Source organism: Hipposideros armiger, unplaced genomic scaffold (assembly GCF_001890085.2).
Source record: "Hipposideros armiger isolate ML-2016 unplaced genomic scaffold, ASM189008v1 scaffold_350, whole genome shotgun sequence".
NCBI lineage: Eukaryota > Metazoa > Chordata > Mammalia > Chiroptera > Hipposideridae > Hipposideros > Hipposideros armiger.
In genome coordinates, this window is record NW_017731700.1 from 366,895 (window position 1) to 438,983 (window position 72,089).

The 72,089-nt window shown below is 38.3% G+C and overlaps 1 pseudogene; it reads right to left on the reverse strand.

Annotated features, from left to right (window-relative positions):
- Positions 1–38,321: 38,321 nt before the first annotated feature.
- Positions 38,322–43,583, reverse strand: LOC109392828 (N-lysine methyltransferase KMT5A pseudogene; annotated as a pseudogene).
- Positions 43,584–72,089: the final 28,506 nt, after the last annotated feature.

Genomic DNA, 72,089 nt, shown 5'->3' on the forward strand with positions numbered 1-72,089 from the left:
TGTACACTCTGGGATCAAACTGCCTGGAGTCAAGTCACAGTTTTACTGTTTATTGGTTCTGTGACCTTGGGCAAGTCTTGCCACCTGTTTCTGTCTCAGTTTCTCTTACTGTAAAATGGGGATATAGTGGTACATATCTTGCAGGCTTGTGGTAGCAAGTTAACATAAACAAAGTATATGCATGCCTGGCCCATGGTAAGCACTATGCAGATGCTAGCTATAAATACAAAGTGTCCCACAGCAAAAACACACTCCTCACAATCTTCCTTCCCTACTACCTTCATTTCAGAATGTTGTCTAGGTGAAGCAGCTTTCAGATTGCCCAGAAGGGAAGCACATCCTCCATTCCATTCTCACCGTTTTGTCCTCTTTATTCTTTAAGGCAAAGGGCAACTTGGTTAATTATTTTCCTATTCGGAATGCTGTGCACATATTGACAATCAATGCTTATCCTTCTGAGTAGAATGACAACCTCAATTCGTTTTCATAATTTCCCAAAAAGTGACTAAAGGTTTGACTCAAACTTTATGTGCTTTCAGAAATCTAATGTAAAAATTTCCTTTCAAACCAAGTAGGAAGTAGTTAGCAGTATCTTGTAGAAGTGTACTAATCATGGTCTTCTATGTACTGAACACATTTTACATGTTTAATGAGATTTGTCTATTAGTGACATCTGCTACTGCTTAACCAGCTCCTAAGACTAATAATAAATAATCACAGAAAATGGATTTAGCAAGCCTGTGTTTTAATTAAATCTGTTTACCTCAAGTTACGTTACATTCCCCCCACCCCCATTCCCTGGATATAGGTTCCACTCTATCTCTGGGTACAGTTTTTCATCTCTGCCCAGAGCAGACATTTATCTTTATTTTATATTGCCTTTTCTAATCCTGAGGCCACTGACTCAGAAAGTCTTCACGTTTTTGTTCACAACTCAACTTATCTTTTTCTTTTAAAGATTTTATTGGGGAATTGGGAGAGGGGGACAGTGTTGGGGAATCAGGGAAGAGGAACAGACAAGTTGCTGTCCTTTTGTTCTTCAGTCTAGTTGTGGAGGACATCGCTTCACTGGCCCATGTTGGTATTATGATCATTGCACTCTTCCTGGCTGCGGCAGTTGCTTACCGGCCATTGGCCTGCTGCTCATGGCAGCTCATGGCAGCTCATGAAAGCTCATGCTTGCTGCCAGCCAGCCCCACTGCAGCCTACGCCATTGCCGGCGACTCACGGCAGCCCAGCTCCAGGTCGAGCTGTTGTTCACCACCTTAGCTGTAGGGGGTGCAGCTTCACTGGCCCTCATGTGGGATCCAAACCAGGGCCCTGCTGCTCAGAGCTGGCATCCCAAGCCAACACCTAACCAATGCATGACTTGGCCGGCCCATAACCCAGCTTATCTTTATCATGTTATTGAGACTGTTAAGTTTCTAGAGTTCAGAATGAAAATATCTCCCAGGATCATGGCCAGTTAACTCAGATAGTTGAAACATACTAAAGAGGTCAAGGGCCAGTTAGCTTTATGCTTTATTACTAGGATACCACTGACAAAGATATGTACTCTTGTGCAAAAGAGAGTTTCACTGAGAGATTTTCGATTCTTAAGCAGAAAAAAAAGTAAGAAAAGAAAAGAAAAATGAAACTCAGATGCACACCTGACAAGCTTTGAATCAGTAGAGCCGTCTTTGTGGGTCATGCAATGTGAATACCTCAGACCTCTCTAGCCAGTGGTTACAAATGAGGTTATGCAAACTGTAATAATGCCAACATTACTGTCTTATTATTTGCACTTGCATCTTTTAGGATCCCTTGACTTTGCCAAAGTGTCACCAAATTTTGTAGGGGAATCTCTGGAGGTGTCTCAGCTGTGCTCACAAACAGTATTTTCATATTCATTCACTTCAGGCCTTTTGTCAATGTCTGTTCCCCAAGAAGACACTTGCAAATGTCACTTTATTGCTGCCACTGCTGCCATGCCATCTTGTGGGACCATGAATTCTTGCTTAGGGTAATCTCTTATTGTGCTCTTCAAAGTAGCAAACTTTGTGAGGAGCCAAAACAACACTTGGGGTTTTTTCAGGTATCACTGTGTCTATATCACTCTGGGTTCAATAGGGCGAGTGTTATTTTGCCCCCAATCTATAGCACTTTTTCACCAGGGCAGTAAAACCATATTGCTTGTGTCACTATGTTTCTCTATTGCTATTGTAAAAATAGCTCAGTTGGCTTCTATCTTAAGTCTTGCTCAAATTCCAATCCTTGAGACTGGGTGGGACAACAGACACCATCTTGGCCTCTCCATTTATCTTTATTTCCTCTAGAACCTGTGCAAAACATGGATAAAATCCTCTCTATTACTTCAGCCTCCATGCAAATTAACTCCACTAGCTTACCATAGTCATCCCGATTTGCCTGAACTCTGGGAGTGGGCATAACAAGGATCAAGCTGAGATCTCTACCATATTTAAAGAAGGAAACACCTTCAACAATCCATTTGAAGACTCTTGTTCTGACCCAGGTCAGCTTAGAGTAAGATATATTCTATAGTAGGATTTCAAGAGAGCAGGGAAAATACTGATACCCACATGCGGTCCATACATATATTCCAGTCCTTCAGTTGTTGGCTGCATACCTGGATTTTACTCCCAGAGGTGTCTCCTTTCACTTACAATTATTTTGATATTTATAAAGAAGACTTACTGGAAGACAGAACATGCCACACTCTTATCAGTCATCTATAGCTGAGTGGATGTGAATAAGCTAAGCAGGTTTTGATAGGAAAAGAGCAGGAAAGAGTTCAACCAAGAGAGAAAAGTTGGGATATGGGCTTCAGAGGGAGGAAAAAGGGTGAAAGATTGTGAGTCTATGAGTATGAAGATAAACTTACTGACCTCACAATGCTTTCTGAGGACCATGACTTTGATGAAGTACACTGCCTGTTAATCAAATCTCTGACACTGCATTCTCCACTCTACAGTATGGAGAGAAACCATTTTTCATTTTCAAATGTTATTTTGATGCCCTGTAAAAAAAGAGGGTAACATTCTGTCCTTCTTGTTTATAGGGATTTTACCCACTATTTATTCTCCTTCCTCTTATTGCAATCACAAAGCCACCACCAAGAACAACAAAAGAAAATAATGCAAAGACACCCAGCATAGGCCTATCCTTTGTAAAATCAAACAAGAGATGCAGAAACAGAAAGGAGAGATGGAGTCCAGAGGTAAGCAGCCTAGTTTTTATTGGCAGGTAGTCCTTAGGACCCCACAACTTTTGTTACTTTCATATTTGACTTATGAATGTTGCATTTTATATTTATGGCTGATCTCTAATATAGAAGTGAGCTTATCATAATTCATTTGAGTCAGGGAATCTATCAACCCTAAACCAGGTCAGTTTTAAACTCTACAAAGAAATGTTATTCTCTAGAAAAATGTCAGTAGTAAAATGCCTTACCTGTAAAATGACCCACAGCATGAAACCTTGGAATAGTTCTGGGGTATTACAGTACTCAGAGGGACGAGACAACTGGTACCATATGCATACTGAGATATGGTTGATAACCATTAATAAGGATGTAGCCAAGTAAATATCAGTGCTCACAGGTTACCTTCAGAAGCCATTAAGATTCAGCTTTACCTTGGAAATAAGGTCTAAAGTGAAGAAGTGCTGACGGAAATCTCCTTTGATCCATATTTGCTTTGAAAGCCCTGGCCTAGAATTGATACATGGCTAAGAACAGGAGTTACCCAAGCAGCCACACATTCTGGGGGCATGTAGCCTCCTAATAAGTCACAGATGGTAGTTATCAAATCCAAATGGACTTGAGATTCCCACCAGCAGAAAGGAATCAATATTTATCAACAGGAAAAGTGATATTCATTATTGCCATTTGAAGGTCATACATATAAAGCATTATATGAGTAATGCTAAAGCTCAGAGCTATTTCCTCTCACAATTTGGTAGATAGAGTGCCTCTGCTTCATTTTGCCCCTGCACAAGAGCCTGGTTTCTTCCTGAGCTAATGCCTAATCTCCTCTTTTCTCTTGACCTTTGCTACAATATACTTCTTCAAAATAATAGTGCTATGCAGGAATTAGCTGAAGGGAAACTTTGGGGACAATGCAGTGTTTTGCATCATAAGAGGGAAAGTTTCACAAATACCTGGTGGACAATACCCAGCCAGGTACAAAGTCAACAGATCTCAGGGTTAGAGTAGAAAACAAGGTGACTGTGAGGAGAAGCAATTTTTCTGAGATTCTCAAGTAAACATGGGAAATAGATATTGGCTGGAGGCACTTGGCTTGAGCCCCTTTTGCTCCCTACTCCCATTATACGTGGGAGTTGCTCTGACTCACTGACCTGTCATACCTGCTTTAGTGCTGTGCTACTAAAAGGGAAAAGTTCGGATTTGAGATTCAAGGTTACTCTATTAAAGTGATGAGCCACTTAGAAAATCTTTTGTGAGCTGGGAAGAAATTTAAAGGAAGCAGAATTGTTTTCTGTTTTTGTTTTTGTTTTAAGTCATATAATGGGGCATCTTAGGGAACTCAATTATATGCCTCCTAGCTAGACTGCCAGGTAAGCAGGAGCTTATGCCTGCACTAAAGAGAAGTAGTCAGTGTTCCAGTCACCCAGAGGGCTTAGTTGGGCTTTCAGGTTTCTCTTCTTAGGAAGAGGATCACTAGACAATAGAAAGGCTCCCACACTCAGGTTATGGCTTCCCTCACCCTGAAAGAGCTGAGATTCTCCTCTCATTAGAAGGCTTTAGGAAGAGTTGATTCATCCAGTCAATGAATGTTTATTTAGTGGCTACTATGTTCTAGGCACTATTCTAGGTTTTGGTAATTAAAGAAAATAGATCTTGCTTTGCTGGAGGCAATGTTCTAGTGGTAGAAGAAGCAAGACAAAAATAAGCCAATGCACAAATAAATAAATATATATTGTGTCAGATGGTGATAATTGTTAACAATAAAAATGAAGTAGCATAATGTAAAACAGAGTAAGAGTAATGGCTACAATTTTAAATATGGTAGTCAGGGATGGCCTCTCTGAAGAGGTAACATTTAAATTTTACAATGCACATTTATCAAACACATATTATGTGCCAGCCACATGAATTAACTCATTGCATCTTCACCAAAATCCTACAAGGTAGGGCCATGATTATTCTTGTTTTCCAAACAGGAAAATTGGGTCTCATAGAAGTTATTAACTTTTCCAAGAAGTTATTAACTTCCCCAATAAATAACTTGCCCAAGGAAACACAGCTAGTAGAAGATAGAGCTGGGGTTTGAACTCAAACAATCTGGCACAAAATCTCATGCTGAAATCACTGTAATAATTGGCATTTTGGACTCTGCCTGAAGGCAGAGGGGTGTGCACACTGTCCACTTATCCATGCAAAGCAATAACAGGCCTGTGCAAAAAGAAGCGGAGTATGGGAAGTACCTGATAGGGTGAGTACAGAAAGAGAAGGAGGATTAAAAGGACTAATATTCGAGTTTTTTCTATGTATAAGCTATTTAAAACATAAAGTCTCATTTTTTTCCTTGAAAACATAGTGTTTAATAATAATAAAAAATGAGATACAACACAATACCACTCATGTAAATTAAAAATACCTGAACACCAAAGCAAGATATATTTTCCAAGAATATATAAAAAGTAAATGATATATATTCAACATAGTTAACTTTGAATGGGGAGTGAGGAAAAATGGGAGTACAGCATGGTAATAAAAGGAAATTGTTTTATTAAAAGCAAGAGATAAAAATATAAATAGCCCGGATCAGACACCAACTTAACCCAATAATCAAAGTTAACATCACCAGTAGTGGCAAAATCCAACATAATGTGCCTCCTGATATGATAAGGACACATCACTTGTGTAGTGTTCTTGCCAAACATGTGTAACCCAAATTTAAGCAGGAGGAACCATCAGAGAAATCGAAATTGAGGGATATTCTACAAAATAACTGGCTTGTACTTTGCAAAAGTGTCAAAGTCATGAAAGACAAAGGGAGACTGGGGAACTATTTTGAGTTAAAGGAGACTAGAGACATGATAACTAAACATGGGATCTTAGATTGGAACTTGAACCAGAAATACGACAATAGTGATTCAAGTAGTGAAATCTGAGCAAGGCGTCTAGAATATAGTATCTTACCAATGTTAATTTCCTGATTTTTATGACTGTTTCATAAGCTATTAATAACTGAGGAACTGACAGAGTATATGAGCACTCTATATTATTTTTGAGATATAATTCACATACCATCAAATTCACCATTTTAAAATGTACAATTCATTGGTATTTAGTATATTCACAAAGTTGTGCCATCATCATCGGAATACTAATTCCAGAGCACTTTCATCAAACCAAAAATAAATCCTATACCCATTAGCAGTGACTCCCTACTCCCTCCTCCCAGCCCCTCACAACCATTCATCTACTATGTCTCTCTAGACTTGCCTATTCTGAACATTTTACACAAATGGAATTATACAATTCGTGACCTGTTGTGTCTGGCTTCTTCCACTTGGTGTAATGTTTTCAAGGTTAATTCATGTTGTAGCCTATTTAGGGCTGAATAATATTCTCGTATATGGATATATCACCTTTTTTATTACCCTTCACCTTTGCCCCATTTTATTAATCTTTCAGTTACAGTTGACATTCAACCCCCAATCCCTCTCCCACCTGGCAACCATCAAAATGTTATCTGTATCTATGAGTTTATTTCTGTTTCAATGATTGGTTAATTATGTTCTTTAGATTCCACTTATAAGTGAAATCATATGACATTTATCTTTCACTGTCTGACTTAATACATTCAGCACAATATCCTCCAGGTCCATCCATGTGGTTGCAGATGACAAGAACCCATTTCCTTGCATGGATTTCATTACTTTTTGTTATGGCTTAGTAATAATTGTATATATGTACCACCTCTCCCTTATACAATTATCTATTCAGGGATACCCAGGTTGCCTCCATATCTTGGCTGTTGTAAATAATGCTGCAATGAACATATGGATGCCCACATCCCCTCAAAGTAGCATTTGGGATTTCTTCAGATAAATACCCAGAAGTGGGATTACTGGGTCCTTCTTTGTCTTTTGTTATGGCCTTTGTTTTAAAGTCTATTTTGTCTGGTATAAGTATTGATACTAAGCTTTTTCTTTGTTTGATTGTTTGTTTGCATTTTCATGAAATAAATTTTTCCATCCCTTTACTTTCAGTCTTTGTGTGTCTTTTGATCTGAAGTGAGTCTCTTGTAGGCAACATATATAGGAGTTTTGTTTTCTTATCTATTCAGTCACGCTATATTTTTGATTGGAGCATTTAATCCATGTACACTGAAAGTAATTGTTGATAGGTATGTAGTTATTACAATTGTATTATTCAAAATTTGTATCTTTTTTTCCCTTCTTCTTAAACAAGTCCATTTAACATTTCTTGTGACATTAGTTTGGTGTGATGAAATCCTTTAGCTTTTTCTTGTCTGGGAAGCTCTTTATCTGTCTTTCAATTTTAAATGATAGCCTTCCTGGATAGAGTAGTCTTGGTTGTAGATCCTTGCTTTTCATCACTTTGAGTATTTCCTGACAATCCCTTCTAGCCTGCAAAGTTTGTTTGTTTTTTTGAGACATCAACTGACAATCTTATGGGGGCTCCCTTATAATTTCCCAGTTGCCTTTCTCTTTCTGCTTTTAGGATTCTCTCTTTGTTTGTAACCTTTGCCATTTTAATTGTAATGTGTCTTGCTGTGAGCCTGTTTGGGTTCGTCTTGTTTGTGACTCTTTGCACTTCCTGAGCTTGTATGACTATTTCCTTCACCAAATTAGGGAAGTTTTCAGTCATTATTTCTTCAAGTAGGTTCTCAATCCTTTTCTTTCTTTCTTCTCCTTCTGGTACCCCTGTGATGCAAGTGCTGTTACACTTGATGTTGTCCCAGAGGTCTCTTAAACCATCCTCATGATTTAAAATTATTCTTTTACTTTTGTTTTTCAGATTAGGTATTTTCTGCTACATTTTCTTCCAAATTGCTGGTTCAGTCCTCTGTTTCATCGAGTCTGCTGGTGATTCCTTCTAGTGCATTCTCCATTTCAGTTATTGTATTCTTCACTTCTGACTGGTTCTTTTTTTATGGTTTGTATATAGTTTGTTTTATGCTTGCTATCTCTTTATTGAAGTCCTCACTAAGTACCTTGAGCATCCTTATAAACAGTGTTTTGAACTCTGTTTCTGGTAGGTTGCTTGACTCCATTTGTTTAGTTCTTTTTCTGGTGTTTTCTCCTGTTCTTTCATTTGGGATGTATTTCTTTGATTCCTCATTTTGGCTTCCTCTGTGTGTGTTTCTTTGTATAATGTAGATCTGCTACATCTCCCAGTCTTACCAGGCAGTCATATGTAGTAGGTGCCCTGTGGGGCCCAGTGGCACAGTCTCCTTGGTCACCTGCTCTGGGTGCTCTAGGAGTGTCCCTTGTATGTGTGTTGTGTGTGCCCTCTTGTTATTTGAGCCTTGATTACTGTTGGCATGTCAATGGGTAAGATTAGCTCTCCGGCTGACTGGCTGTGGGGTTTGGACACATCCACAGCTTATGGGCTGCTATTCAGGGGGCTTACCACAAGAAGTAGGATTCCCCCAACATGCTCTGGTGCATGTTGAAACCACCCATTGGGTGTATCACTTGGGCTCATTGGGTGGTGCTCTGTTATGGTCTGATGCCAACCACCAAGTGTGTTGGTTCTGGGGGTTTCTTAGTAGGAGCTCTGGTGCAGGACCAGGTCAGCCACTGCCTGTGACTGGCAAGGGAGTTCCTGGTAGAGGCTACAAAATGATCCATGTTTGGCTGCTGCCTGTACTATACCTGTGGGCAGGTGACAGAGGCTAAGCTTTGAATTGAGGATGGCTACCACCAGTAGTGGGACTGGGGTAGCTCTGCAAAAAGCCAGGAAACTCCGAGACCTGCTGCCACCTGCCATCTCTGTAAGTTTCAGCTGTATCATGCGGTACAGAGTTGGGTGAGGGGGAATATCTGTGAGTCACCTGGGTGGAGCGAGCACACTAGACCAATTCAGATCCAGATTTGGCAATGGTCACTGGGGAGGGACTCAACACAGGAAAAATAGTGCCCATTGCTGGCTGCACAGGAGAAGAGCCTCACACAGGGAAAATGGCACTGTCCCTCAAAGTTACACAGTTCATTCTCTTCCCCTATGTCTCCCATGTCCCCTGAGTCACTGTCCCTCTGCCAGAGCCCAGCGTGAGTGCCTGTGCAGGCCCTTCAAGAGGATGTCTTGGTTTCTCACAGCCTTCCATCCCACCTGGAATCCCAACAGTTTTTCACAGCCAGATACTGTGGGGCTCCCCTTCCCAGCTCCAGTACTGCAGGGTGGGGAGCCTGGTATGGGCCTGGGGTCCCTTGGTGCTCTGTGGGGAACCTCTGTGGCTCAGATATCTCTCGTAATTTTCAACCACCACACATGTGTAGGACCAGGCCATTTTTCATCTCCACCCCTCTTACCAGTCTCAACATGGCTTCTTCTTTATATCCTTAGTTATAAAACTTCTGTGCAGCTAGACTTCAGATGGTTCTCTGTGTTTACTGTTCCATAATTTAGTTGTAATTGTGATGTGTTCACGAGATGAGGAAAGCACATCATTTATCTACTCTGCCAGCTTGGATCTCTCCATAAAGTCTCATTTAACCCTTCCAACTAAACTATAACATTGTTATAAGCATACCTATTTTTCAGATGAGAACATTGAAGTACAGAATGGCTAATCAAGTTGTCCAAAGTCTTATGGCCACAAATGACAAGACTATAAATTCAGGCCAGTTTACCACCAATGTCTGTGTTGTTTCTAATTACCATGCTGATTCCAGAGAGAAGAAAAAGAAACACGAGGAAATCCAAAGTGAAATACATGGAGAGAAAGCAAGAAAGAAGGAGGGATAGCAAACAAATGACTTAATAGGCTTGGAGGGCCAGAGGAAAGAAAATGGTTTAAGGAACTTTTAATAGCACTTTCATCCTCAACTTCTTCTCTCACATCAAGTTAGGTGAATTCTTGAGAGGTTCTATGATTTGGGGATTTCAAGAACTGGCGTGTCTAGTATCTACTTTACATGTGAAATAGCCCTTGAACAGTGTATCATGTTCTATAACTGCTACTGTCATTGAATCAGGTGCTCCAGGAAAAGAAGGCAAGTAAACGTAATAAAGACATGAAGGAATATTTAAGACCCATTGGGTATTTGAGGCCTAGTGTGTAGTTGTTTGATAACTAGCTTTTTTTTTCTTCAGAAGCACATTTTAAAGATGTCAGCTTTAATGAAATAACTTTAGCTACGACTTGCCTGCCAACCTTTCCCTTTCTAATAGTACACTAGTATCAATGTGGGAATGTCAGAATAATAGGCTGATGGGCAGTGTTAGCAACAAAAGCCAAATGGAACACTGCCTGTGTTGTGTCATAGCCTTTGTGTGTTGTGGAAGCCAGGATGTGGTCATATCACTTGTGGAATGGGGCTAGCTCAACCCGTACATTATTCTGGATAACCAGCAAGTCTGCCTGTCACCCCGTGCCTGCTCTGCCCTGCCTCGCCTTTCCCTTCCTTCCCCTTCTCTTCCCACACACAGTCAATAGTTTTGATTGTTGCTGAATATAAGACAACAAACAAATAAAGCAGCCAAGAGACTTGCCTGTTTTGTCCCTAACAGAGACTTAGGTGGCTCCCCAGAAAGGAAAGCTGAGGAGGCCCAGTGTGGGAGACTAGCCAGTTTCATCATTTGTCTTCTTCTGGTAACTCTAAAAAACTCCCTTTTTTTCAGCTGGAAAATACTAATTCAGTGGCAATTGCTTTCTCAAAACTTTCCAGGATTTGTTTTATATTCTTGAGGAAGAGGTGTTTGTGAATCCATTAAGTATTGAGAAAATTGGTGTTTTAAAAGGAAATGGTAATTATTTTTAGAATATACTCAGTGGACTAGAGAAAACATTGAAATTCACCTCTGGCTCTGTAGAGCCAGGCAATGGGCTTATAACCCATTCTCTGTTTAAAATGGAATTAGACCTGGAAGTTGAATATAAATAATGAATAAAGTTGATTTTAAGGAGATTTGGGCCAGTACATAGGCTTCCAGTGTCCAGAAACCAAGAAATTTTATTCTGGTGTGTATTTTTTAATTTGTCTATATGGGACTAATGTAGACCATTTCTATGACATCTCCTTTCACTAGTGCCCATCTGTAAAAGGCATATGGTGCTATTTTAACCAAAAATATTCTGAGCCAATAACTTCCAGGAATTTTAATCTCAACTTATAAACAAAGTACAGAAGAATAAGGTAGAATTTTAATGGACTGACATGGTGTGTCTACAAATCTGGATATTGTTTCTGTACTACTTTCCCATATTACACCTCCACCCTCAGCCCTTGCCATCTATGCAATCATATGGAAAAGCTTCATCTATCAAATACTAAACTTGGTAAATGATAGTTAATTGAAGCACATTTTCTGTTGCTTTGGGTTGATCTGGTGCCTGGTTATCTTTCCAAGACACCACTGACTACCCGGTATCAGCAAGGAAAGGAAATGGGGCAAATAAATAAAAAGAAAAAAAGACTGTAGGGTAGTCAGGAGAAAACTGTGATTATAGAACATGTTCCATAAATTAAGGGATCTATGGAGAGTAATTTGGCTGGTGAAGGTCTTCAGAATGTCATGTCAGTGAGAATCTGAGAGCTTCCATTCTCATTTGGATTGTTGTGATTCATGCGGAAATGAGGGGAGGGTGAGCCAGTATGGATGGAGCCCAGACAAGAGGAAAACCAAACAAAGTGCTTTGTTTACAGAAGTCTCCTTAGAGAAATAAAACCATTGCCAGCTCCAGAACTGAAACATGTGTGTTCTTAATGCAGCAACCCAGGAAGAGCTTAAGTCTAGTATGAATCTCCAGAGGGAAGATCACTTGGAAGTAGTGGAACAAAAAGAAAGGCCCCAGGAATGGGTACATGCATGTAGCTATCTCTCTCACTGTGCTTCTTGGCCACAGTTGCTAAGCAGCATTAAGTTTCTGTCTTTAACTACCTAGCTACTCAGCCAGCGACCCTGTCTTTCCACATTCTTTCCTAATCAGCCAGAATTGGAAAACTGGACCATAGTGCATATTTCTTGATAAACTGGAAGATTATCTATGCCTTTTGATTGATTATGTTAAGAACTTGAAGAAGTTAAGTGCCCTATTTCCCACACTGACATAAGCCAGCCTTCCAAACAAGATACAGATACCAACTATGGGGCATGCTTTAGATTGATAATCTGTCAATCACAACTCACTTGCTTGACCCTCACAATATTTTCACCCATTTACCAGTTCTAAAAAGACTGCAGAGCACTCACTCTATGGTGGACACAGTACTAGGAATTGAAAAATACAAAGTGAATATGATGTAGTGGTTCTCAATCTAGTAGCAGAGTTATAGGTATCAAGAAATTGGTGAAATATTACATTAAGTGCTAAAAGAGGCATGTAAACACTGTACCTGGGAGAGTGAGGGCTGCTATACAGAGATGATAATGTTTAAGCAAGTTAAAGGCAGAGACGTGGTGGAAAAATGTTGTAGACAGAGGAGACCAAGTGAAAAGTCACAGAGGCATAAAAGTATGTGGCCTGTTTAAAGAGCCACAAGTGACCCAGTGCAATGGAGGAATCCATGGTATAGATGGAGAAGTGTTAGTTATTGAAGCCAAAGTAATAAGGTAGAGCAAACTCATGTAGAGCTTCTTATGATTAGCTTAAAAACAAAACTTGACATCATTTTAAGTAAAAGTGACTGACTCTCTCTGACAGTCTTAAGGAGAAGAAATCATGTCCCAATTTCCATTTTAGGTACCTAACTTTGTGGTATTGTCTGGAAGATGAATTGGATGAGAATACTGAAAATAGGGAGACTGGGGGAAGGCTGAGTGGCTCAGTTAGTTAAGAGTTAGCTTAAGAGAGCAATCTCTGAGCAACAGGGCCACCAGTTCGATTCCCACATGGGACAGTGACGCTGCGCCCAAGCTGAGCTGTCGCTGAGCTGTCCACAGGTGGCAGGATGGCTCAGCTGATGTAACAACAAGATTGCCTGTTTGATGGTGGGATACGCCCACCCACAACTAAGACTGATCTTGACACCTTGAGCTGAGCTGCAACCTGGGTGACTCAGGGGATAGAACAGGCGCTCTTAACAACAAGGTTGCTGGTTTGACTCCCGCATGGGATGGGGGCTATGCCTACCCGCAACTAAGATTGTAACATAGCACCTTGAGCTTAGAGGCCACGAGCTGCCGATGGAAAGCCAGGTGACGACTGGCGCCCTCCACAACAAAGATTGAAGAACAACAGCATGGCTGATCCCCTTCCCCAATTCTCCAACACTGTTCTCCTCCCCCAATTCCCCAATAAAATATCTTTTAAAAAATAGGGAGACTGGTTAAGAAGCTTTTGTTTTTGCTGTGCAGAAGCTTTTCAGATTTATATAGTCCCATTCATTTATTTTAGCTTTCACTTCCATTGCCTTTGAGGTCAAATTCATAAAATCCTCTTTGAACCCAAGGTCTGTAAGTTTAGTACCTATATTTTCTTCTACGCAGGTTATTGTTTCAGGTCTTGGATCCATTTTGAGTTAATTTTCATACACACTGACAGGTAGCTGTCTGGTTTCATTCTTTGCATGTAGCTTTTCAATTTTCCCAGCACCATTTATTGAAGAGGCTTTCTTTTCTCCACTTTATGTTTTTTGCTCCTTTGTCAAAAATTATCTGTCTGTATTTATGTGAGTTTATTCCTGGTTTTTCAATTCTGTTCTATTGATCTGTGTTTCTGTTTTTCTGCCAATACCAGGCTGTTTTGATTATTGTTGCTCTGTAGTACAAGCTGAAGTCAGGGAGTGTGATGCCTCCAGCATTATCAACAAAACACAAAGGCAACCATCCAAATGGGAGAAGACATTTGCAAACAATTGCCTCTGATAAGGACCTACTATCCCAAATATATAAGGAGCTCATACAACTCATCAACAAGAAGACAAACAATCCAATTAAAAAAGGGGCAGAGGACATGAACAGAAACTTCTCCCAACAAGACTTACAAATGGCCAACAGATACATGAAAAATTACTCAGCTTCACTAGCTATTAGGGAAATGCCAATCAAAACCACAATGAGATATCACCTCACACCTGTTAGAATGGATACCATCAACATGACAAACAGTAATATGTGTTGGAGAGGCTATGGAGGAAAAGGAACCCTCATACACTGTTAGTGGGAATGTAAATTGGTACAGCCACTCTGGAAAACAGTATGGATGTTCCTCAAAACATTAAGAATAGAATTAACTTATGACCCAGCAATCCATCTTCTGGGTCCCTACCCAAAAAAATCTGAAAACATTTATCCGTAAAGATATATGTACTCCGGTGTTCATTGCAGCATTATTTACAGTGGCCAAGGCATGGGAACAACCAAAGTGTCCTTCGACAGATGATTGAATAAAGAAGATGTGGTATATATAGAAAATGGAATACTACTCTCCCATAAGAAAAGATGAAATGGTGCTATTTGCGACAACATGGATGGATCTTGAGATTATTATGCTAAGTGAAATAAGTCAGACAGAAAAAGTTGAGAACCATATGACTTCACTCATATATGAGATATAAAACTTAAAGTAACAAAGGAACAATACAAATGAAAGAAGACACAAAAACTCATAGACACAGACAATAGTTTAGTGGTTACCAGAGGTTGTGGGGGAGAAGGGTGTTAGATGAGAGTAAAAAGGATCAAATATATGGTAAGAAGAAGAACTGACTCTGTGTGGTGCACACACAATGTGATATCTAGATGATATATTACAGAATTGTACACCTGAAACCTATGTAACTTCACTAAAAATTGTCGCCCCAATAAACTTTAATTAAAAAAAAAGAAAAGATGAAATAGTGCCATTTGCCACAGCAAGGGTGAATCTTGAAATTACTATGGTAGATGAAATAAGTCAAACAGAAAAAGTTGAGAACCATATAATTTCATGGATATGTAGGATATAAAACTGAAAGCAACAAAGGAATAAGACAATCAAATAAAGAAACAAAAACTCATAGACACAGACAATAGTTTAGTGGTTACCAGAGGGTAAGGGGAGAGGGGGGATGGTAGAAGAGGGTAAAGGGGGTCAAATATATGGTGATGGAAGGAGAGCTGACTCTGGGTGGTGAACACAAAATGCAATATATGTATTATAGAATTGTACACTTGAAACCTATATAGTTTTGTTGATCATTGTCACCCCAGTAAATGTTAATAATAATTTTAAAAAATGAAGCTCTTGAAATGAATCTCACCCAATTCACTGAAGGGCGATCTTGAGTACTGCATAGGGTTTGTTTGTGTGAGGGAAGGAGGGAGGAGGAGAGTTAGCAACGATGGTAGAAGAGGAGTGAAGGGGTTGGTTTCAGAGATAGGAGTAGAAATGACAGGGCTTGGGAACTGGTTGTATGTGTAGCATGGAGAGGAAAAAGGAGAGGCGGATATCAGATTTATGATTTTGACTAATGGGTGAATGGTAGTGCTGGAAAAGCATATACCTTCCCAAACTATCACTCTCTTTATTTACATTTCCTCTTTTCATTATTGGCTGCTCTTCCTCTCTTACCTCCGAAAATCTCTTAACAAGAAGTTTGCAAAGAGGTTTGAGAAACTTATAATATAACACATTAAGGATATCTGAAAACCCACAGAGCCAGAGAAGCTGTGGCTTGAAGGGTGACCAAAGTAATGTCTGCAAGTATAAGAAAGATTTTTTAAAGGCAATTTTAAAACTTTGATTTCTATCTATGCAGAAAAATAAACAAGGAAGTGGGATAAAATTATAGTATGGTATAGATCTCTGAGTAATGGGTCATCTCTTTTTCCTTTCTTCTTAAGAATTCATTTACATTTGAATAATTAATTCCATTGCAATGGATTATGTCAAACTGAATTATTTGGTATCTCTACCATACCATTATTTGTGGGTGAATCTGGAAGACCGATATATAAAATATCATTTGTAAATTTGTTTTGGATTTTCGTAGCCAGGAGAGTTTTCCAAATATTGTTAAATATAATATTGTTGATGCATTAGAAAGTTCGTAATTTTTTTTCACAGGAAATTTTTGCAAAGCATCTATAGCCTGTGGCATTTATCCAGGGATTTGTGGAAAGTTTTTGTCAAAGGAAAATATAGCCCTAAGAAAGAAAACAAAATCACAATGTTGCCTTGATGGGGTTCCTTCTGTTTGGTACTTTCACTCATTAATTAGATTTTACAAGGGGCACCCTCTGCTACTAGGCCTCAGGGCATACCAATATAATTTAAATATGAGAAGATATGAAAACTGTCAAAATTCTGAGAGAGAGAGAGAGAGAGAAAGAGAGAGAGAGAGAGAGAGAGAGAAATAACAGCCACAGATTCATTAGTCACCACATCATTTGGTATTATTGTTGCCTGTTTAGAAAAGAAGATTCTTGCTCAAGAAGATGAATCATGAGTGGTGATATACCACTTCTTTCTTTAAGCAGTGTCCCCTATCACTATAAGTTTCATTTTGTGACATTCTCTCACTATCCTAGATGTGCCATGTAGCATATATTTTTAAAAAACAAAAACTCATAGACACACACAATAGTTTAGTGGTTACCAGAGGGTGGGGGGAGGGGAGTGGTAGATGAGGGTAAAAGGGATCAAATATATGGTGATGGAAGGAGAACTGACTCTGTGTGATGCACACACAATGTGATATATAGATGATGTACTGCAGAATTGTACACTTGAAATCTATGTAACTTTACTAACAAATGTCACCACAATAAATTTTAATTCAAAAAAAGGAAATTAGGTAAGTGAGGTATATATCAATAAAGCTGTTAGTTATTTTAAAAAAGGGAATCAGAAGACAGTTAAAATCCCGTCACTTTAGCATTATTATTATTAGAATCTTACTGCACCTTTTGAGGTAACTCAAAGCACCCCGCAGATGCAGGTGATGGAAAATGGAAGGTATCATAAAATACATCTTAGGCAGTCCTGTTATAGTATGTGACTGATATGTATTTGTAACAGCATATTCAGCATTGAAAGTTCAACATATTTAAATTACTGATGACTATTTGTCTCCTTTAGAGAAGCAAAGAGGGAATTATCGGTTACCACCTTGTTAAACTCTTTACCTCTTACCCTACACATGTCAGTCCAGAAAATATCAACTGGATGAATTTCAATTAAAGCCAATTTTGATTGCAGTAATTCATTGAATTAATATTTTCCATTACTGCACTGTGTGGAATGCTGACTTTAAAAAATAAGTTATGGAGAAAAGATAGCATCTTCAATAAATGTTGCTCAGAAAATTGGCAAGTCACATGCAAAAGCATGAAACTAGATTGCTATTTGTCACCATACATACAAATTAACTCAAAATGGACCAAAGACCTAAATATAAGACCTGAAACAATAAAAATGCATGGACTAAAAACATAAGTACTAAACTTGTGGATCTTGGTCTTAAAGAGCATTTTATGAATTTGACCTCAAAGGCAAGGGAAGTAAAAACAAAAATAAATGAATAAGACTATCTCAAATTAAAGTGTTTCTGCACAGCAAAAGAAACCATCAACAAAACAAAGAGGCAACTAACTGAATGGGAGAAGATACTTGCATCAACACCATTGATAATGGACTAATATCCAAAATATATAAGGAATTCATACAACAAAAAACAAACAATCCAATTTAAAAATGGGCAGACGACCTGAACAGATGCTTATTCCAAGAAGACATACAAACAACCAATAGATATATGAAAAAACTGCTCAACTTGACTAGCTGTTAGGGAAATGCAAATCAAAACCACAATGAGCATCGCACTTATTAAAATGGTGATTATCAACAAGACAAGTAATAACAAATGTTGGAGAGGTTTTGGGGAGAAAGTAACTCTCATACACTGCTGGTGAGAATGTAAATTGGTACAGCTGCTATGGAAGACAGTGTGGAGGTTCCTCAAAAAATTAAGAATAGAATCACAATATGACTCAGTAATTTCTCTTCTGGGTATGTACCCCCCAAAGTAAAAAATCATGTATCTGTAAAGATATATGTACTCCTATGTTCATTGCAACATTATTCACAGTGGCCAAGACATGGAAACATCGAAAATGTCCTTCGAAAGATAGTTAGGTAAACAATATGTAATATATATATATACAATGGCATATTACCTAACCATAAGAAATGAAATACTGCCATTTGTGATAAGACGGATGGATCTTGAGATTTTCTTCTAAGTGAAATAAGTCAGACAGAAAAAGTTGACAACCATATGATTTCATTCATATGTGGGATATAAAACTGAAAGCAACAAACAAATAAGACAAACAAAGAAACAAAAACTCATAGGCACAGATAACAGTTTAGTGGTTACCAGAGGGTAAGCGGAATGGGAGAGGTACAAAAGGGTAAAGGGGATCAAATATATGGTGATAGAAGGAGATTGGACTTTGCGTGGTGAGCACACAATGCAACATGCAGATGAGGCATTATAGAATTGTACATGTGAATCCTATATAATTTTGTTAACCAACGTGACACTAATAAATTTAACAAAAAGAATAATTTTTAAAAGTTTCAAAGGAAACAATTGGAATGGTGGATGTGTTTATAAAATCTGTAGTTCATATTATATAAATTATATTTCAATAAATTAGTTAAAAAGTAAACAAAAAATAAAGAAGAAAAAAGTTATGTGAGTGTAAGAATGGGTGCAACCTTTATTAAATTCATGACATAATTGGCATTGCATCTAGTCTTCCCTCAACTCAGACCCTGATCTCTGAAGTATGTCACTCACCACAGAACTACACTGGCAACATTTTCATTTTTTATGGAATCACATCTCATACCATTTCAAGGAAGTAATTGTGTATATACTTTTTATTCATAGTAATTTAATGCTGAATGGTTGCTGTTATTTGCTTGCCATACTGAATCCCCACAAGTTGATTTTTTATACTCTGCCTACGTAAGTAACATTCAACCCCTATTTTTAGTTAAATTAATTCATCGTAAAAGGATGGACAATTAAAAGTTACTTCATATTTTATTAATGATTTATGTGTTTTTGTCTTCTATTAGCACTTTGATAATCACTACAAACCAGTGCGGAAGATTATTAAGCCCACTGAGTTTAAATACTGTAGGTCACATATCTAACAGTATAACTAAATCTGGAACTCTGGTCTCATAATTTGCAGTCTTATACTATGTGGTACAAATATTCCGCTTCTCTTTGCAGCCATATTTTACAATTATACTTTCCTAGCCAGTTGAAATTAGGTGAGGCCATATGACTTGATTTTGGCCATTAAAATAAGAGCAGAAGTGGCATGTGTCATTTCTTTTCTTTCTTTTTTTTTTTTTAGATTTTTATTGGGGGAATTGTGGGAGGGGAACAGTGCTGGGGAATCGAGGGAAGGGGAACAGACAAGTTGCTGTCGTTTTGTTCTTCAGTCTAGTTGTGGAGGACGTTGCTTCACTGGCCCAAGTTGGCACCATCATTGTGCTCTTCCCGGGCGAGGCAGATCAGTCGCCGGCTTCTGGACGGCCACTCACTGCGGCTGCTGGCCGCTCACGCTGGCTGCTGGCCACTGCCGCTGGCTGCTGGCTACACACGGTAGCCCATGGCAACCCACTGCCGCAGGGGCTGCAGCCCACGCCGTCTCCAGCGACTCATGGCAGCCCAGCTCCAGGTTGAGCTGTTGTTCAGCATCTTAGCTGTGGAGGGCAGTGTCACTGGTCCTCATATGTGGGATCCGAACCGGGGCCCTCTGGCATCCCAAGCCAGCTCTCAACCAACGCGCCACTTGGCCGGCCCGCATGTGTCATTTCTTAGTGGAAGCATTTAATCGCCAGTTCTGAGCTTCTGCCTTTCAATTGCCATTGTTTTGTGACTATAGAAGATGGATCAGGATGGATCCGCCTCAGCCTGGATTCTTGAGTGATTATCAAGAACAGAGCCTCCACCCCATCAAACTGCATTACACATGAAACCTAAATAAGAAATAAAAACCCTTGTTGTTTCAAAATAATGAGATTTTGATAATTGTTGTTGTTGAATAACATAGCATATCCTGACTTAAATATACACTCTTTCCATAGGAATGACAGTATATTATCATTTAAGTATATCTTCCTCATAACTTCATAACTGTCAAAATTTGCTCCTCTGGGGCCCACACTGTTTTTGCACAGGTACATTAGCAACATGTTGTGACTACTCTTAGATGAAAGCATTTTGGATTTGTGGGTATGCTAAACTGAGAGTCAGTTTTCTATTCTCTATAAGTGTAGTGAGGATAGATTCATCACAGATTGAGAACTTGAAGGAATTTCATGAGCCCAGCAATTCTTATAAGTTGGTTAGTATTTTCTCTTCCTTCATCATATATGCTTTGAATCAGAAAAGAAAACATTTGGCATGAAAAGATAAGGCTATGAATAGAAGTGGAGAAGAACATGGCAGCGATCACAATGCCATGCGTTTGGAGACTGCCTTGCCCTATTAAACTTAAGTGAACTTCAGATATCACCTATGAAAGGAGAAAAGGAAAGGGAATGTACAGGAATTAGGGAAGGAAGATAGTTAACTGGAGCACCACTTTAGAACCAAAATGTATTTTCTGTCCAGATAGAAGTAGATTTCTCTGACTATAATGGATCATATTTGAAATTGTACATTTTTGATGTTGTTACCACAACATTAAAAAAACCTTAATAGTCAGCTTCTTTCAGCTATAATTCAAGCTTAAATGTGGCTTTCCCCCATTATGTTCAAAATCCCATTCTCTTTCCTTCATTGAGCTTACCGAATCATGCACAAGGAAAAATCCAATAGAGCCTATAGAATATTAAAATCATAACCTTAATAAGTGGAAGGGGCATTAGAGATCATATGGTACAACTCCCTCTCTTACTAATAAGAAGACCAAGACCCAGAAAGAAGAAGAGACTTAGCTCAGTTCATATGTAACTATCTACATTTCCTGGATATATACATATGACCATCAAGGTTCTTATCTCTTTAACAAATTCTTAAAAGTATCTCATAGCCAAGTTCCTAACTTCTCTGTAAGTCAATTTGGTAATCTAAAACATAAACTAGATCACCTGTACGTATGTTGATAAATGATGATGACTATGGTGATGATCAAAATGATGATAAATTTGTCAAATTAGTTATGAGAGAGGAGGTCAGGCTCCTGTATCAAAGAAACATAAATACCCATTGCCTTAACGAAGATGTAAATGGTTTGGGTTATTTCCCCCTATTTACATGTTCATCTACATGTAAGTAGTCTGGGGCTGAAATGGTGGGTCCATGTTGTGAAGGACCCAGGCTCCATCTCTACTGTGACTCCACTGTCTACTGTTGCCCTCATCCACAGGGTCAGAGATGATCATATCATATGATGATTATAATGGGTAATACTTTCTTCTTGTGTTACCCTTCTTGATAACAATTTATTTTTACTTGACTTATTCTTGGAGAACATTGCCTTAATTCAAATGGAATGTCTCCTAGAATAACACACCCAATTGATCAGATTTGTCTCTGGAAAGGAAGACACTAAGGGAAGAGAGGACAAGACATGTCTATTAATGCTTGATAAAATGTGTGAAGGAGACTTGGGAAGGCTCGCAAGAAATATCCTACAGATAACTACCCACTCAATTTATGTTAACATGTAGGAAGAATCCCTTGCTTTGCCCCCAGTTTTCTACTAACGAGGGGATTATCAAAGCCTTTTTTAATGATCCATCCCTTGATCAGACTGAACATTTTTACCTTTATCCCTAGAAGTGAAGATATCCCAAGTATTTTTATTTTCATTTTTCCTTCAGAATAAGGACACTAGGTGTGCATGCCTGGTGATATAATAGGAGCACTTGGTGATATAAGCCTTTTCCTGACACTGCCCAAATTTTATCAGGCTCTGGATATTACCCTGCTCTGAAAGCACAAACATCTAGAAACAGACAGGAAATAATTTACAAGAAACTTTAGGATCAGGAAAAAATAAATTACACCACACGGATAAGTGAATATGTCAAATCCAATGAAGCAAAAACTTCTTATAAAATTGCTTATTTTCCAAGTGAAAATTCAGACTTGTGGAATGCTTAAATCTGTATTATGGCCAGGAAGATAATTCATGGATGAAAATTAATTAATTTTTTGTCCTATATCTCTCTGAGGTTAATGACTTTTAGAGTGTCTTAAGTATAGGTGTACCTCATTTTAAGTAAACCTAACATTTGAACATCTTAATTGATGCAAAAATCAAAATTAGTTCTTAGTTCTACAAAAGGATTCAAGAAGGCTTTCTTTCTTTGTATACCAGGGTCCTCTAGTTCAAGAGACAGCTAACTATGACCCAAGTACCAAATCTGACCAGTCCCTATTTTTGTAAATAAAGAGTTATTATAACACAGTTATGCCCATTCATTTAGTTTATGAATTCTTTATGGCTGTTTTCACACTACATTGGTAAAGTTGTTGCAATAAGAACTGTACAACTGGCAAAGTGTAAACTATCTTGCCTTTTATAGAAAAAGTTTGCTAAACCCTACTTTAATGTTTTAAAATGTTATATAAATTGCATTAACATTAATTATTTGGGGGAATTAAACCTACAGAAGGTGTCAAAAAATGTATACACATTTTAAGAAATAAAAAAAATCTATTAAAACTATAATACTCAATATACAGAGGGGGCCAAAAAAATGTATACTTGTGGAATAGAACAGCAGAAGACCAAGGATGAGCACCAGGGGTAACAGCAGTGTTCAAACAATTGCAGAGGGAGCCCATGAAGAAGAATGGGATGACTACAAAGGACATTGAAAAGAAGCTGCCAATGGGTAAGGAGGAAGTAAAAGGAGGTATCATGAAAGCCAAGAGAAAATGAAATTTTAAAAGGGAATGTCAAATACACATGAGAGATCAAATAATAAAGTAATATATAGCAGGAGATTATTCACTGGGCTTGTAAGTATGGAGGTCACTGGTGACCTTCGTGAAAGCAGTGACTAGGAAGGAAGGAAAAGTGAACAGTGAATGTAAGCTAATCTTTCAAGTAATTTTTCTGTAAAACACTGAAGAAGGCAATAAATAGCTATAGGGATTCTTCAACCAAGGGAATGTTTCTTGAGAATGGAAAGACTTGAGTGCATTTATCATCTTCAGGCTAAGCAGTCTACACAGAAGAGGGAGAAGATACAGGAAAGACCCACTGGAGCTGCAGGTAACCAAGCCAAATAAGGTCTGTACATGACAGTCCTATCTTCTAGTCTCTCAGATTACTGTCAGCCAGGCTAATCCAAAACAAGCTGACATTTATACTTTGGATGATAATCACATGTCTATGAGTAGGATTTATAACTCAGTGACACTTGCGTTCTCAAAGCTGTCTTTCTTTAGTAGGATCAATTAAGAGGAACATGTTTTAATTTATTTTTCCATCAGGCAGAAGTCACTGCAAGGTCCAGAGGGAGGCTGGGTAGCAAGTGGGTGTGTGGAGTGTTGAATGGTCCCTTTGCTGTCTGTGATGGTACTTGAATATGCAATCAGCTCAATGTTAATGCTGTGTTTAGAGAAGTAAAATAGTGATGTTAAGTATACAGTAAAACCTTGGATTGTGAGTAACTTGGTTTGCGAGTGTTCCCCAAGATGAACAAACATTTCTAATATATTTTAACTTGGTAAATGAGTGATGTCTTGCAATATGAGTAGTTTGTTTCCAGAACAAATTATTCTCACAAATCAAGGTATTACTGTACTTGGGAAAAACCTGAGTTCTTTCTTCTCTGTGGCAGATAATACAGTTTTGTAAGACTGCAGCAGTGCACATTGCTGGATGTGTGGTGGGGAAAAGAAGCATTGTACAACATGCTAATAGGTGCAATTTATTTAAAACATCCCTTGACTCTTATAGACATTGACCAAATCATCCATTGGTACAAAATTAGAATTGGCAATACAGAAGTAGATGAGGAATCAGCCTAGCATCACTAAGCCTGCTGAATATAAATGCCAAACTTTCCATAGGTCAGTAGGACAGCAATATATAATGTACTCATGCTCCACACACAGATTCCAGTAGAAGTCACCTTGGAGGTATTCAGAAGACTTAGTCTAGTCACTTCCTTTGAGGAACTTATGTTCTGTTAGGGTGCTGAAACATAGTGATGGAATAGAACACTTATGTGCAATGCTACATGTCCTTGCTTCCTTGTCAGTGTTAGATACACTTAATGGGGAAAACTACAGAAGTGCCCCAGAGGGGCAGATAGCATGACAGTATTGCAGTGAGTAATATACACTGGTTATATGATTAATTCTTATAGAGAAGACAACTGCCAAAAATTCATATATTCAACAAAATTTCATTAAGTGCATACTATGAGCAGACCATGTCATTGATATTGAAGCTGAAGACTGAAAAAACCCACCACCTTTTTTAGATGGGCCTGTGTGACCTCAGTGGGAAGTTATTTCTAGAAAGAATTGCAAAGAAAGAAAGGATACCTAAAACTTACTTTGATATTCCTATTGACTATTGCTTGATGGAGGAATTTGTAAAAGATTGAGCCAGAGAATTTTTCCCGATAACTCTCAAGCCACATCTTTGCCCTCAAGCTAAATGCTGATGGCACTAACACAGAGAAATGCGATTTACCACAATCTATGTATGCTCTGTCACCTCAAATATGTTGTAGTTATATCAAAGATAGTTTATCTATTCTGCTTTTCTTTTCCTCCCACATAGTAGCACTAGGTACATACTATTGTGATTGATTTTAAAAATATATATATATATATATATGTATGTATGTATATGTATGTGTGTGTGTGTGTGTATAAATAATATATCCCTCCTCAGCCAAAATTGAGGGCACATTTTCCATAGTACAGTGATCCATGAGAAAGCACGGGCCCACCCTCCCACTATCCCACCTATAACCCTATACTGAAGAAGTTTTAAGTGCCAGAATATAATAGATTTCCCTCTACTGACCACAATCCTTCACTCCCCTCACCAAACCCCATCTCTTTTTCCATTCTGTGGTGGGACCTTAGACGCAGTCAAAAATGTGGTTTCCATTGCTCTGAAGTTTTGTGATCCTTGAAGAGTTCAAGATGTTTCCAGTTGTAGGAAAATTTTCACTTTCTTTGTACAAGGCTTACTTCATAATCATCTGTAACAGCAGAAAGGCTGTAAGTGCTTTTGACTAGCTTCCATGGACATGCTAATATATGATTGTCTCACACTGGGGTTAGGTCCTGAAACAAGCTATGTTTTAAAGAAGGAGTCACCTACTATGTTCAAGGTTAAGTGACGTGTCAAACATAGGGGTTGTATTAGACATAGACCATGCCTTCTAAGCTTGGTTTGATATTTTCATATTTACATTTGACATTTTCCTGAAAGTACCTTTGATTATGCTTTAAATCATTTTAAATCACAGTGACTAATACCTTTTCTGAAGTAATGCATTTTGCCTCATTGGCATTAGAATATTTACTTTTTAGTTTAACCTTCTAGAATTTCAAATACCAAAGTTAAGGAGACAGAAATGCCAAGACAACCCTGATACAAGTGTTACTGGAGCTCAGTGTGAGGTGAGATGCTTTCAATCTGTTGGCCCCTAATAATTACAAAGGGAACAGAAGCCAAACTCAAGTCCCAATACTTACGAAACAAATTCATACTGTTCTTATCCCTAGGGTTTACAGGAGACCCTGAAAATCTATCAGTGATTTCCAAAGTCTATATAATGGCCCTTTGCTTTAATGCCTTTCTAGAGTTGTGTGATCAATAAGTATTTGTTGAATAAATGAATAAAATAATTAAGTCTGTGTTGCTCTCAAGGTCCATGTTGTGGGACTCTTATAATTGAGATACATTTTGTATTGAGGGCTTTCTGCCTCTTCAGAAATTGAATTCTACTGGATAGAAATTCTAGCTACTATAGCATGCTGTCCTCTCCCCTCGGGAATAATATTATAGGTAGGCTCCCAGTATTTGCCAACTGCCTGATTTTTGCTTGACTTGCAAGTCTTGTGGATGAGCTTTCCACTGGGGGAAAAAGTTCTACCAGCTGGTTACATTACAATTGGCATTTGGGAATGTCAGTGCTAAAATGATTTTATTTTCCTCCAACTAACTTTTCATGCCTGTCTTATCATATTAATGAATTTAGTTTCACTTTCAGGAAAAAAATCAAACCCTATGGTGATTTTTCAACACCTAAAATAAATTCAGAAGAAGAAGGCAAAAGTTTAAATATAACCATGGCTAAAATTGTTAAAAATATCTTAAATGAAAAAGAGAACCAACCTCATTCATTTATTTTTTTATTTCTCCAGGGAACTATTTGCACTCCACACTCAAGAGATATGTATTGGAAGATAAGTTTATGCTATTTTAAGGCTATTAAATGGAGCATTGATAACAAATTATCAATTAGCAAATATGCCCCAAGTCCCATATTTGTATTTAGTGATATCAGGCTAAAACAAACCAAAATGGAAAAGGGCTTTTAAATAGAAAGCTTCCGTTATATAGAGAGAAATAAACTTGGAGAAGGCTATTCCTAGGCAATGTTTATATCTTGGTGCTGGCGGGAAGTGGAAGACTAAGAACTAACGTTAAGTGAGACTTATGTACTTTTTGACATACTTTGACAAAGGGCATTTTTCTCATGTCCACCAGCTGAATAACTGTACACCTGCCGACAGTATGTATCTCTCATTTTCCCTAACGGGGCCGAGGGCGATCAATTTGAATCACTCACCCTAGGGAAAGCTGGAGATTCTGCAAATGCAGGACTTTTGAAAACAATAGCAGAATGACAAGAATTCTGAAAGAGAAGAGCCAGCATCAGACAGATTTCACAATGTTAAGTACCTAAAGGTTGCAGAACAGGGCAAGCAAACAAATTTGTCAATCCAAAAAATTATCAAACCAAGACCTTGAGGCTCCTCCAGGCAAGGCTGCTCGGAGAATATGGTACAGAAGTATCCCTAGGATAACTTCTAAAGGGAGAGGCTTTGGCAGCCCTTTTGATTGATTTAGAATGAATTCTGTTAGGCCTCACAAGGCCAGTTTTGTAACCACTTAAAATATTTTATGGAAATTTTAAAAAATAAATTCAGAAAATATCTTAAATTTCCATGCTGCTAAGTAGGAGGGAAAAGGGTAACATAGTTTAAAAGGGAGAAGGGTGGAGAGATAATCTTAAATCATTTGTAATTTGTTTGGACATTCTGAGATTTTTTTTCCTTCTGTGGACTCACCCTAATTGTGTTTTTTTTTTCCCTGAAACCCTTCACCTTTTTCAGCCAGCGCTTCAATCCCCTCTCCTCTGGCAACCATCTGTTTGCTCTTTGCAGCTATGAGTCTGTTTCTGTTTTGTTTGCTCATTTATTTTGTTCTTTAGATTCCACATGTAAGTGAGATCATATGGTATTTGTCTTTCTCCGTCTGACTTATTTCACTCAGCTTATTTCTAAAGTAGTTGAAGATCCCCGAATACACACCAACTGGCAAAGGATAGGACACCTAGAAGCAATGGCTTAACCTAGAATCTGGGATATACCAGATGAATTACAAAAGTGATTAACTGTACAAAATTAATCTGGGCTTGACTGTACTGCTCTGTTCATGCAATTTCTCTTTCCACAGCTAAAAAGTAACATTAAAAATGTAATGTGTTTTTGTACTTTAAAAGTAATGTCAACAGCTGCTTATATGCTGATTATAAAATTACAAATGTTCATTATAGAGAAATTTGAAAGTATAGCAACAATAGAGAAGAAAATAATCACCTACCATCCCACTGTTTGAAGATAATGACTTAGTATTTCTGTGTATTTCTGGCCAGTTTTCATGTATAATTATAAATATATAGAGATTATAAACTTTCGTTCTATATTTAATTTCTTATCCCTTAGTATTTAATATTTTATTAAGATCATTCTCCATGTAGTTAAACATTCTTCACAAGCAAACTAAATTATGTTTTGTGATTTTTTTACCACGTGGCTATACAATAATTGATTTAATCATTCACTCTTCTGGGACATTTAGGCTGTGTCTATTTTTTCACTAACACTATGACTACTATTGTAAATACTTTTTGAACTATATATCTGCTTATTTCCTTGAGATAGGGTCCTAGACATCATGATTATTATATCAAAGAGAATACACATTTCTGAGGCTCTTGATAATATAGTTAAACTGCTTTCCAGCAAGACTGTATAAATTTACAACTGTACTGGCAGCTGTGTATATATCCAACTTGTCCTCCCCTCCAAGGTCTAGTACACACGTACACATGCATATTTTAGGTAGGAAAGTAGTATGTCAATTACTTGTGTTTGTATTACTTTTTTTCTAAGATTTTTTTTTAATTGGGGAATTGGGGGGATGGGAACAGTGCTGGGGAATTGGGGGAAGGGGAACAGACAAGTTGCTGTCGTTTTGTTCCCCAGTCTAGTTGTGGAGGACATTGCTTCACTGGCCCAAGTTGGCACCATCATTGCGCTCTTCCTGGACGAGGCAGATCAGTTGCTGGCTTCTGGACGGCCGCTCACTGTGGCTGCTGGCCGCTCATGCTGGCTGCTGGCTACACACAGTAGCCCATGGCAACCCACTGCAGCAGGGGCGCATCCTACGCCGTCGCTGGTGACTCACGGCAGCCCAGCTCCAGGTTGAGCTGGTGTTCAGCATCTTAGCTGTGGAGGGCAGTGTCACTGGCCCTCACATATGGGATCCGAACCGGGGCCCTCTGGCATCCCAAGCCAGTTCTTAACCATCGCGCCACTCGGCCAGCCCTATATTACTTTTATTTGAGCTAAGATTTAGGCTTATATGCTATTTGTATTTTTTATTGAATTATTTATTCCTGTACTTTAGCAATTTTTCACTCAGATGTTAATTTTTGTCATTGACCTACACTATTATATATATATATATATATATATATATATACACACACACATTATCTATCATATATATTTGTTGCAAATTTTATTTCAGCTTCTTTGAGTATTAATTTGCATATAATAAAATTAACCAATTTTAGGTATACAGTTTAATGATAAGTTTTGGTAATGATCAGTTGTATAACTAACTATCACAGCAACCAAGATGTAGAATATTTCCATCACCCTCCAGAATTCCCTTGCTCCCATTTACAGTCAATTACCCCTTCTTATCTAGCCTCAGACAACTGATGATCTGCTTTATAGCATAATAGTTTTGCCTTTTCTAGAACTTCATGAAAATTCGAGTATATACTATATGGTATTTTGTGCCTGGCATCTTTCATTTAGCATAGTTCTTTTCGGTTCAACCATGATGTTTTGATATGTTTCTACTGATTGATAGTTTTCCTTGTGGTTATGGCCATATATTTTCTTCTTCTTTTAAGGCTGTTAATTGTGAATTTTATGTTATTAGGTGCTGGAGTTATTTGTATTCATTTAAATATTGTGGGATTTTGTTCCAAGATACAGTTGTCACTTGGACTCAGTTTTATCCTTTTGATAATTGTTCTTGAAATTTTAACTTAGGTCCAGAGAAGCCTTTAGTCTAATGCGAATTTGTCCCCAAGACTAAGACAATACCTTTCTGGGACTCTAATACATGAGATCTTTCCACTCTGGCTGATGGGAACACAAAGTACATTCAGCCTGGTTTATACTGCGAGGATTTTTCTGCCTAATTCATTCTCGTGATTGGTTATTTTCCTGGCTTCAGAAACTTGCTCTCGTGGATGCACAAGTCAGTGCTCAGCCACAGATTTGAGCGTACCTCTCGGTAGATCTCCAGAGTTCTGTCTCCCTATGTGTGCAGCTCCATCCTATATGATATTTAAACCACAGAATATAGATGCCCTGACCTCCTAAAACTCCAAATTCTGTCTCCTTAACTCAAAGATATGACTGACCTCTGTTGGGGTTCCCTTTCTCTGTTTTGCAACCTGGAAATTTTTCAAACAGAAAGCTGGGACTATCATAAGGCTCACCTCATTTTATTCCTTCTCACAGAGATCACTGACCTAGTCTGTTTCTTGTCCAATGTCTAAAAAACTATCATGTCATATATTTTGTCCAGCCATCTCCTTATTTAAGGCAAGAAGTTAAATCTGGCTTGTTACTTTATCATGGACAAGAGTGGTAGTGCTGTATTTCTTCTTAAATCAATTTTGAGAAGGTATATTTTTCTATACTTTTAAGCATTTTATTTGTTTTCAAATTTATTGACTCAAGTTTGTTGATTTTTTTTTATTTTTAATGTCTACCTTATCTGTAGCTAGATCTCTTTTCTTATTTATAAAAAGTATATTTATTTGTGCCTTTTATTTTTCTTGATTAATCTTTCCAAAACTGTATATTTTGTTTGACTGTTCAATAGACCAACTTTTGTTTTTGTTGACGCTTTTGTTTCTTTTTTATTTACTTGTTCTTTCTGCTGTTGTTACTAGCTTTCTACCATTATTATTTCATTCTACTATTATTACTATTATTTTTCCTTCTGTTTTCTTTGAGTTTGCTTAAGTTCTTCCTTCTACCTGCAATTCCTTTCTCCCTGTATGTATCCGAAGACTTTAACTGCAATAAAACCTCCTTTATGAAGTATTTCCTGACTCCCCAAATCCTTCCCCACCACCATCACCAGAGATATATTCTCTTCTCTTATAAAGATTGTATCAAATAAGCCTTTTCAATTTGTAACTTGTACCACCAAAATACATACATACACATTTTCAAATTCCCTGTGGGGGCTCTACTGCTCTTGGTTGAGAACCACTGAGTGGAGAAGTACGTGAATGTTCAATAAATACGTATTCCGTGATTTTTTTCCTGAAATAGGTATGACAATTTACAATGAACCATCAATGATTTACCTTTCAAGTACCCCTTTATCTAAATAAGGTGGAACCAATCTGGTTCCAAGTCTACACAGGTTTATGATTGTTCTCTTGAAAAGTATGGGTCAAACCACCCAACTAAATAATTCATATCTGTCTCTTACAAGACTTTTCTCCATATCGCTCTGGCAGATGGTAAGTAATGCAAAGGTGTGACTGGTTCCATGAATTGTGTGCCGAGACTAAAACTAAATTGCCAAATAAGGTATTAAGCATAGCTACATGGAAGATACATAAAGCACATTATCACTGGGAGTTAGCATAGGGCTATTGAACTAATGAACAAAACAAAATAATATTGTAAAAAAATACTTTGAGCTGGTAAACGTGTATGTTGGGTCTAATGGGCCTGAGTTTGAATTCTGGTGTTATTATTTACTAGCTTACTAGCTGTATGGCCTAAACCAACTTCCTCACCTGTAAAATGCATATAATAATACCAGACTCAACAGTGTTGTTACAGAGAGATTGCACTATGGAGTGGTGAGTGAGACACTCACTTTGGGTGCAAAATTTAGGGGGCACCAAAAAGCTAAGTAATTGAGATATGGAATATTTAATGCAAGCTCTAAAAAAAAATAAAAATGAGTGCAAAAATCCATAATGAACAAAATATCGATTTTTTAAAAATAAACACAGAATCTAGTTCTGTACTTGGATGATATGACCTCACGAATCACATGACCTCACTCACCTCTCCCTAGTACTGGCCCTGGTCGTTAGGGAAGCTAAATGAGATAATGGTCATAAAGTCATGTCTTTGGTCTTGTCCTTGACTTTGACTTGAATACTCTGTTATAAACTGTAAGATGGAGAAAATGGCCTTTTAGTCTTTCAGAAAACAACAATTCATAGTAAATAATGTTTAAATACAAGGAAACCTAACATATTTCCTATTGTTGTTCATTCTTAATTATATAAGTAGCACATAAGTGTGTAATAAGTAAGATTAGCATCCCCTTAAGCCAGAGCTTTTTCTAAGCATATACGCAGGTGTGTATCAATGGAAAATATATAGTATCATTTTTGTTATTTTTTTATGAAAGCGGCATTATCCTGTACAAAAATATATTTGCAAGTTTGCTTTTGCTTCATTCAACACTTTATCTTAGCATACCTCATCCTTGTAAAATACTGCATAGTGTTGCATAGTATAGATATACTATAGTTTGTTCATTTAGTCTCCCTATTGATATTCATTTAGTTTCTAATCAATCACTTTTATAGACAGCACTGCAGTGAACATTCTTATACACCCACATAAGTGTTTTTCTAGTTTAGATACTGAGAAGTAGAATTGCTGGATCTTATAGTATCATCAAACTAATTCATTATTGTCAATCTGATGGTTTTAAAATGGCATCTCGTTGCTGTTCTTGCATTTCTACATTTACTTTTTTAATTAAATTTATTGGGGTGACAATAGTTAGTAAAATTACATAGGTTTCAAGTGTACATTTCTATAATACATCATCTATATATCACATTGTGTTCGCCACCCAGAGTCGGTTCTCCTTTCATCACCATATACTTGATCCCCTTTTCCCTTTTCTACCAACTCCGTCCCCTCATACCCTCTGGTAACCACTAAGCTGTCATCTGTGTCTGTACGTTTTTGTTTCTTTGTCTTGTTTTTTTGTTGCTTTCATGTTTATTGGACATTTTTATTTTCTATTATGTGACCTTTTCATATTTTGTGCCATGTTTCTGTTGGGCAGTTTGTTCTTTTCTCATTGAATTTCAGCAGTTCTTTATATAGTCTGAATACTAATCCCTTTTCTTGTATATTGTAAATAATTCAAATAATTATACCTAGACCACTGCTTTTTGTTTAAACTTGTTTAGAATACCTTGTCACTGAGAAGATTTTTTAATTTGATGAAGTTAAATTTAGCAATCATTTTATTGAAGTATTTTGTTTACATTGTTTTTTTAAAAGATTACTTCCCCACTAAAAAAAATCATATGGTTGCCTATGTGAATTTCTCTTTTGTACAATGGTATTTTATGGCTCATTACAAAAATCAATTTGGTTTTTTTTAACTGTATGTGATATGTTGCTTTTTTCTGTTTTCTTTTAAAACAAATGGACAGTTTTTCCACCATTATTTATTTGAAATGCCCCCTTACCCACCAAATTATCAGATGTATATGTGTCTGCTTTGGGGCTCTGTTATGTTTTATTTATATATATTTGTCTATACCTATCCCAGCACCATACTCTTTTAATTATGAAAACTTTATGTTAGTTTGGCCTATGAGAATCAGAGAAGTTTTCAGAAAGGCAGTTACTCTTGACAAGGTGTTAAAAGATGCATAGGCATTCAACAGGCAATAAAAAAAGGAACAGGGCATTCTAGTTAAAGGGAACATGTGGCGATGCACAAAGTTATGATAGCACATGGCATATTTAAGGACTCTCAAGTTGTATGCTATCACTAGAAGATACTACTTATAGTCCAGGGTGGTTTTGAGGCCAGAGAGAATCGGCGCCAGGTTATAAGGGGTTTTAATTCCTCTGTTAAGATTTTGGAATTATCCTCAAGGCAGGGTAGACCTATTAGAGGCTTTTGAGCAGGGGAATATGATCAGCTGTCTTTGGCAAAAGTGTGAGGATGGTTTAAAAGGGAAAGATCCTGTGTAACTGCTGTAGGAATTCAGGGAAAGAGGAGACCTTTGCAAGCCGGATTAGTCAGATAAAGCTTTATAAGGGATCTGTTAAGCTGTGAAGGAATGACAGGATGTGGTTAATTTAAGGAGTGCACTCTGCTGCATGGGTTCAGGAAGAGAAACCTGTTACACGTTTATTTAATTTATAGTTGCATTATTTTGATCCTATACTTTTTAGATGAGGTAAATTATAAAATAAATAAATTCAGTATGTTGGGTGTTCATATCTTCCCATGTAATCTAATTTCAGCCAAAGTAGTCTTTGTTACAAAGTGGCATGGTATGTCTCCTTTAAGTAATCAAGCTTTAAAATGTCAAGTAAAGATTTTTTTGTTCACCGAAAGAAAGCAGTCCTGAGAGAATTTTTAACACAACTAAGGGTAGACATACCTCCAGTTAAAAAGTCAGCTTGGGAACTGAGAATGAAGGAAAGAGCAAGTGGGCAAAATAAAGCAGAACTTCACGTTGAAGTCTAAGCAGAAATGAGTTATTTTAGCAGGCAGGAAAAAAAAAGGCTACAGAATTACTGTTTCTGACTTAACTATTTGTGACTTCTAGTACAGAGCAAGAAAGTGTTAATGGGATATTTAAACCTTGAAATGTAATTGTTTAAAAGCTTAATCTGTTAATCTGTTAATTGTTAAAAAGTTTAATCTGGGATAAATAAGACTAGCATTCTTTACACAATTACTAGAACAACCTGTTGATAGAGGTAGGAGAACCAAAGTACAAGTCAGAAAACTTGCACAGACTTCTATATCTTTTCCTACTTGTTCTATCTGAAATTGCCTGGCTAACGTAATTATTTACTGATTATAACTAATTCATTATATTAAATATTTTTGAAGATAAATATTAGTGAGCCTACAGCGTGGACTATACTAGTTTTTTTTTCCTTCATTTGTCTATATCTGAGTAAATTCAAGCTACCATTCATGCGATTTGATCGAGCCTGGTGATTCACCGTGAATTGCACAGTGGCAACTTCCAGAAATAAAGGCAGACAGAGTTCAGTAGGGAGAAACTCAGCTCGTCTCTAGGATCTGTTCTGAAACCTCAGCCTCTGAATCATGGAAGGATATAACACCCCATGTGCCGTAATCTCTCTGTGAGCAAACTGCTATTCTGAGCAACTACTTAAAAAGTGGTTTGGTTCTGTATGTTCAAAATCTTTTTCAAGTTCTAGAAAGCAAAAAAGGGGGGGAAGGGGCCTGATGCACAGCTCTTTTAAAAGCCAGTGCATTGTAGACAGCAAATAAATTGGGCAGAAATTAAAGGTTTTTAAGCAAGATCAACATTAGAATTATTACTTATTAAAAGAGAGAGCGTTTGGGATGATCAAAAAGTTCTCAGAATTGATAGTGGTGATAGTTGCACAACATTGTGCATGTAATTAATACCACTGAGTTGTACACTTAAAATGGTTAAAATGGTACATTTTGTGTATATTTTACCACAATTATTTTGAGGAAGGGAAGGAAGGAGGGAGAGAGAGAGAAGCAATTGTAAAGAGTTCCCCCAAAGAGCTTTTTTCTCTAATAGGGGAACAGTCATTCTACATATTGCTGTCTTTATAAAGCTTTAGCTTCTTCTTTTTTAAGCACATGGAACCTGAGTAGGGTAAAGATGTTCTCTCTCCATCTTCTGTCCAGGAAGAATACCAGAAGTTAAAGTGAAGTGAGAACAGCCTGTGAGTCAGGAATAGATAAGGTCTTAGCAGAGAGTAATTATAGTTAGCAAGTGATTAAGAGGTTTCAGTGCCTGAAGTGACCAACTTCATGCCAAGCTTTGATGCCCCACATCCTCAATCAGAGCCAACAGATCATGCAGGCAGCAAACAGCACTTGTGCCCAGGCCAAGACCTAGGGCAACTTTTCAAGCCTGGAATAGTACCAAGTGAGTTCTAATTAGATTGGGGAGATAGTAGTGTCTGATTAATTCTATTAGGATTGATAAAAGTCTATTTTACTGTGGTAGGTGTTTTTTTAACCTCAGGTATTTTGTCTTATGATTTTTCTTTTGATAAATAGATTCATGCCATCTAGCCCTCAAGTTCATAGTTATGTTTAATACAGAATATATGTTGACAGAAAACAATAATGAGATATGGTTACCTATGGCTCATCTTAGTGATTCATGCCTACAGGGAAGTGAAGAACAAGAATTAGTTAGATAACCCCTATACCATCATGTGATGGCAGCTACCTGAATGGCAAGTTTATTTAACTAAGCTAAAATAACTTAACTGTCAAAGTCATAACTAATATAGAGGATATTTGAACATTCTGGAAACATATGGTATATTTATTTTTAATCAATATGTTAGTTTTCCTTCAACCTGCAAGTATTTTACGGGCAAAGTGCCACTAAATAGAAATCATGGGAACAGTCACTAATTTGCTCAAATCTTACATATTATACTCCATGCAGTGGAACTTCTAGTTGCCTTTGCAAGTCGTAAGGAGAAAGAGCAATGGCTTTCTGTTGGTCAGTCCCACTGAACTCTGATTATGCCTTTCACACAGGGTTGCTTTTATTCTTTAAAAGACTCTGTGAGCTTGAAATTAGGACCATAACAGAAGTTTAGTTTGTATAAAAATTTGAAAATGGTAGGATACCTGTGAATGTGCCTCAATGCTTAATGGGAGAAACAAAAAGAAGCTTGGAGCCTGCGTTCAGAAATTGCTAGGAGAGTTTAATGGACTCTATTCTTAAACTCCTAAGAGCACCCTTGCAGAGAGTTTGCCAATAAGAAAAATCACTGGGCTCTCTGCCTCCCTGTGGCTGCTTTTGGTAAAAGTTCCCAGCGGGAAAAGTGAAACCACAATCCATGGGAATAGGAGCTATTGCATATCCATTTATATGTAAAAAGTATTTCCCTAGCTGGTGTGTTAAATTTGGCTATTGCAAATAAGAATGATTCTTTTTTTTTTGGCCTGGCAATAAATATTCAATTTTTGTTTCATTTTTATGATGACAAATAATTTTCAAGTTTATTTCCTTTCTTTTAAATACAAAGCTAAACCACAAACAGGTACAATCAAGACATTTTATCTCACATTGACACTGCTTTGGATCCTCCTCCAATTCGCTGACCACTGACCAGGCAAGTGTGGGGTGGAGGGGAAGACATTCTTAAGTAGCACCTTCCTGAGGCTGGGGGTAGGTGGGGTGAGAGCTGGGGGGCATCAAGGTGGAGGACAGGCTCTCACACCTGTCTCCATTCACATTTACCTGGGGCTGGAGGACCGGGAGACCCCAGGTCATGGCTCCAGAGCTCCGGCCCCCTGGACTGCAAGTTAACAGAGTGAGATTAAGGCCCCTTGGAGAGGGAGAAGTGACCTACTCCTCCTGCCATCACAGTCAAGGGGAAAACTTGACCCTTAGCCTTGCTCCCTGGGTGCTGGACCTGCCCCCTGCCCTGGGGTGGGGGCCTGCACTTCAGGGTTTGTCTGCATGTTTGCAGGAAGGACACCAGGTGGTCTGACAAACAAAATGCCTGACAGCAGGTCTGGAAGTTTCAACGAAGCAGAATTGGGTCTGGATGGGGTGGGGGTGGGGATCGGATAAGTAATTTCTGTTCCCACTACAAAACTTTATTTTTTATTAGAATAGAGTACCATCTCAAATCTCTTCTACAAATAAAAAGAAAAGAAAACACAAACCAAAAAAAAAAGGAAAAAATCTCAGCCACTTCACTCACTTTAAGACCTATGTACATGTAAGTTGTTTTCTGTGGTGGTTTTTTTTTTTGGTGTTTTTTTAAATCTTTTTTGTTTTTTTTTCTTTTATCTTTTTTTAAAAATAAATTCAGTGTTCATATTTCCATAAAGAATTACCCCAGTTCCAGGAAGCCCTGCTTCAGCAGGGCTAGCTAAGCATTGCTTTTCCCTGCCCACATCTACTTCGATTACCCGCCTTGATGCTTCCAGGTGCCCAGTAAAGTGGCAGCCTGTGCAAGAGTAAATCGAGGCCCAGCCGGTGCTCATGGGCCACCGGGTCAGTAGGCTTTCGAGAAAGCAGAGGGGAAGACTAACTGCGAAACCTTTTTAAAAACATTCATACACTTCCATGTGCGCCTGTGGAGACATCAGGAAAACAAGAGCTTGGGAACATCCCGTCCATGCCTGTGGGAGGCGGTGTCTTCCCCATGCCGGCTGCACTCAGACAGGACATGGGGGGTGTGGGGAGTGGGGAAGACTCCTAGCTCTTCAGCTGGAGGCCAAAGCTTCACCCAGCTTCTTAGTTCAGGTTCAACTCTTTCCTCTTAAACCTGGGCCAAGTCTCATGCATAGGAAGCACAAACGTTCGACTTGTATGCAAAAAAGGTACAAAAACAACTAGAATATAAAAGTTTTGGTAATATAAGGCCATCTGTTCAAGTCCACGTTGGAAACCTGTAACAGATATTTAAATACTACAGTGAAAAGGCATCTTAATATACTTTTTAAAAACATCTGAAGGAATCTGCTAAGATTAAGTGTGTAAAAAAAAATCAATTCCCTTTGAGGGCACTCTGTTCATTGAAGAATGTGGGGGTGGGGTGGGCAGTTAATGCTTCAGCCAGGGGTGCGCTTCGATGGAAGCCTGGCTTCAGTCCCGATAGTCATACAGGAGCTCCTCCTCGGCCTCGATGTCGCGGGAGGCGACGAGGTGAGGAGAGACACACTGTCGATGTCGTGCAGTTTGGTTTGGAAGTTCCCACATTTATTGTGATTGATGAGTCTTCTCAGGCGATTTGTCTCTCTGGTTGCATCTACACAATAGGTTTTGCTCAGGTACTGAAAATAGTACATGTAGCAGCCGGTGGAGGGGTCTTGTGCTTACAGAGCCTCCCGCTTCTTGGCGTCCGTGATCTCAGTGAGGTCCCCATGGCATTCCACCACAAACACGCTCTGGGAGAACTGCTTGGTGGCGATCATGCCCCTGCCCTCCGCCATCAATGAGGTCAAACTTCATGCCTTCTTCCTTCCCACTTTCAATCAATTTGTCTATTCTTTTCCTTCCTTCAGACTGCAGCTCAGCTTTGCTCTTCCTGGAGCTCCTTCGCACAGGGTAGACATCTGTGAGTTTGTGATTCTGTTGCGTTTTTCCTTGAGCTTTTTTTCCCAGGGGCCTGTTTGACTGTGAGCAGCTTTTTCAGGGCTGGCTTGGTGACGGATGCACTGGGAGAATCACAAGACGAGGTCGTAGTTTTTGGAGGTTCTGAGGCTTCGGATTTTTGGTTTGGAAAAGGTGCCAGGGGACCTCTCCTGGTGTCTTTGATCTTCAAATTCCTCGGACTTCATGGTGCTTTGAATTGCATTCCCAGTGTATCTTTTCTCTTCCCGTTTCCTGTAGATTCCGGCTAATGGCTTCCCCTAGCATTTGACTTCGTGATGTGCAACTGAGTTCTCTTCCTGAAGGGGGGAACGTATTCCAGAGCATTTGGGCTCATGTAGGTATAGATCTTTGATTGCCTGGTAGACACGTTCTCCTCTAGCCATGGCCCGGGTCTGTCACCACCTGGGATCTCCCGGGAAACCGAAGAATGATTCTTAAATACCACCTTAACAACAGTGATTATTTTGTTGACTTACATTATCAACCCAAAATTTCTTTAAGGGTTTCTTTCTGTTGTTTTATTTACCTAATTTTTAAAATAATTTAAATTGTTTTCATTTACAGTTGCCATACAATATTATATAAGTTTCAGGTGTACAACATAGAGATTAGACATTTATATAATTTACGAGGTGATCACCCTAATAAATCTAGTACACAACTGAAACAATGCATAGTTATTGCAATATTATTGACTATATTCCTTATGCTGTCCTTTACATCCCCATGATTACTTTGCAGCTACCAATTTGTACTTCTTAATCACTTCCCCTTTTCACCACCCCCAAACCCCTTCCCAACTTGCAACCATCAACATGTTCTCTGTATCTATAACTTTGTTTCTGTTTAGTTTGTTGGTTTATTTTGTTCTTTGTTTCCACATGTAAATGAAATCACATGGCATTTGTCATTCTCTCTCTGACATACTCCACTCAGCAAAATACTCTCTGGGTCAATTTGTGTTGTTGCGGATGGCAAGATTTCATTCTTTTTTATGGCTGAGTAATATTCCATTGTGTATATATACCACCTCTTCTTTATCCATTCATCCATGTGTGTACACTCAGGTTGCTTCCATATCTTGGCTATTGTAAATAATACTGCAATGAGCATATGGATGTATATGTCTTTTTGAATTAATGCTTTGGAGTTCTTCAGATAAATACCCAGAAGTGGAATTACTGGGTCCTTCTCTATCTCTTGTTATGGCCTTTGTCTTAAAGTCCATTTTTTCTGCTATAAGTATTACCACCTCAGATTTTTTTGTTGTTTGTTTCCTTTTTCATGAAATACCTTTTCCCATCCCTTTACTTTCAGTATGTGTGTATCTTTCAATGTGAAGTGGGTCTCTTGTCGGCAACATATGTAAGGGTCTTGTTTTCTTATCCATTCAGCCACTGTGTCTTTTGATTGGAGCATTTAATCTATTTACATTTAGAGTAATTGTTGATAGATAGGTAGTTATTGCCATTTTGTTATTCATATTTTTTATCTTTTTCCTTCTTCTTAAAGAAGTCCCTCTAAGGGCCGGCCGAGTGGCTCAGTTGGTTAAGAGCTCGCTCAAGAGTTTGTGCTCTGAGCAACAGTGGTTTGATTCCCGGCCCGAGGTGAGCAGCCGCTGAGCTGCCAACAGGTAGCAGGATGNCTGAGCAACAGTGGTTTGATTCCCGGCCCGAGGTGAGCAGCCGCTGAGCTGCCAACAGGTAGCAGGATGGCTCAGCTAAAAAAAAAAAAAAAGTCCCTTTAAGATTTCTTGTAATATTGGTTTGAAGGTGATGAACTCCTTTAGCTTTTTCTTGTTGACTTACATTATTAAACCAAATTTTCTTTCAATCAGGGTATCTTTAAAAGACATTTTTCTTTATGATAATTTTAAGATATTTCTTTACTGAATTATAATTTCTATATAAGAAAATTCACATTTTAAATGTACAGATCGATGATGTTTGACAAATATAAACACCAATTTAACCACCATTCCAATTAAGGTAAAACACATTTCCATCTCCCTCAAAAGTTCCTTTGTGCTCCTTCATAGTCAATTTCCACCACCACCACCATCTTTGTCCCAGGCAACCAGTCATCTTTTTTTTTAACTCGAGCTTCATTTTATGGATTCTCAGATTTCCTGTAAATGAAATCATGTAGCGTATATTCCTTCTGTATGGCTAATTTTGCTTAACCTAAAGTCTATAAACTCTATCCATGTTTTTGTGTATATGAGCAACTTTTTTATTATTACTAGTAGTAGTAGTAGTAGTAGTAGTAGTAGTAGTAGTAGTAGTCGTCCTAGTCCTACTACTAGTATTACATGAATATAACACAGATTTTATCAGTTCAACAGGTTATGGGTCTTTGAGTTCTTTTTGATTTTTGGCTATTTTGAATTATGAGGTGTGATCAAAGAATATGATGAATGTTTAAATAAAATATATATTACAATAAAAGACACATTGCCACTAATCTCCCTCAAAATACTCCGCCCTCGCTTTCAACACACTTATCCCATCTTCCTTGCCACTTTCTGAAGCAATTCTGGAAGTCCTGTTTTGTGAGTGTCTAGTTGCCCTGTCATGGTCAACTCCATGTCCTGAATCCTTTTGACTTTGGGGAAGAACCAGAAGTCACACAATGTCATATCCAGTGAGTACGGTGGATGAGGGCACACCATAATGTTTTTATTTGACAGAAATCACCATGTACTAGAAGTGATGTGTGACACGGAGCATTGTCATGATCGAGGATGATTTATGGCACACTTTAAAACACAGCTTCTCTCAACAGTAGCTCATACCCAACTGACTGCACCAAAGAAGTTGGAACTTGTCACACATGTTGCTAAGGTTCTATGTGCCACTTCCTATATTGAAGATCCCTGCCTTTCCATTGGATGTCACTTGGCAGCAGCATTCACCATATTTTTTTTATCACAATGACTGCATGTCACGTATCACTTCTGGTACAGCAACTTCTGTCAAATAAAAATACTACGGTGTGTCTTCATCCACCTTATTCACTGGATGTGGCATTGTGTGACTTCTGGCTCTTCCCCAAAGTCAAAATGACAATGCAAGGTAAATGTTTTTTAATCGATTCAGAACATTAAGGTAGCCACCACAGTGCAACTAGACATTCACAAAAGAGGACTTCCAGAACTGGTTGAGAAAGTGGCAAGAATGATAGGATAAATGTGTTCAAAGTGAGGGGGAGTATTTTGAGGGGTATTAATGACAATGTGTCCTTTACTGTAATATTTTCTTTAAATATTCACCATATTTTTTATCACACCTCATATGCTGCTATAGACTATCACATACAAGTCTTTCAGTGGATGTATGTTTTTATTTCACTTGGGTAAATACCTAAGAGTAGAATTGCAAGGTCATGCGATAAGTATATTTACCTTTATAAGAAACAATAAAATTGTTTTAAAAAATAGTTGTACCATTTTACAGTTTCACCAGCAGTGGATGAGAATTACAGTTGCTCCTCTTTCTTACCAACACTTGATATTATCAGTCTCTTAAACTGTACCCATTATAATAGGTGTCAAGTAGTATCTTGTGGTTTTAATTTGCATTTCCCTGATAATTAATGATGTCCAGCTTCTTTTCATGTACTTAGTAGGCATTACTATATTTTCTTTTGTGAAATATCTGTACAAGTCTTTTACATATTTATATAGGGTGATTTGTCTGTTATTGAGTTGGAAGAGTTCTTCATATATATTGAATAATGGGCCTTTGTCAGATATAGGTGTTGCAAATATTTTATCCTGGCCTATGGCTTGCCTATCTATTTCTTAATTGTGTCTTTTGAAGAGTAGACATTTTTGCTCAATTCATCAACTTTCTTTTTATTACTCATATTTTTGGCCATATCTAATAAATTGTTGTGTTGAGAAGTATTATTAAGTTAAGATTATTAAGGGCATGGACTTAGGAGCTACTTAGACCTGGGTTCTAGGGACACTACTACCACGGATCCTAGCCAAGTGACCTGACCTCTCTGTTTCTCAGTTTCCTCACACATAAAATGGGTATAATTCTATTACCTAACTTCAAAGACTGTTGTGATGATTAAAATTGATAATATATATAAAATATGTTATACAGTTTCTGGACTAGCAAGCACTTATTAAGTGGTAGCTGTTATTATTTGCAAATGTGTGTCTTTGGGACGTTGTCATCATCTTCTTAAACTCCCTTCTCTTTTTCATCCACTGTCTTAGGCAGGCAGCCAAGAAAATGTCTCTACACTCATTGCATGTCCCATTCTATAAGAGGATTGTAACTAAAGATGGCTGTAGCACACTTTGGTTTTCAATGAAGCAGTCGAGATGATACTCCCTGAAAGTAAGAGAATCATCGGGGCCAGTGAGCATGGCCCTGAGTTATGATTGACTACCTTAAGAAGCAGCTTCCCAATTCTGAGGACTTGCTTCTTTGGGCCCAGAGCCTCAAGTGATTTATATGAGACCAGCAGGCTCTCTTTTTCAGACATGGTTTCCTATATCTGATTTTGGGTCTCATTCTACTCCAAGACATTTTTCTTATTTTTAATATCCTCTCAAATTCGGAAAGATATTACTTTCCTGATCTTGTCGTAATTAACAATAGCTGTTTCTTGCTAATGATCTATTACCTGAAACTGCACATAATTCTGCTGACAGGCTGACAGGCTGACTAATTTACAAAGTTTGACCACCATCTCAAATCAGCTGGCAAGACGTTTTGGGCTTTGACACTGCAAAAGTTCTTTGAAGCTTACTTATCAATTCTCCCTAGTATGTGAATAATAAATACAGGGTTGCTAAATATGGAAGTTCATCTTCAGAGTGTGCTTAGCATACAAGGCCCTCTTAAAGCTCTCTTTAACAGATTATCTGCTCGGGATTAGCTGTGGTCTCAACTACTTCCCCATGGATAAACACCTAGTTGGAGCATTCTCATTAAATAATTTTCATAAAGAACACCTGATTATTTATGAAGAAACAATTGAAAAACACTATTAACAAGACAAGTCTTTCTAAGAAGGCCTTAACTTGATTACTTTTGCCTTAAGATTGCCTTTGCCTTTTCTTAATATATGTGTCAGTTTTACCCACACTTCTTGTAATAAAAATACACACACACACACATACATGCACGCACATGCACACACACCTACACAGAAAGAACAAATAGAGAAAAAAGAGTACGAGAGGCCTCAGCTAAGAAGCATGATGGGAAATGGAATTTTCTGCTCAATAAACTCTCTGGTTAGGGAGGCAGTGAAGCATACTGGAGTTTAGAGTCAAAGTAAAGATTTAAGTCCCCTTTTAACCAGTTATTACCTGCATGACCTTGAGTCACAACCCCTCTGATCCAGTTTCCTTATGTGAAAAATTGCGATAGAAATGCCTGTGTTACACAGCCATTGAGAAAATTCAAATTCAGGCATAAAAACTTTGTAAAATATAAATGTTCTACAATGGTAAGGGACTATCAGAGAGTCACCCATTTATATCCTGGAACCATCCAGGAAAGGGCTTTAAATCAGTATATCCATTGTGATGAACATGGAATTGCATGTCCAGATCCCCCTGCAACCAGGGACTTGTTGCCCCAACTATTGAAAGTATGTCAGGAGGCAGTCTGGTTTTTAACCCATTCACAGACTGCCTTACCTGCACAGAGCTGCATCACACTCTTCCCAAGTAGGCCCACATTTAGTAAATGATTAAGGCCCAACATAGAGTGGGAAGACCAATTAAAATGCTTTGGTAGTTGTTCAGGTGAGAGATAATGGAGACTTAGTGCAGTGTTGTAGGAGTCGAGATAAAGATAAATACACATAGGTATATTGAGGATATGCTTTGGAGGTAGATTCCACAAGACTCAGAGATGAGAGGAAGAATGGAGTAAAGGATATGCCATAGATTTTTGGCTAGGTATGTGATGAAGGTTTATTTTTAAGGCCATATTAATTTTGAGATAACTAGTAGTCCTCCAGGTAGAGATGTAAAGGAAATAGGTAAATATTATACACGAAATTGGAACTTAGAGGGAAAAATCATGGCAGGAAATACAGACATAGAAGTCCTCTGCCTAAGGGCATAGGACCTAATGAAATTAACTCCCTAGGATATGGGCACCTAGGTCTCTGCATCACTTAGATATGGAGAAAAGTGTTTGGTAATCTCACAGTTATGCTATTTTGGAAATGCATCACTTAATCAACTGTATGACTCAAATTCAGTACCTGGGCTATTTAGAAAGAGGCCTCATGACTTCACTGATATATGGGATGTAAAACTGAAAACAACAAACGAACAAGACAAACAAAGAAAAAAAAGCAACTCACAGACATGGACAAGAGCATAGTGGTTACCAGAGGGTAAGGGGGGAGGGGTGGTAGAAGAGGGAAAAGGGCGTCAAATATATGGTGATGGAAGGAGAACTGACTCTGGGTGGTGAGCACACAATGCAATACATAGATGATGTTTTATAGAATTGTACACTTAAAACCTATATAATATTCCTAACCAATGTCATCCCAATAAATTTAATAAAATTTTTAAAAATAAAAAAATAAATAAAAAGGATTTTCAAATGGACAAATAATGTATGAAAAATAAATAAATGCTATTGGGAGAGTGAAAATGAAATAAAAAGAGGCCGCATTAAATTGAAGAGATGTTTGGTTTTGCTGTTGCTCCTTTAAGCTAATAATAACAGAGCTCCTACTATGTGCTAAGGGATTTATATTTATCATATTATTTAATTCTCACAACATATCTAGGTGAGTATTACCAACATCCTGATGTTACAGATGAGGAAATCGAGGTTCAGAGAAGTGTAGCAGTTTGGGCCACGTTACACAGTTAGTAAATGATAGAGGAAGTTTCGCAGCCCTTTAGCCTCCACATGCAGTGCATTATAATAACAGCAGTAATAGCAGCCATTAATAGAGTACCTACTGTGTCCTGGTCCAGTGCTAAAGCACTTTACATGGCTTATCTCATTCTAATTAAAACCTTATTGATTATCCTCATTTTACTGATGTTGAAGCCTAGGTTTAGAGATGCTGAGTATCTTACAGTTAGTAAGTGGCAGAGTGGGATTTCAAATATACTTTTGTCTGATGCCAGAGCTCATACTCTTAACCGCTATATTATATTGCCTTTTATCTCCTATGACTTAGGTGAGTAGACATGCTAATTTGTTCTCCAGAAGGGAACATAACTATCCCCAAATGCCAAGCCAGTTGAAAGTGAAGCATTACAAATGATGGTATTTCAAAAAATAATTTTTTTAGAAGTAAGAAGCTGAAGGTAGTTATTAAAAATCAACAAGATACCTATATTTGGAAAACATCTGTTCAAGCATATTCTAAAGCTATTATCTTTAAATGAACAATGGTAAATTTATGAATCCGATTTTGCTTTTTATTCTAAATTGTCTGTAGGCATGAAACAGAATGAACATCACTAACCAACATGGGATTGAAACCATGGCCATGGCCATGGCTTATGAGGACAGTGTTTTCAAATACTTAATGGACTTGAAGCTTCTTCTATTAGTTATTTTGGAAAGATCAGGAGATGTCATAATGACAGGGAGACTTATTTGATTGGGTCCAAAATTCTTCAACATGACAACAAATAATGGTATACTTGCAGTTTCTCTTCTCTTGTCACTGTTTTTTTTTTAGCTCCCAAGGAAAAGGTTTCTAAACAAGTCACAAATATATCTAATTTCAACAAGTATTTATTAAATACAGGCAGTATCCATAACACATTAATAATTGTCCTGGGAACACCAAACTGCTTTTGAATCTTTTGCTTGAGATTTGTCTGGAGAGCTAGTGATGGACAAGTTTATCTCTGGAGACCCCTTATAGTCACAAATATTCATTGAATTAAAAAATGAACCTTTGTAAACTCAAGCCAAAATAATGTTCAATAGTGTGAATTTAAAGCATCATGGCAAAATGATTGGTGTTTAACCGAGTATGTCTTCTCTAAGTAGTGAAGCCTTTGTGTGGAATAAGGCTGAAGCCCAAGGTAAAATGGATGCCATTTTGCCTGTGATGCTTTCAAAAACAAAGTTCTAAGGGTCTCACTAAAGGATTTGGTGAATATTGGGTGGATGAAAGTAAAATCTAAAGCTTTTCACAAGACAGAGACAAGCCAGTCAACAGATAAAAGACATTTGTAGAAACTGTAGAATCTGTATCTATCTGTGTGTGTGTGTGTGTGTGTGTTAGTGTTAGGCTGTTGCCAATCTTTCACTGGCAATTGCTGATTACAGGTGTTTGGCTTAAAAATAATTGTAAGTGAAGTGTGAATTTGGTCAACAGTTATGTCCCCAGAGATGAGAACTTTAGTCTCTCATTTTCTGAAGCTACTACCACACACACATGTCCTCAGGCACTACTGATGGGGACATTAAGGTGACCTATCTGTCTATCTTACCACATTCACTCAGTCTAGTGCTCCAAAGAAGCAGCCAAATATTCCATCTGGCCTAAATATATGTATATGTGGGCAGAGGAAGGAGTAATGATGGTTTAGTTCAGCGACACTTATTCTTCTGTCACAACTACCATGCAAGTTTAAATGCTCCTAGAAAGTATTCTTTGAAGGAGTTCCAGATTGGAAGATTATGTTTGACTCATTGCAAGTCCTCTGCCTTTTTAATCATATCACATTTATATCAGATTTGGTAATGGCCTGATAATCATATGTTTTTAAATATTCATTTAGGAGCTTGTATGTATTTGAAACATGTATTCAGCAGTAGCACAGTAAATAATGTCCATTTTCGTGAGCTAAATTAAAGGTAATAATAATAGTAATAATAATTTAAGTATAAAGAGTGCCTAGGATTTTCAAAATATCAGTTCAGCTAAGCATCATGTCCTATGAACAAATGCACAGCTAAATACATAGCAGCTGTCAGACACTAGCTACAACAGCAGGCGCATGTTTCTCAGCAGGAATTTTTCTGCCTTTCGACATTTCAGTCCTGGGTATTGCAAATAGGATGTGGTTTTATATTTCTGTTATTTTCTTTCAATTATAGAATCTGAACGTACATAGGATTCTTTGAGTTAATCTGTCCCACCTTCTCCCCCAATGAAATTATCCTTTCTATAACACCTATGACAGGTGGCTATTTAGTCTTTCTTTTTTTTTTCTTTTGTTGCATTTGTTTATTAAAATGTATTGGGGTGACAACAGTCAACAAAACTACATAGGTTTCGATTGTACAATCCTATAATGCATCATCTATATATTGCATTATCTGTTCACCACCTTGAGTCAGTTCTCCTTTTTTTGAATTTGTCCAGTGACAAGTAATTTACATCCTAGCAAAGCAGCCTTTTCCATTGTTGAAGAGTGCTGACTTTTGGAAAAGTCACTTTCTGTTTTGGCTTTAACTCTAACCATCACTGCTACTTTTCTTTCCCTGACTAATATTGAATAAACCTAATCCTTTTCTACATGACAGACATTAACATTTTTTTTAATACAGCTTCCTTTGGCCAACCACCTGTGACAGCCCCCACCCCCGCTAAACGATTCTCAAATTTGAAAACCCATAGTTTCCACATCTGTTCCTCATGTGAGTTCATCTTAAAACCTGCCCCCTTTTCTTTAGAACTATGTAGATCTGGGTTCAAATACTGGACCCCTACTATGTGAATTATAAAATGGGGATTACTACCACAAGAGACTTTGTGAGAATTAAATTGATAGGTAATTAATCCTAATTTAATATTATTGGTTAAGCATTATTCTACCTGTGTTACATATGTTAACTGATTTAATTTTTAATAACAAACCTATGAGATAGTTACTATTATTATTTTCCTATTTTGTACATAAGAATGTTGAGACAATAAACACTGCCTGAGATCACATAACTAATTTTGGCAGAGTAAGGATTTGAACCCCGGCAGTGTAGCTCTAGTAGCTCTTTAGCCACCATTCTTTACATTTACTACCTTATTAAATTAGGTGATATACAAAGTATAGTGTCTGATATAATAGTTGCTTGATAAATGTTTAATTTCTCACTCACCATTCTGCTACCCATCTTCTGAGTACCCTTTAGTTTTTCAAAATCCCTAATATGGGCCTAATACTCCAGATGTGATCTAATGAACTAAAACAGAGGGGCACTTTCTTCCAGTTCTAGGACCAGGTTTCACTTGACACTCTATAGATTAGATGAATCGAAGTAAATTATCCTGTCTCTGATGGCTACATGAGGATCCTTCCCTAAGTTATGGTGATTCATACATTTATTCAACAAACGTGTGTTGAGCACCTGTCACAAATTAGGTGCAGTATACGTTGTTGAGGATACACTAGATGATGAACAAACATATAGAACTCTACCTTGTGGCATTTAGAGTCCAGCTTTAAAGGCAGATGTTAAACAAACACAAAAATAAACATGATTAATAGTAAGAGGTTATGAAGGAAGATAATAGGGTACAATACAAAAGAATAGTACGGGGGATATATTCTAAATTGGGCTAAAGAGTACCTGAGGAAAGGTCTTTCCATGGAAGAAAATTTAAGCTGAAATTCAAAGAGTGAGTTGGAGATAGCCAAGGAAAGTATGGGGAAAGTGCATTCTAGGAAGGGCTTAAACACAGGTTGAAGGTCCTGAGGATAGAAAGAGTTTGATCTGGTAAAAGACCTAAAAGAAGGCCATTGTACAATGGTTGGGAAAGAGTGAAGAGGAACCAGAGTGGCTTCAATTGAGGTTGGAAAGGTACGCTGGGGCTATATCATGACAGGTGATTGTCCTAAACTAATGCTGCCATTGTGACAATGTTGCAGTCACAATCAGTGTTTGAAGAGGCATCTTAAAAGGAGGCAGCTCAAAAGGATGCTGCAAGGAAACTCCACAAGTTGTTCTTATAACACATGTGAAGCTTATATACAAACATGCAATCAGGCTGTAAATACTGGTAAATCCTTCTCATCAGCACCTCCATTAATCCACCAACTGCATCTACAACTTCCACTTCAACTTATCATTTTTGTAGTATCTAGTTTTTGCCCTCCAGTCTCCCCCAGATATTTCTTCTAATTAAAGATCACCTATATGTAAGTGTGGAAGGAAATGGTATTCAACGTGATTTGCACAAGAATCATTCATCCCTAGACATGGGGATGAAACCTATATACTGAGAGGGTTGAGACTAGCCGTGTGTCATTTGCCAGTAGTGATAACATCAGATTCCAAAATTAGGCTGTGGATTCATAACCATGGATTAGCTTTCCACTCATCTTCTGTCTGACCTCGAACATGTAAGTTAACTTTTCTGAGCTTCAGTTTTCTCACCTGAAACATGGGACTAATAATATTTAGAAAGGAGGGTGGTTGTGAGAATTAAATTAAGTGGCACACTTAATGTGTATGAAAGCACCTGCCACAGTGCCTGTCATGTAGTAGACAATAAATGATAATATTATTTCTTCATGAAATGAAAGAGAATAAGTTTCTTCTATGAAGTCATCATAGGATGACCCTTCAGAGTTATATCATAAAACTTATCTATGTTTTATTATATTTGGACATAAGTGTCCTATTTGAATTTTACTAACTTCTATTTCTATAGTTTTTTTTATGGAGTTCTAGTACTGGCATCTGAAAGGAGCCTTAGAAAAATATTTTCATCATCACCTTTTAGTGAAAATCATGATGAAGAGTCCTAATCTTGAATCATACACAACACACACATATATAAGTATCACAAAATACTAATTGATTGTTCCCTTTGTACCAGATTCTGTGCTAGATCCTGGAGATACTAAATATTAATAAGCATAATATACACCCCCCAAGAAGTTCATAGTCAAATGGGTATGACTGATCTGTGTGAAACTAACTATATTACAAGATAGGATCAAGCAAGTGTTAAATCCATTCCCTGGGAGCACAGAGGAAGGAACAATGAATTATGTTTGTGGATGTGGCCACAACAACTAGACCTCTTATTATATGTGTTTGACTTGAGTTAGACATGCTGACGTCTTCAGACCCACTTGTTTCACAGCAACTTAAAAATTGCATTTCATCTTGTAACTACTGAATATATGATGACTTGGGGTGTATTTTCCTCAGCTCAATTGACAAGTTGTTCCTGACTGTATGCTCTGTGTGAGGGGTTTTGGTGGATAGAGGAGAAGTAGATTATTTGGTGCCTGCTCTCAAGTGCCCTCAAGCTGGACAGTTCAGAGTGAAAAATCCCCCAAGATGGTCATTAGAGAACAATAACCTATTAACTGTGGAGCTGCCTTTGATATATTCAGAGAAAGAGCCCAGAGTGTGTTGGAAGAGTTACAAAAAAACGTAGGAATCACTGTTCTTGCTGATATAAACATTACTCCAGACTTCTAGAAACTACCTACATGTTTAGAGAGCCATCTAAATATTCTCCACTGAATCATAACTCAAAAGAGAAAAATAAGTTCAGTGTATCGGAATCTCTCTCAACACTTGTTAATCTGAATTTATAGCTCAGTGCCTTAGGAGTGCTTTATTTAAATTCTGTTAAAAATCTTAGCTGGAATATTCTCCGTTGATCCAAAAACAAATAGGTTAAGCATGTATTATCAAAAACAACAGACATGCTCTCAGAGCTGTATAAATTTCAGAATAGGAGCAACCTGACATAAGAAAAAAGCGAGGTGCAAATAAATGCTTTCAACCCTTGCTTTTTTGTCAGATGAGCCTTTGAAAATGGTGTTTTGAATTTTTTAGGTGCACACACATCCTTTTGTCAGTGAAATGCCACAAGAAGGTGTGTTTGGGAAGAAGCTAACGGAAGAGGGAGAAGTGAGGAGAGATGCTGATGGGCATTAATGAGTTGGAAGAAGGTCAACAACCCATTTGGAGCTCATTAAATCTATTATCTGAGTTTAGAGTGGTCCCAGGTGGAACTTGTGCTGACCTACCCAGAAATCCCACTTTAGCAAGAGCAATTGAGAAAAGAGAAAAGTAAATGTGATGGTGGCTTTCAGGTTACCACTTCTAAGTATGATGAATGGAAATTTCAGACTCCTAATTTGGGGGGAAAGACTTTAAATATAATCATGGTCATTGCAATTGTGCTTAAGAGGTAAAAATCTATGTTAGGTTTTAAAATAAAAACAAAAAAATAAAAAGTTATCCATGCTAGTTGTTTTAAATCCATTGCGATATTGTTTTCTACCTGTCCTTGAAGTCACTCCTATCTTCTAAGCCTAGCAGTTCTCAAACCTCAGTTTGCTTCAGAAACACTTGGAGAAATTGTATAGAATGAAGACTCCTGCTTCCTCTCTCACCAAATATTCAGTAACTCTCAGGTTTGGCCCAGGAATCTGCAGGAGTAGTGACAGGAAAATGTTAAGTAATAAGAGGGAAACTAGGCAGAGCGAGTGGCACATTGGTTAAGAGTTGGCTTGGGAGTGCGAGCTCTGAGCAGCAGGGCCGCCAGTTCGAATCCCACATGGGCCAGTGACACTGCGCCCTCTATAGCTAAGATGATGAACAACAGCTTGACCAGGAGCTGGGCTGCCGTGAGTCACTGGCGATGGTGCAGGCTGCAGTGGGGCTGCAGTGGGCTTCCGTGAGCTACCGTGAGTGGCCGGCAGCCAGTATGAGCAGCCATCCAATGGCCAGTGACCAACTGCCTCAACTGGGAAGAGCACAATGATCACAATACCAACATGGGCCAGTGAAGCGACGTCCTCCACAACTAGACTGAAGAACAAAAGGACAGCAAGTTGTCTGTTCCCCTTCCCGATTCCCCAATGCTGTTCCCCTCCTCCAATTCCCCAATAAAAATTTGTAATAGTAATAATAAAAATAATAATAATAATAATAATAGGGAAACAGCTTTGTAGTTCATCTTAGAAACTTTTTATGTTTTCTAATATTTTATTTATTTTACCATTACAGTTGACATACAATACTATATTAGTTTCAGGTGTACAACAAAGTGATTAGACATTTATATAATCTACAAAGTGATCACTGATAAGTCTAGTACCCATCTGACTTGTGCATTGTTATTACCATAATATTGACTATATTCATTATGCTATACTTTACATCCCCATGACTATTTTGTAACTACTAATTTGTATTTCTTAATTTCTTCCCCTTCCCCGCACCCAATGCTCCTCACATAGGGCAACTCGCACAATTTTCTCTATCTATGAGTTTGTTTCTGTTTTCTTTAGTTTTTCTATGAGTTCCACATATACATTAAGTTTTATGGCATTTGGCTTTATCCACTATGCATAATACCCGTTAGGTCAAACCATGTCATTGCAGATGGCAAGATGTCATTCCTTTTTATGGCTGAGTAACATTCTATTATAAATATGTACCATTTCTTTATCCATTCATCCATTGATGGACATGCAGGATTCCTCTATATCTTGGCCTTGTAAACAATGCACCAATGAACATATGGGTGCATATGTCCCCTCGAAGTAGTGTTTTGGATTTCTTCAGATAAATACCCAGAAATGGAATTACTGGGTCCTTTGTCTTTTGTTATAGCCTTTGTTTTAAAGTATGTTTTGTCTGATGTAAGTATTGCTACACAAGGTTGTAGTTTTTTTTCCATTTTCATGAAATATCTTTTTCCATCCCTTAACTTTCACTCTGTATCTTTTGATCTGAAGTGAGTCTCTTGTAGGCAGCATACGTAAGGGTCTTGTTTTCTTATGCATTCAGTCACCTAAGTTTTTGATCACAGCATTTAATCAATTTACATTTAATGTAATTGTTGATAAATATATAGTTATTGCCATTTTATTATTCATATTTTATCTTTCTGATTAGTATTGCTTCTTCTTCTTCTTCTTCTTCTTCTTCTTCTTCTTCTTCTTCTTCTTCTTCTTCTTCTTCTTCCCCTTCTCCTCCTCCTCCTCCTCCTCTTCCTCCAACTCCTCCTCCTTCTCCTTCATCTTCTTAAAGAAGTCCCTTTAACTTTTCTTGTAATACTGGTTTAGTGATGATTAACTTCTTTAGCTTTTTCTTGTCTGGGAAGCTCTTTATCTGTCCTTCCATTCTAAATTATAGCTTTGCTGGGTATAGTAATCTTGGTTGTAATCCCTTGCTTTTCATCACTTTGAATAAATACTTCATGCCAATTCCTTCTTGCCTGCAAAGTTTCTGTGGAGAATTCAACTGAAAGTCTTATGGGAGCTCCTATGTAGTTAACTAACTGCTTTTCTCTTGCTGCTTTTAAGGTTCTCTCTGATTTTAACATCTGGTGTTTGAATTATGATGTGTCTTGGTGTGGGCCTCTCTGGGGTCTTGTTTGGGACTCTGTACTTTCTGAACTTGTATGTTTATTTTCTTTGCCAGGTTAGGGAAGTATTCTGTCAGTATTTCTGCAAACAGGTCTCCAATTCCTTGCTCTCTTTCTTCTTCTGTGATGCCTATGATGTGAATATTGTTATGTTTGACGTTATCACAGAGGCCCCTTAAACTATCCTCATCTTTTAAATTCTTTTTTTCTTTTTGCTGTTCTGGTTGGGTGTTTTCTGCTACCTTATCTTCTAAATCACTCATTTGATCCTCTGTTTCATCTAATCTACTGTTCATTCCCTCTAATGTATTCTTTATTTGGTATTTTATTCTTCACATCTGACTACTTCATTTTTATGTTTGCTATCTCTTTGTTGAAGTTTTCACTGAATTCATTGAGCATCCTTATAACCAGTGTTTTGAACTCTGCATTTATAGATTGCCTGTCTTCATTTTGTTTAGTTCTTTTTCTGGAGCTTTGTTGTGTTCTTTCTTTTGGGACATGTTTCTTTGTCTCCCCATTTTGGCTGCCTCCCTGTGTTATTTCTATGTGTTAGGTAAGGCTTCTATGTTCCCTGGCCTTATTATGTACTAGGTGTCCTATGGGGCCCAGTGGTGCAGTCTCCCTGGTCACTTGAGCCGGGTGTTCCAAGTGTGTTCCTTGTGTGGGTTGTGTGTGCCCTCCTGTTGTAGTTTCACCTTGGATGCTGTTTGCACATCAGTGGGAGAGATTGACTCTGGGGCTCATTAGTTGTGGGGACTGGCCATGACTATAGTGGAGGAGCTGTTCTGCAGAGGCTTGACCCTATGGAGCAGAATTCACTTTAGCAGGGTTGTGGTGCCTACCTAATCTGCCTTTTGGGTGTGTCATCCTCAAAGGCAGCCAGGTGGTGCTCTGGCTTTTTCCAAAGCTCTCCACTGGGTGTGTGGCCCTGGGGACTCCTGGAAGGGACTTTGTTGAAGGCCAAGTGTAGCAGCAACCTGTGTCCAGCCTGGGGCCACCTGGCATAAGCCATAAAGCAATCCACTAATGGCCACCTCCAACACTGAGATTAGAGTTGCCTCAAGAGGACAAGCCATGAGCTAAAGCTGGCTGCAGCTAGTGCCAGGCTTGGGGTTGCTTAGCAAGAGGTATGAGGCATGCCAAAGCCAGAAGCTATTTGTTTGGGGTTTTGTGAACCTTTAAGAAATTTTAGAAAAGTCCACTCCATGAGCCATGATAGTCTATTTGTATGGAAAAGCCCCTGGAAGCTGCTTGGGTGAGGCAGGGTCTCAGGGAATCACCAGGGATGGGTGAACGGTGTTAGCCAAATTAAGAAACTCAGATATGGTGGCTGTCTGTCTCTGCATGCTGGGATGGGGGAGGGATCAACAAAGAAACAATGGATTCTATCACACTTCTGTCTGTATGAAAGCTGCTCCTCCAGCCTTTGCTCTGAAGCCAAACAATTCAGTTCCTCCCTGTAGGTCCCTGGTGCCTTTCAAGTGACTGTCCCAGCACGGGAGTTGAGAGCAAGTGAGTCAGTCAGAAAGTGAGTTAATACACTGTCCCTTTAAAAGGAATGCCTGGGACTCCAGCTGCCCTATGTCTCACTCAGCCACAATCTCTGCTGGTTTTCACAGCCAATTGTGGGGACTTCTCTTCCCTGGGAGCCTGGTGTGGGGATGGGACCCCTCACTCCTCTGGGGGAACCTTTGCTCCGAGGTATCTCTCCCGATGTGTAAGTGCCACATATGATTGTGGGATCAGCTTGTTGAGCATCTCTGCCCCTCCTTCCATTCTCAAGGTGGCTTCTTCTGTATGTCCTTAGTTGTAGGATTTATGTCCAACTAGCCTTTAGGTGATTCCCAATCACAGTTTTTCTATAGTTTAATTGTAATTTTGATGTGGGCATGGGAGGAGGCAAGCACAGCATTTATGTAATCTGCCATCTTGACTGGAAATCCCTGTCTTTATGTATATCTGTCATTGTTTTTTTTTTTTTTTTTTTTTTAAAGATTTTTATTGGGGAATTGCGGGGAGGGGAACAGTGCTGGGGAATTGGGGGAAGGGGAACAGACAAGTTGCTGTCGTTTTGTTCTTCAATCTAGTTGTGGAGGACGTTGCTTCACTGGCTCAAGCTGGCACCATCATTGTGCTCTTCTCTGGCGAGGCAGATCAGTCGCCGGCTTCTGGACGGCCGCTCACTGCGGCTGCTGGCCGCTCACGCTGGCTGCTGGCTACATACGGTAGCCCATGGTAACCCACTGCCACAGGGACTGCAGCCTACGCCGCCGCCGGCGACTCGTGGCAGCCCAGCTCCAGGTTGAGCTGTTGTTCAGCATCTTAGCTGTGGAGGGCAGTGTCACTGGCCCTCCTATGTGGGATCCGAACCGGGGCCCTCTGGTGTCCCAAGCCAGTTCTTAACCATCGCGCCACTCGGCCGGCCCTATCTGTCATTGTTTTTAATGGAATTGAAGAGCAAGTCTGTCTATGCTTTAAAAGGCTTTCTTTATTTAGCAGGGACTGGCATGGCCTTTTAGAATATTTTGATTTTGTAAATCAAGACTGCACTTTGGGTCAGACTGACATTTGTTGCTTTATTTAAATTAAGGAAAAACTTGTTTCATATTGCTCATCATGACTTATATTTAAACATCATCTCCTAACAAACATCCTCCTTTTAAGGTCATGACTTTTTTTTCCATTTCAGAACAAGCACTATGCATTTTACATGTATAACTCTAGTTTACAAGTAAAAAAAAAATCAAAACTGCCGAGAAGCTAAGTGACTAGCCTAATATCACACAGTAGCCATCTGCAGACAGAAGGGAGAATCTATTATTTTCTGAATCCAAATGCAGTGTTGTGACGGCAATGCTGCTTCAAGCTAGAAAATGTGGTTGGAAGTCTAGGAGTTGACATTTGAGCCACAGATATTAAAATGTTTCTCTGTTCCACCTAGTAAACCCTTAACATTTTTCCCCCTTACCCCTCCCACATCTCACCTACTTCAATCTAAAGTTCTCTTTCCATTGCTTAAGAATTAATTTTGTTACTTCAATCGCTCAAAAGTCAGAAAGTTGTTCTTTTGATGACATGAAGTTGTGCTGATCATTATTGAAAGTCAGATCTATCCCTGAGCCCTGATGAAAACAGTTTTATCACATCATTTGTTGGCTTGGATGTGAATAGGACCTAAGGTGTGTGCTGAACATGAGTCCCAAAATCCCATTCTATAATTAAGGAAGCTAGCTGGCTTCACAAAGTCAGCTCTCCTCAGCCATTCTACATATGGTAAGTTCAAGAATGGCACCTAATTTGCTGAAATAATGGACTACAGAATCTCTGTAAAAGTTTACTTTCCCTGTTCAGGTGAGACTTTGTCAGCAGATTTCCTTTATTTTGCTGAAGCTTGTGTGTCTGGAGATGAAGGGGGTTGGGTGGTGGGTGGGAGGAGCATTTTCCCGTTGCTGACTGTGCCTTTTGGGCCTTTTGCAAATAGGCTTGCCAGCTGTCCTGGGAGAGCTGCTTTGATGCCAGGATGCATTGGTCTTGCTGCCTATTTCAAAAATGAAAAGAGCCAGCTTGCTTACTCTAGCTCAACAAAAAGATTAGTCCACCAAACATGAGAAAATCATACTTGACAGTAACTACTTCTGAAGAGTCTGAATTGTTAGCCAAAGCCTCCCAAACTATTAAAATCTATTATCCACTACATATGTTTTCTAGCTACCAAAGGGACAGGGGACATTTATATCCTTGGCATGGCTTTATTAAAAGATAATTTTACAAAAAAAATGTAAAATTATGACTCTCATACAGATATAAAATGGACAAATACTGAAGACTGTGTTTAACTCATTAATCAGGAAACTGATGAAGTGTTATATAACCAACTTGAGGGAGAATTCAAGAAAAAAGAAGGACGTATTATAGATCAGCAATATTGAAATGGATGTGGAAATAGAGGCACACTGGTCTCTTTCAAAGTGTGTGTGCGTGTGTGCGTGTGTGTGTGTGTGTGTGTGTGTGTGTGTGTGTGGCCGTTGGACATCCAGTGGATAGATTTTACATGTCTACAATGGACAAGAATAATTTTGCATTATCAGTTTTCTACAATTTACAGAGTTCTAAAATTTATCAAATACAGTGAAAGACTAGCACCAGATATAGTAGAAGGGTGTGATCTAAACAATGCATAGTTTTCCATTCAAAAAATATTTCTTTCCCTGCACTGTGTTTGGGGAAATGGCCCAGGACTTGGCAAGGCTAACCAGTGGGCTAAAAGCAATAGGTTCCCCTCTGCCAGTTCTCCTTGATCCTGAACTGGCCAATTTGCAAAAACATTTCTTGAACCTTGTTTCAGGATGCCTCCTGCCCGCTTCTGGGTTTTTCTTTCCCATTTGTTTTTTGTTTGTTTGTTTGTTTTTTAAAATGGCACTATTTGTTCATACGTGTGACAATTGCAGTGTCATGGAAAGGAAACAGAAGATTAGATTAGTCACTTCACACTAAAAGTCAGGAGCTAAAATACCTCATTTTCCCATTCAGTTTCCATTCCAGATACCCTTTCCCCACAAAAAGAGAATACTCCAAGATGGTAACTCTCCCACACCATAAAACCCATCTTGCCACAACAGTTTGCTTTTGACTTGGTACGCTTGCTTTCAGTCTTCTATTTGGTAGATTCTCTCTTTTTATTTTCTGTATATTTAATTCACTGAGAGTATATAGAGGTAAGCCTGATACACACACGCAGATCATACACACAGCCCTTAGGAATTAAAACTTCAAGTTTACCCCAAATTATGTTATCATCCATTAGATTATGCATGCTAAGGAAGAAGAGCAGAGGCATGGCTAATTCAAAATGCTAGGTAATAACCGAATCATGAGATGTAGCTCTTGGAATATGTTTTTGTGCTAATGTTTGAAATGAGATGTGCCTTATTAAAGCAGGCCTTATAGAGAAAACGTACAGAAAGAAACTCTTAAAAATTCAAAGTATGGTTGCACCTCAACTAGGTTTGTGATTAAAGTGAATTCAGTTTATCTTTTAGCCTCATTTTCCAACTCGGTCAAATTTTAACAAAGTGACTGCTAAAATTCCTTTCAGCTCTGACAATTTCAGGATATCCTAGAGATTGGCTTTAAGCCAACAGTAAAGCAAAAAAAGGGGGAAAAAAGCAATCCCAACTCTAACTCAAAGGGGTACTGCAAAGCTATTCAATTTCCCCTCTTAACCCTCTGTTTAACTCTTCCCTGTGACTGTCCTGTTGAGAGTAGACCTTTCTTACTTTCAAGTATAAACTGACCCCTTCACTAAACAATATTAATGGTCACCATTTATTGAGTACTTATTAGTACAGGAACTCTGCCAGACACTCTATATGAATTACTGCAGTTATTAAAACCCCATGAGCTAAACACCATTATTAGTTCCATTATATAGAAACAAAAATGAGGCTCCAACATAGCAAATAACTTAATCAAGTCCCCATAGCTGGTAAGCATCAGTGCTGAGGTGAAAACTAAGTCTGTCTGGCTTCAAATTCAGAACACTTTTTACTAAGCTGTGCTGCTTCCCCATATATTTATCAAACAAGTTATGTGCAAGAACTGTGAAAGGCACTATGGAGAACAAAACATGGTACAAGATTTAACAACTACCCTTAAAAGTTTTAACTAAAGTAGAAAATTGACTATTTATTTTAGGTTTCAGGGAAAAAAAAAGAAACAAAACTGGAAAGTAAGCATTAAGTGAATTGTGTCAATAAGTTGAAAAGTGATATATTAGGACAATAAATCACCTAAGAAAGGAAAACAGAGCTATTAAGTATGACATTTCTTATGATCTGATTTATTCACTCCTTTTCAAGTCAAAGGTTCCAGCTCTACCATGAATTGCTATATGAAGGTGGGCAAATCCCATTTTCTCTCTGGGTCTTGATTCCCTCACTTCTTAAGTGATGAGGATAATTAAATGGTCTCTAGTTCCCTTTGCCTTAGATTCTGTGATTATATGATAAAATGGGACTCTTTCACCTATATCATGTGGAATTGAAGAATGGAGACTGAGGGGGATGCCATGCAGGGATCTGATCCAGTTATGGGGTAAGAATTCTTCACAGGGAATGTTTATCTCCAGAAAAGCAGCCTGGAGAACTTATGTAGCCCTTTTTGTACAAGAAACCTAATTGTGATGGGGGTAGCAGGGGAACTGCTGCATTCCATAACTGTACTTTGAAATATATCCACATCATCTTTTTAAATAAAACATATTTGCATCTGAGGGAAAGTGTTCAGGCAAAATAGGAGGTATACCAGAGCAGTAAAGACAGATTTAGTCAGTGCTTCTGGTGCATCTGGTAAAATGTATACTCCAGCCAAGTATTAAAGCTGAATAGCCCTAATTGCCAAGAATTCAGATTAGGCATATTCAATAGCCATAAATACCCCCAAGTATCCATCATCCCCATCTGGTCCTTCTTCACAGCAAACGGAGAGAGATGGTGAAGGCATGCTTCCCTGGCTCAGTCTATAATTTCATCAGAAAACCACCTCTCCTGCCTCCAGCATCCAGAATCCAATTTCAGGAATAAATAAACAAACCCAGACCTGCTTTTCTAGGGGGCAACATGGTAGCCCACTCACTTATTGACTGGAAATTTAGCCTCCTTATAAGAGGCAAGATGGCCTGGCAGTATTCAAGCCTCGATGTCTTATGCAATAGGAATATAAGATTCACTCTCAGTGCAAGTTTAGGAACTTCCAAGGCCTTGACATTGTGATAGGCAGATGAAGGGACTCAAGCATGTCAAAAGCCCCTGTCCTTGTTCCTTCCTTCAACTGCTTTCAGCACAAAACCAGTTAATCCACCTGTAGATCCTGGCTTTTGACTGAAGGCAGCCAGTACTTTTCCACAGGTGTGGATATTAATGAAAGATGGGAGGCAGCCTGAAGTTTACTTCCCCAAGGTGGTCTTTCATCTTCATAACTAAAGCTCCCTCATGCCACCTCCCGCCATCTTTTGTACCTTATTTTTTTCAGTCTCACACAATCTTTCCTTTGTCTTATACTCTCCCAAGACCTCGATTCTTCTTCTTTTCTTTTCTGCCTGTGCCTTAAGCCTGTCTGAACTTACTATGGCTTAATTCTGCTGACAGCCACACAGAACTAAAGAAGTTGCTGGTCCCTGAAATTCAGGATATTCAGGTGTGGTCTTCATAAACTCCCTGAGATGAAAGGCCCTGCCATATACTTTTGCATTCTCCGCCACATCTAAGCCTGGATGTTGAGCACATGGTCAATAAATCCTTTTTAGTTCAATGTAATGAATGAATCATTCCTCTAGGCTTCTGTTTGTTTCTGGGAATAAGATATTTTGGCTTTCAACAGCTGACAGCGTTTGACATTGACAGGAGGACTCAGAATTTGGCCTGCTTGTGAAACCATAGATTTTTTACTATTCCTATTCTTTCAGTATTGAATGAGACTTGTGAAAAGCCTCAAGAGGAAAGTCAAAGTTGTCGTTTTTTATTGAAGGCAGTAGAGGAAGGACTTGGAGGAACTTCTTTATAACAATTCTTGGCAACAATCTTCTTCTGTTTTGCCTTGAAACAGACATCTCCCTTTTAAGAAATGATTCCAAATCATAAGCACGATGTTAATTCAGTTTTATTTCTGCTGAGTAGAACAGAAGTTTTAATACTTGAGCTCTAATAGGCCTTGGGCTCTTCCACCCTTCCATTATCATGTGCCTTTATTGAGGCCATATAATCTAACTTGTGCAAAACTTGTCATTATTGAGGAAATGATTCCAAATATAACAAATCAAAATGGTTAACTTTCTCAGTTCAAAAATCCACAGTCTCAGACAGATATAATCATGTATGCCAGTTCTCGCTGAGAGGAGTTTCAGCCACACCCGGTTGTGCAAGTTTTACACAAAACCAAGTTTCTGTTCCTTGCTGCCTTGAGAAAGTCATTTGGCACAGAGCTTCCTCTTAGTGCTCAAGTGTGAAGGTGAATCATCGACACATTCATTCATTTAGTTCACTTCCCAGTCAAGGAAACTCCTGTCACCTCTCAGAGAGAAAAGAGAAATATTGGCTACAAGCCAAGCATGAAACTAGATCAAGTAGACTGAGCCTTCAGGTGCTCCTTCTCTACTGCCATTTTTACAATTTCATTACTTTTGCTAAACATTTTTTTAATGATACATAGGCATTCACACCAGCAGACCTTGTGGATAAAGGGGAGTGACCAAGAACTCAGTCAGCTAGGTTTTTATGCAGCACGTTATGGACCTAAGAGAGAATGCACACATTCATAAATTCATAAGTTCTTACTTAAGATGTTTCTGATAATTATTCTTTGCTTTATTTTTCCCCAGGGGGATATGATAAACCCAATGTGACCTCTAGTTAACATCTTAGTTGAGCTCATCTGAGTACATACTAATTGGTCTTTGGAGAATATGAACACAGGAACAACTGCTTACATTGAGCCTTGAAATTTTAAAATAAAAGAGAAAAACTAATAATTTTGTTATTGAGCCTATACCAATTCAACAGCAAGTTTGCTAGGGTGGGGCATTATATGTAAGCAGGGTAGGTGACCTTTGTGATGTGGACTGAAAATCCCTAGGAAAGCTCCCCTATCCCCTGAGTTCCTACCACTACTTCCACCTATTGATTGATGTTTAAAATATAACAAAGTGACATCTTTAAGACTTAAATTTTGATTTCTGTTTAAAGTGTTATATACACATATATGCACACACCCATTAAAACTTGCTAAGCTGTTCTCAGCAATTTGTACCTGAATGTGAATGAGATATAAATACTTGGTATTGGATTTGAGTCTAGAGAGAAAACATTTGGTGCCCAGCACCTGCAGAGGGCCACAGAAAGGGTTTCATAGAGGAACCAGGGAGCAAGTACATTTGCACATGGCAAATGCCTTTGTTTCACCATTTTACCTAGACTTGACTCTAATAATGCTCCCAGTGGGAGTAGTTTTCACACTTTCATTTCCTTCACATTTTAAGGTTCTGTGTGACAGTTCAGGAAAAAAGACGATGGAGGTAAACTGAGCTTTTTAGGACTGAGAGTGTGTCTTCTACATCTGTTATATGCTTTTCAGTGCCTGAGGGTGTGTACTCCGAAACAAATCAATGAATAATATGGACTGAATTTTCTAGTTCAAAATGAGAGCATAAGTGATAGTGTTTGAAAAGAGTACAGAAAGGAAAGGTAAGCTTTTCCCTCCTTATAATCAGGATTACAATTTCTCCCATTAACTCCAAGGTTAATCCCTGTATGCATTTATCCCCAGTCAACACAATTCCTAAGAAAACAATTTGCTTTGATAGAACAAGCAAAGGGAAGCCAGAATCTATTCAAAGGTTAAAAAACATATTACAATGAAATATCTTACATTCTTACACTAATCACTACTGCTTCCTTTGAAAGTGCAGAAGAGGAGGAAACAAAGAAAAATGCCAAAAGGGACCAGCAGGAAATAGGATTTCATTTACTTAAATTCAACAAAAAACATATTGAGATCCTACATAGTAAGAAAAGGAAGACATGGGTCTTGTCCTCACATTCTAATAATTGCAGGGGGTTAATGACAGGAGTCAAAAATGTAGATAAATAGTCCTAACAAAAGTTAGAATTAGAAAAGTTTAATAAAAGAGGCAGAACTCAGTTGCTCTGGAGTTCCTAATAAAGATATTGGTAATATCAGTACTGGTAGCAGCAGTAGTACTAACAATAGATACAAGCATCTATTGAGGTTATTATATGTGAGATGCTGTGCAAAGCATCTTTATAAGGACATTTTCTCATTTAATTCAATCTTTCTAACTTGATTAATTAGAGACAATGATTATCTTTGTCTTTTGAATGAATAAAATGAAGCTAAGAGATTTCATAACTCTCACATGGTCACACAGCTAGAAAATAGTAGAAATAGAATTAGTATTCCAGAACTCATGTTAATAGGAAACATTTCACAGAAGAGGTGATATTTTAGATGGTCTTTGAGGAATGGGTTGGATTTTAACTAAGCCAATACAAGCAAAACTGTGGAGGCTACAAAGCGTGTGTGGCATGTTTAGAGGGTTACAAATGGTACAATTTAGCTGCAGCAAAGCCAAATCTGTGGTGCTAGTGACAGAAAGAGCCAAGTCAGTAGGAAAGCCAGTTTAGAAGAAAAGATGATGAGTGTGGCTGTGGACTTGCAATAACCTTGCTCCTGAATTTAAGACCCATATTTCCATCTTCACTGAGGGAGAAATTAAGAAAGCAAAAATAATAGGTGAAGAACAGAATCTTAGGACACAATCACACTAACGGGAGAGGAGGAAGAAGCGCCCCCAGCAATGTGGATGGAAACAAAGCAGTTAGACTGGTAAGAGGAAAACTAGTGGTTTTCAGTATGGTAGATGCTATGGAAGATCATGGTGCCAGAAAACGCATTTAGTCCCCAGTGTCAAATGCTACAAAAATTAAAGAGAATCAGGACTTACAGTAGGCTAAATAGGTACTGCTTGTTAGTCACTTTCTATGCCCCAGATATTGTGCTAAGCACTTTGCAGGAATTGTCCCAGTTAATCCTCAGAACCACTTGTAAAGTACGGACTGTTATTTGCCCCAATTTTAAAGATGAGGAAACTAAAATTTAGAGAGGTTAAAAAACTTGACCAAGGCCTCACAGCTAGTGAAAAGTCTGGACATAAATCCCAAACTGTTTAACTCTGAAGCTCATGTTCTTAATCTCTACAATCTCCTGCCATTGAATTTATGGCCACATTTGAGAGAGAGAGGTTTCAGCAGAGTAATAGAGCTAGGAGTCAAATAGCAAAGCTTGATTGGAAAGGAGAGGACAGATGTGAGAATGATTGTGGAATAAGTGTGTAGTCAAAGTGGAGGTTATAGGTATCAACTTATTCTGTCTCAAGTTTAGAAGGGTTGGCAAAGGAAAGTAAACAATGGGGAGGGTAGCTTGAGAGTACAGAATAGTCAAGGGAAGTTTCTTTTATGATAGAGGAGGACTGAACCTATTGTTAGCTGAAGAGTAGCCTGTGGAGAGGTTGAGAGAGGGCATAATTTATGGGGCAGGAATGTGGTAGAAAAAGGAAGGTTAATAATAGGAGGACAATGGGAAAGGTTGAATTTAGAACAAAAAGAGAAATTTATTAAGTAACACATTTTCTTAACATTTTCTGCTCTATTTGATCCTATCAAAATATGACTTTTGTATGTCACATTCAGTTAACATCTTACTTGTCTAAGCATAAATACTTATGAATTATAATTGGTGTATATTATATGAACCTTTGTTCATATAAATATAATGAAATGTGAAATTAATATGAAATACTAAAGTAATTAATTAGGCATTCTAAGTACTGAATAAATTAGAAGTGCCAAGGTATTAGATAATAACATAATATGTTAACTCTGTGATAGTTTAATTTTCATAGAAATGTTGGAAACAGAGAAGAAATTTACACCCTCAGGTGACCCTCAGATACAGACTATGTTAGAGTAAACCTGGCATTTATTTCTTCAGCAAACATTTATTGAAAGTCTGTTATGTGCCAGACTCTTTGCGAGGCATCAGAGAGACAAAGATAAAAGACAGAGTTTACATCGCCAAAGTCTCCCAGCCTAGTGGAGGAGGCAGAGAAATCAACACTGTATAGTGTAGCATGATGAATGCTGTGATAGAGGCAAAAATCATGAATCACTGGAACACTGGGTATGGAGTCAGGGGGTGGGGTGCAGGGAAGGCTTCCCAAAGGAGGTGATATTTGAGATGAGTTTTGACCTTGTACTGTTGCTTTTATAGGGGCCTGCACAAGGGGCCAGGCATTACCCTAAGGGATCACATTACAGGCAACAGCTGCAACTCACCACCCTGGCTTCATCCTCAATATCTGACATCAAGGTCACTGAACTGAAAGTTTAAGGGGGATGGTATATAAAATGGCTCTAAATCTAACCTGTGGGCTGTTGAGTAGTAGGAGAAGATAAGCACTATAAATTCCAAGTTATAATCTAAATGGGTAGCTTTCCATTTTCCAGGGTTGGGATGGTGAGAAAGCAGAAGGGGAAAGGGGGAGGGGTGGCTAAAAGAAGGGAGGAAGGAATAGTTACCTTGCTGTTAGATATTTCTGCCTGGTGGGAGGAAAGCCTTCTCTCTGTGTATATACCACTTGTTTCAGTCTTTATTCTTACACCGCTTTCCACATGAAAAGGGAAGTTCATATATCTTACCTCAGTGCCGACATTTAAAAATGAAAAACAACCTCAACCAAGTTCTATTCCTCCTTGCCTTGAAACTAGAGAGTGATCGTAGGTCAGTTTCTATTTTATCTGAACCACTTGGCCTAGCTGGAATAGTCACGCTAGGAAATTGAAAAACTAAATTTAAATTTTATAAAGAGGAAATTCTGAAATGACTCCCTCAATTTGATCAGGCACACTCTATTGCATCCCTCTGTCCTGGCATTATGCTGTGCCTCTGAACAAACTTTGAATGGCCGTTGCCTGTTCTTAGTATTAAATTATGTGGCATTGCCCCCTATATCCATTCATTTGCAGACTCAGAAATACTATAGAAAAGACTCAGCTGGAATAGTTTGCCTTTTAAATTTGCCTCTCATTTTCCTTTTCTTAACAAGAGGGAATAACAATAAATTGAAGCAGGAAAGACTGTGGTTAGACAGAAGGAAGAACATTAGATACATAAAATACTGGGCTTGGCAGAACTAGAAGACATTATGAACATTGTATTCCTGAAGATTTTTGAGAAGTACTTGTTTTGTTGTTGTTTATTTGATGTTGTTATTCTTGATATTTAGGAGAAGGATGTTTTTTTACTGCAAGAAACCATGCCTCCTAAAGACAATTTGAAGGGACAGGCAGCTATATATTCTGGATAGTTTGCCAGGCTGAAGGGAGAAGAAGTAGATTTTCACCCTGAAAATTCTAGGATTCTATTCTGTGATCCTCAGATAACCTACAGATTCATCAGCCCTGCAACACTGACAATTTTCTCTTGTACCTGGGAAGTTTTCCTGATTTTATTTATTTATTATTTTTATTTTTTTAAAAAAGATTTTATTGGGAAATTGGAGGAGGGAACAGCATTGGGAAATCGGGGAAGGGGAACAGACCAGTTGCTGTCCTTTTGTTCTTCGGTCTGGTTATGGAGGACGTCACTTCACTGGCCCATGTTGGTATTGGGATCATTGCGCACTTCCTGGCTGAGGCAGATCTGTCGCCAGCCATTGGACGGCCACTCACAGGCACACGGCAGCTCATGCTGGCTGCTGGCTGCTCACACGGGCTGCTGGTCACTCACGGTAGCTTATGGCAGCCCATTGTAGACCCACTGCAGCCTACGCCGTTGCCGCCGACTCACAGCAGCACAACTCCTGGTCAAGCGGGGCTATAGACGACTCAGCGTCACTGGCCCATGTGGGATCTGAACTGGTGGCCCTGCTGCTCAGAGCTCGTGCTCCCAAGCTGACTCTTAACCAATAAGCCACTCGGCCAGCCCAAAGTTTTCCTGCTTTTAGAAGCCCCTTTAGTGGTGTGTAAGAAGCATAGTTCTAATCAATACAAAACCATTTGAAATGAACCACTGCTTCAAATATGGCCCTTCAAGGGAAAAGAACAAAATGCAATATAGTTCTAAATAATTAAAACTGTTGGAGGAAATTGAATTGCAATTGAGTTCAATCTTATTTAAAAAATGAAACATTTCAGTTTGGTAGCAGACATTTTGTACACTGTGGCCACCGAGTATGGTGCCTAGTAGACTTTCTTCTGAAAATAACAGAGTTTTTTAATTCATATGCTGGGATTCCCCTCATCCAACTCAGGCTTGTATGTTGAACGGGCTTATATTTTTCTCTTATTCTTAGTCCAAAATCATCCAGGAGTGAAGCCTCATGGATAAATAATAGAGAATAAAATTACACTAATTATAAAATTAGTATTTCATTTCTCAACCTGAATTAGCTCACAGCATAATTTAGCCATAGAAGGAATCTAGGTAGAAATATGTTCTGTTTGGGGAGGTTTATTTTTGCTTTTTTTGTAAGTTGTCCCAGTTAGTATTAAGTTGTATCCAGTTTAATGTTACATATTAATATCTAGTATGGATTTTGTCAGATTTGTGCTTAAATCATTCTGGATATCTTCATGCTATATCAATTTACAATTCTAAAACACTTCTTAAATTGATCTTATATCATGATTGTAACCTTTACAATCTTCACATATGAGCCATCAGGAACTTACTGCATTGCATGAGAGACAACCTACCAGAACTCTCCATTGGGAATTTTCCATACATAGCCGAGTTAAATTCTTGCTCTTGTGAAATTCGGCACATGGAAGATGTGAACATTTGTGCAGCATTCAGAATGTCCCCATTAGAAAGATACTGAAAATAGAAACTCTAAAAGGGTGAATAACGGAAGATCCCAAATACATCCCAAAGCAGAGCAGGTCTGATCTCGGAATTAAAGATAATGCCTTCGAGAAATGGAGTGCCTTTAAAAAAGGGATGAACACATATAGAAAACCAGAATTAATTTTTCTCCCCACCAAGGTTTTTAATTTACAATTTACCATCACACCAATAATCATCATCACTCATTTTTATTGTAGAATAGTTAGCCAGTCCCAGCTCCATTTTTTTCTAACCTAAATCTCATTGTCACCTACTCCCCTCACTTCTCCCTCTGTCCAAGTGCAAGAAAAAAGAAAGACAGAAAAAAAAGGAAAAAAAACCCACAAACTCACACAAAAAAGACATGACTTGAAAATACCCAAGACATAAAGCCAATTGGCAAAAGTGACATGTACCTTATGGCATACTATTTTTCATAGTCCTCTGTGGAGTCATTGGTTTCTCATTACAGCCAGTCAAACCATGTCAAACTTAGTCTGTCCTTTACTATCATTTATGTCAGTTAAAAACTAAAAAAGAGAAGGAATCTGTGAAAAGCCACAGCCATATGTGCCTGTCCATATCTATCATGTTTTATATCTCACTGAAGACTAAGAATTAAATATATGGGAGGAGCTTTTGGTAGTTGTTACTGTTGGTATAACTCATTATCTAAATTCATTCAGGTTTATGTTGGGGACTTGAATTAGAGGCAAGAATTCACTTGAGAAAATGAATTAATGGAACTTTTAGTGGCCTAACTGCTCAGGAATGCCTAGCCCCCTCACAGATGTACTGCAAGACACCTCCCCAGGTCTCTCTCACCCTCATATCAGCCACGGCAGGAATGCTCTTGTATTTCAGTCTATTTTCTCTTGTATCATAATTGCAAATAATTCTGCAACAGGCTCAAAATACCCACACCCACTGACGCCCAGTTACAAGAGGATAATATAGTTTAATTTTTTTTTGTTTGGAGATTAAAACTGCTGATAGTTTTTGCTTTCATTGTGCACAGATGTGACCAAAAAGACTTGGGTTGACTAACAAGCTATTTGCTTAAATGCCACACACCATTTCAATTTTTTTAAATAATGTAAGGATTTGTCATTAAGGTATGCAAAGCCATTTCAGTAAAAAGATTAAGACAGCCAAACAGGTTTGACATTTGTGTTTTTCCTCTCCCTTACACCCAGGCACTTGTGCTTCCCAACTAATCTGGTAATGGCTGGAACTGATTGACAGGTGCAACAATGTCAGTGTAAGTGCTATGGAGTTCCTAATTGGGTAGTTCTTAATTCATGGCTGAGTAAATACAGTATTGAATATAGGTGGTGAACTTATGCAACTTAAGCACAAAGTAGCTAGCCTTGGGCTGAGATAAGTCCTAATGGCTGAGAAGTTAGCTAGCTCAAAATGGGTGATGGGTGGAGGAGTTTGCATATTCAAAGGCATGTGGATATGGATTAGCATTGCAAGTATAGGAAAAGATAAGTAATGTGATATAAGTTAGAGTACAAGGAACATGTAGGAAAGTGATGGATCACAAGAGTTCAGAGGTAGACAGATGCCAAACCGTGCCTCATAAGCCATTGCACTGGAGTATGGGATATTATGTTAGGCAAGTGGAAGCCAGTGGTGATGTGCAGAGATGTGACATGATTGGAATTATTTCTTAGATTACTCTTACAGCATTTTGGAGGACCTGACAGCATGATCATGGGAGGAGGCTGAATATAGGCTGCTCAGTTAGGCAGTAATTACAGTAGTCCAGACAGTAAGCAAGGTGGACCTGAGCTATGGCAATGACAAGGAGAATGGAGAGAAGATAACAGATATTTGGATTGTTGAAAAGAAAAAAAATCCTTGGATCTAAAGGCTTGGTGATGATTGAAAGGAGGATGAAGTGATGAAGAAAAGATCCTGGAAGGAATCTGTATTTCGGACTTAGATGGCAAGATAATGAGAAGGTGGTCCAATCAATCGATATGGAGAACACAGAGTATTTCTGGATGCCAGTGAGTCCTTGTGTTGTGGTCATGTTGTGTTTCTTGTTTTCTTTGGTTTTACGTGTTTTTTTGTTTGTTTTATTTGTTTTGTTTTCTTAGTGTCCCTGGGTGGGCAGTCATGGTTTGTTTTTGAGGTGCTTGATGGGACACCTAGATATGGACTGAGTACATGGGTGAGGAACTAAGGAGAAAGTATGAAACCTTTATGTTTGTTTGTGTGCCTATAACTGATATTTTAAAAATGTGTGCTTCTGCTTTCACTTTTTGACCCTTTCTGTGTGTTTCCCTCTCTAAAGCCACAGGTAGTTTTAAGTTCCTTATATCCCCACAGTATTTGCTCATTGCCTACGAATCCCTACTTGGGAAGGACAGAATATGTTACCATATCTCTACTCCCAAATAGCCCCCCACATTCTATACCATTTTCCCTTTCATACCCTGCCTCCTGTGCTCACTCCCCCACCCCCATCTCTTGCTTCTCCCATCAACATTTACCTATCTTGCATTCCATGCCCTCCATGCCCTGCTGGGTGGTTGGCTAATCTGAAGAAATTAGTTTGCCCTCAGGTGTAAATGATCATTTCTGGCTTTATGTCGCATACTTCCCTTGTAGTATACTTGCTTTCTAACAGACAAAAAGAATGTGGGAATTAAAACAATGGAACGGTAGAATAGCAGAGACGGCATCAATTGGGCCCCATCAGTGTTCCTAAAACACCATCACTTAAACATCATTCCAGCTTCATTAAAAACCCTGCGTGTGGACTTTAATCCACCAGTCTTTGCTTCAAATGAATTATTCCTCACCAACTGTATTCCCCTGTCCCAGGCCCACAACACACATCTTATGTTCGATTTCTGATCTCTCTTATTCAGCTTTGTCATTTATTTCTTTTATTTTCCAACAATAAAGCTGCCTCATTGGCAATCAGCCTGCAGGGTCTTAACAAAGAGTAATTTCTGCCCCTTTCACTTGCCCATTAAGTGATCAATTAGTCCCAGATGATGAAGTAGGAATTGACCTCGGAAGATCATTTAATCAGATACTTTATTAGATAAGAAAACCAAGGCCCAGACAGGGGGCAGGAGTGACTCAAGCTCACACAAGTATTTCGAGCTGATTTTGGCTAGAACCCAAAATTGGCTACGTCTCATGATGCTTAGGCCAGTTTTCTTTCCACTGTATCACAACTGCCTCTGTGGGCGTGCTACCTACCATCACTGGTTCTGCTGGAAACACAATCCCCTTTCACACCTAAAAATTAATCACCTTGACTGACAAGGCTCTGTCCCCCATAATTCACCTTTGGGCCTTTAGAAGTCTGACCATGCAGCCAAATACAACATTTATATTTTTAAACTGCTTTTTCAGTGGAGAAATATTCCTTTATGCCAGCTGTCACATCTCCTATCTTGGAAAGGATTCCAAACA